The sequence below is a fragment of the Sceloporus occidentalis genome, unplaced genomic scaffold (genome assembly GCF_023333645.1).
Source record: "Sceloporus occidentalis isolate IW3139 unplaced genomic scaffold, rSceOcc1.0.p SCAF_2, whole genome shotgun sequence".
NCBI lineage: Eukaryota > Metazoa > Chordata > Lepidosauria > Squamata > Phrynosomatidae > Sceloporus > Sceloporus occidentalis.
In genome coordinates this window covers 169,973,291-170,036,221 of record NW_028316982.1, presented here as the reverse complement: position 1 = coordinate 170,036,221, position 62,931 = coordinate 169,973,291, and the positions used below count along the sequence as shown (strand labels likewise).

General features: G+C 40.1%; 1 protein-coding gene across 5 annotated transcripts; it reads right to left on the bottom strand.

Annotated features, from left to right (window-relative positions):
* Positions 1–11,493: 11,493 nt before the first annotated feature.
* Positions 11,494–38,438, bottom strand: LOC149319304 (carbohydrate sulfotransferase 10). 5 transcript variants are annotated; one of them, XM_089511431.1, is made up of 8 exons: positions 38,287–38,360; positions 37,097–37,176; positions 35,742–35,819; positions 27,566–27,704; positions 24,754–24,851; positions 19,452–19,686; positions 18,151–18,256; positions 11,494–14,312 (listed from the first exon to the last, which is right to left on the bottom strand). In XM_089511431.1, exons 2-8 carry the CDS (start codon positions 37,097–37,099, stop codon positions 13,775–13,777), a joined length of 1,197 nt encoding a protein of 398 aa, XP_089367557.1. In that variant the 5' UTR covers positions 37,100–37,176; positions 38,287–38,360; the 3' UTR covers positions 11,494–13,774. The 5 variants fall into 5 exon arrangements, with proteins under 5 accessions (XP_089367557.1, XP_089367555.1, XP_089367556.1 ...); XM_089511429.1 differs by lacking the exon at positions 37,097–37,176 and having other exon boundaries at positions 38,287–38,438; XM_089511430.1 differs by lacking the exon at positions 37,097–37,176 and having other exon boundaries at positions 27,566–27,701; positions 38,287–38,438.
* Positions 38,439–62,931: the final 24,493 nt, after the last annotated feature.

Below are 62,931 nucleotides of genomic sequence, written 5' to 3'. Positions count from 1 at the left end.
AGGGAGACTCCTGGGAGGGCGGCCCTTGGGCCCCTGAGGGGTTGTTTTTACCTCAGGGTGACCATGTCCTCCTTTTCCAGGACGCGTCCTCCATTTCAACCTTGCTGTTCAGTTGTTGTTCCAAAAACGTCCCCCATGCTTTCATACTTAGGCTGAAAATGGAGGACCTTTTTTTGGAACTGCTACTGGGCAGAAGGTTGGCATGGAGGGCAGCGTCCTGGAAAAAGAGGACCTCCTCTGGACTGTCAGCCTGAGGTAAAACACTGCTAGGAATGTGAAACTCAGGCTGAAAATGGAGGACGTTTTGAAACTCCTCCTGAACAGCAGTTGTGAAATGGAGGACATGTCCTGGAATGAGAGGACATCGTCACCCTGAGGCAAAACACTCCTAGAAATAGGAATTCATGCTTCTTAGGCTGAAAATGGAGGACGTTTTGACATTCCTCCTGGGCACATGGAGGACATGTCCTCAAAAAGGAGGACTTGTCACCTTGAACTAACAGCCCTTCTGTAAATCTGCATCCATGCTTCTTAGTCTTGCTCAAAATGACGTTTTGGAAAAACACCTGGGCAGGCGGTCGAAATAGAGGATGTGTCCTGGAAAAGGAGGACATTTGGTCACCCTGAAATAGTGGGGCTGGGTTTATGTAACACTTGTTAAAACCACCAAAGCAGAATTGGTGGCATTTTCTTATGTAACCGTGGAAATTGTTGTTGCTTAGTTGGTTTAAAGGGCAAGTGGAGGTCTAAGGAATTTGAAGTCTGAAGGAAGGGACAATGGATTTCTGAAGAGACTCACATAGTTTTTAATGATAACAATATATTTCTCAGTATCAAACTAATAAATAGTCGACGGAGAAGTAGCTCCCATTGAGGTCTGATCTGTACTGCAGAAATAATGCAGTTTGACAATGCTTTTATGGCTCAGTGCTATGGAATTTGGGGGAAATTATATAGCCCTCACAATTTTGATGGGTAGCCCATGGTGAAGATGATCGATTCTAGGAGCGGAGGGCCTGAACAGACAGGCCAAAATAAAGCTGCTTTGGGTCACTTTGGAGGTATGCTGTTTAAATGACACACGCATCTTAAGAGGCCAGAAGCTGCGCCAAAGCTGTGCTTTACTCCTTAGGACTGGAGCGTGGCTTTGGCGCGGCTTCTGGCCTCTTAGGACGCATGCAGAATTTAAACAGCATTACCTCCAAAGTGACCCGAAGCAGCTTTATTTTGGCCTGTCTGTTCGAGGCCCGAGTCTCCAAAAACCTGAGAGCTGTATGTTTCCCATCTCTGTTTTATATCAGGATTATGAGTAGAAATAATTGATTGACGTTTTTCTCATAAATTCCACTGTTGTGTATTTTATTTATTTATTCTTAGAAACTGGGGGAAGAGCTTGAAGGATATGACCCTTGACTCGCCTTGCTCACACAAACTTTGGTATGACTTCTGCTCTCTCTGGCACACTGCTCCTTCTCCACCATACCATGATGCTTCAGGGAAGTGACTAATCATGGGAGCATCTGCTGTACTGTTCAGCTAAGGCCTAAAACCCAGGAAATATTATCACAGGGATATAAACGCCTTACATTGTTGGATTGCAACTCTCATCATCCCCTCACCATTCACTATGCTGCTTTGGGCTGACAAGAGTGGTAGGCCACCTGTTTTTGAAGGGTGCAATGTTCCACATCCCTAAGTTTCAGTGTATCTAAAACTAAGCCCCATTATGCACAGCTGTCCTAAGTAATAATTTCACTGGTGGATGACATGCATATCCATCAGTACAGGTGCTCATATATTACTAAGTCATGTAGTAAATTTTCCCTCCTAAGTACCCCCATTAATACTTGATAGAACTGGAAAGGAAGGAAGGAAAGAAAGAAAGAAAGAAAGAAAGAAAGAAAGAAAAGTTATTGATATGACTATGAATAAGAATTGTTTGCTGGTGACATCTAGTGGTGAGTCGATCATATTCCTTATATAAAACTTTTTCAAAGAGATAGCCATGTTTATTTATCTCTTTATATAAACCCCGAGAGGGAGGCATCAGTCTTGTGGTATACTGAAACTAAAAGGATTTATCATGAGCATTTGTGGATTATAATCCACTTGTGCCACAAAATGATTACTTTTCTGTTCTAGGTTTTTTTAAAAAAAAGTAAAATAGCCTGACAGTTTAGACCAGGGTTGGTAGGAATTGTACAGCTGTCCAGTGTTGTTGGACTTTGTCTTCCAGCACTCCTCACCATTGGTTAAAATTATAGTCCAACATCTGAATGACCACATGAATGACCAAACCTGATCCAGCAAATGAAACCTACTAATTTTAATGAGAGTTGGTAAAGTATGCAACAACAAAAAGGACTCCTTCAGATGTGCATTGTGTCATTTTCATTTATGGAGTGCTCTACTTTTTTGGCAATAGATTGTGTAGATAATGGTGATTTGCTATGAAAAAGGGGAAACTGGAATTCAGAAGTAGGTCACCAAAGAAACATGCAAGAGATATGCCATTTGCAAAGACATGATCTGCTTGTTAAGAAAATTTAGTTTTCAGTTGTTGTTTTTTTAATACACTCCTGATTAGTCGGCAGGATCAGGAAGTTGTCACGCTCATAATGTATTCAGACATAACAGCAAACTGATTTAGCATTAGGTGGACAAACATTAGTCTCGTGTTTTCTTCATCTCTTTCAGCATATAAGGCGGGAAGGAATTATATGCTTTTTCAAATACTTCAGTTTATGGTTGTATCTGCACCTTAATCTGCATTTAACTGTGATTTATGAAATAAACCAGCTTCCTAAAACATGTCAGGAATCCTATATAGGCAGGATAGGATTTTTTTCCCCCTGGTAAATGTGGGAGTCAAACAGATGGGCCAAAAGAAGTGGTTTCAGGCCACTTTGGGGGCATGACGTTTAGATAACACATGCCCAAAGCAGACGGAAACTGCACCACAGCCGCTCTAAAGGGGGAAAAGCCAGACTAAAAAGAAGCAGAAATGACCCACTCTAGTCTGAAAAGTGCTCACCTTCTACCACACCCCAACACAACACCAGCCTCAAGGGAGCACTCGATCCTAACCGTAACACTAAAGCTGGATATAAATGCACTGGTGCAGGTGAGCATTTAAAAAGGAGGAGTTGCGTATCCAAGTGGTTGGGGTGGAAATGCAAAAAAGTAAAAGTGTGACACCCCCAAGTATAAGTACAACATACACAAACCAGACAATCCAAGATGGGGCTAAGTGGGTATATAGGGGAGCATGATCATGCATTGCCAGTGTCTCACTGGGCACAGCTCTGTTCCAATGCCCTGTCCCAGTGGAGGGTTGCAGGTGGGACTGTGCACAATCAAAAGGGGCAGACAGCCAGTGGGATGGCATCTAGGCAGCAGGCAGTCGCTGGTGGTGTGTTTCTGCAATGGTGCGCATGGATGGTGGAGATAATTTTTTAAAAAAATTACCCAGAAGTGCAGCTTGGTGCTGCACCATGGGATTTTGGCTTGTTCGCATGTGGGCCACCTTGGGAGCGGTCAGTGCAGTCAGCAGAGTCTCAGCCTCCTTTCAGAAGCAGCAGCTTCAGGCCACTCTTTCCTGCCTGTCTGCTTCACCCCATGTCGAGAGAGCCAGAGATGCATACTGTAACTTCAACTACTCTGTTATTGATCTTCCCTGTATCAGTGCAGAAGACCAGCAAAGGAGCAGTAACCACATTCAGCTGAAGACCTTTACACCATAAGGACAGGGTTCCCAATGTAATTCTTTAGCTTGAGCCAACTATAGCACTTATGTGGACCTCTCTTTCAACAGGACTCGACTGTACATCCCTGGATCTTTCTACATGTTTACAAATAACAAATACCAGGAAAGGGTTTGGGTCTGAACAGGATGAAGAATTTCAGTTAGTAAAAGCTATTGATCTTGTGTCTGTCCCAGAGATGAATGGGGTATGCGGTAGCTGATGAGCCTGAGCTAGAAAATCTAACTTACTGCCATATCTAAATGGAAACTTGGGCCCTGTACAGACTGGCATTTTGAACTGGCTGGGGGGTGAAGTTGGGGTGTAGCGTCTCCATGATGCACTCCCTGGCTCTGCCCCAGGGTGCCATGACGCATCACATGGCTCATGGCATCATGGCACTCCTCTCTCACTGCATCCATACGATGCCCTTTCGAAGGAGTGCCGTATAGTTGTGGCACTGTGGCTATTGCACCCTTTCCTTTTTGCTGCTCCATTTCACGCCCTGGAAAGGCCAGATCAGGGCTGCGGCATGCAGTTGCCACAGACCCAATCTGGCTGAAGAAGGGGCGGCTGAAGACTGCCCCTTTGGGATTGTTTGTACAGCCCCAAAGTGTTGTGGAGGGACAGTCTTCAAAGGTTTGTACAATCTTTGATCATAACATGGTTGGGACTGCAATATGAGAATTCAGTCAAGTAGCTGGTTGGGTTCTTATGAGGAAAAGCAAAGTATATATCAAAGAAAGAAAGAAATTAGAACTGTATTCGTACCACTGGTGTGCTAAACAGTTGCTGAATTCTTACAATACCACCTTAAGCATATTTAAATTAATATTTACAGCAACAGTGGCAGTTATTTCTTCCTCAATGCATCAGGATTAATCGCCAGGAAAAAAAATTTGCTGTGAGTAAAGATCCTTTTCTGCATTGTTCTTGAAAAGACTTCACTTGTGGAAAGTCTATGATGCTTTGTTTTTTAAGCAACAGGAAAATGTCCATAAATTCCAGTTTTCTGTTTGTTTATTCTGTTTAGAACTGCCCACTTTTCAATACATAACCATGTTAGGCCACTACAGGAAATGAGAATAATATAGAATCTATATGTGCTCTAGTTATTAAGCTGCTTGTTTGTCTGTAATAGACTTGTTTGTGAAAGCAAAGCACATTGTAAATATTAGTCAGTGGATAATGCACTGAACTCCCACACAAAGCACTTCCTTGTGTACCATATATCTAGTTCTGTGTAGTCTTAGCATTAAGGGGGTTTACCTTGGTTATATTGAAATTTATAGGTTCCTGGTTCCAGCATACAAATCTTGGTGATTCATAAAACTCACCATGTTTATTATATTTTATTTAACTGATTTATATTTGCTTTTCTCCCATAACTGAGATGCAAGGCAGCTCGCAATGAGGAAGGTACAATAAAAATAGAAAATGTTATAATGTTGTTGTTCTGTGCCTTCGAGTCATTTCTTATTTATGGCAACCCTAAAGTGAATCTATCATGGGATTTTCTGTGGCTGAGTGTGTGTGATTTGTCCAAGGTCACCCAGTGGGTTTCCATACCCAAGTGGGGAATCAACCCCAATCTCCAGATTCATAGTCTAATGCTAAAACATAATTAAGAAACTTGTATTGTTAACATAAAATTGAATTAACAGCAATTCAAAAATGAAAAATACATTTACTCATTAAAAGCCACTTTCTCAGCAGTAAGCAAAAGCCCACCTGAGTGAAAAATAATAAAAGGCAAGCAACATTTACTCTACTTTTACTTTACACTTACACACATACAAGGCAAGCAATATTTACTATACATTTACTGAGATCAATTATCAAGTTGAACCATGGTAGTTAAAGTGGTGTCAAACTTGATTATTTCTACAGTGTGGATGATCTCATAGAGGCATCTCAGCTGCCAGGAATCCTGGGACATAACAGCTACTAGAAAACAACTACTATACTGCTAAATCTTTTTCAAGCAGCATCTCAGCATGTCAGGAAAGGAAGGTTTTCCAGTTCCTTTGCCACTATGCCAGACATGTTTATTGATTATTGGTTTGCAACATGGGTGAGCAAATTGTTACCTTCCAGATGCTGTTGAACTGTAGTTCTCAGCATTCCTTGCCCATGGCTATGCTGAGCAGAGCTGCTGGAAGCTGCAGTCCAACAACATTTGGAGAGCCATACCCATAGTTTACAACATTTTTAAAAACTTAAAATGCATCACATTAAGTGACAGAAAATGACCCAAGCAATGACTGTTTCCTGTACACATAATATGCTGAGATTAAAAAAAAATCAGTTAAAATGGAGAGAGGGCAATAAAATACAACTTTATTTGCCTGTGGGAAGTCAAACATATCTTAGGTGCTATTAGTGGCTAATATACCTGCTACCCTATTGAAATAAGTTGCCACAGGAAGAGAGGAGAACTTGAAGCAGACTGACTCGATCCACACCAGTCCCATCAAATAACTGGGAAAGGAAATTGCTAGGATTCAAGAGTTATGTTTCTTGGAATGAGAACATTTTAGTATGAGCAAAGGCTTAGCTTTGTTTTCTGTTATTTATAGGGACTAAAAATAAGATGAGAACCTGCTGTTAACAGAATGCAAGGAAACTCCCCTCTTAAAAAGATAAAAATTCACCCATGTCACCCTATACAGTAGTTAAAGTTATGTTCCCAGCCATCCCTCAAAAGAAGCTAAGCTGTGACTAGCTCAGATTGTTCTGAAAACAAAGGATAAAGTCACTGTAAATTTTAGCACAGAAAGATTCTCTGAACCAACACTTTTGAAGCTACAAATAATCATTCTGCGTTTAGATAGTGTGCCTTAAGGCTAGTCTGCCTGTGGTATTGCACTCCTTTTCAAAAACGCAATACCTAACAAGACTGAACAGGCACATAGCACTGAGGCAAGCAGGTCAGGAGGAGACAATAACAAAACCAGTGATGACTGACTTTTCCAGTACGTGAAGTTTTTAAAAATCCTATTCCATAATATGAATCTGGAATATGGTAAACTGCTTGTTTTAGTGAAATGGAAATATGATCTTCCAGATATTGTTGGATTAGAACTCTTTTCAGCAGGAACCAGGTGGAGAAACAGGCTCTCTTCAACAAGATACTGGAACTCAAGGGGAAATTCAAACCAAGGAGGAAGCAACATCAACAATCTAACATAAGCAGATGACACCAAACTACTAGCAGAAAACATCAGAGACTTGGAACAATTACCAAAGAAGGCCAAGAAAGAAAGTGCAAAGGCAGGCTTAGTGCTGAACATAAAGAAAATAAATATAATGACCATGGAGGATCTACACAAATTCACCTACATAATGAGGAAATTGAAAATACCATGGATTAAACATTGATCAGAATAGAGACTGCAGTCAAGAAGTAGACTGGGAATGGGAAGGGCAGCTATTAAAGAACTAGACAAGATCCTAAAGTGTAAAGATATAGTAAAGATGCAAATGAGCTCTAAAGTTAGAATCATCCAAGCCGTTGTATTCCGCATCACCATGTACAGATGTGAGAACTGGACAGTGAAGAAAGCCAAAGGGAAGAAAATCAACTCATTTGAGATTGATGCTGGAGAAGAGTGCCGAGGATATGATAGACAGCGAAAATGATAAACAAATGGTTCCTCGAATTAGTAAAGTATGAATTCTCTCTGGAAGCCAAGTTGATCATGAGGAAGCTGACTCACTGGAAAAGACAATATTGCTAGGGAAGGTAGAAGGTAGCAGAAAAATAGGAACACCACATGCCAGATGAATACATAGACCCAATTAGGGAGGTCATGGGTTTGGATCTACAGGACCTAAGCAAAGCAGTGGAGGATAGTGGGGCTTGGAGATGTCTAACCCACAGGTTTGCCATGAGTCAGGGTCAACTCAAGGACAGTTAACAACAACAACAACAACAAACTTGCAAGTATTTTTTTTTTTATAAACCAGTGAAAGCACAAAATACATTGGATGAAAGCAATCCCCCTCCCCTGAGGATGGTGAGAATCTGAGTATTGTGAAATAACAAAACAATTATCCATTAGTATACTTCTGATAATCTGTGAGGGACTCAACTACACAGAAGTCTTGGTAGTCTGTACATAGAAAATGAAAATACTGTGACACAGATGATTCTGAAATTGGACACTGATTGTGATTGATTGTTATCGAGTTACGGTGCAGAAGTGGTATTACACTCATGCACTGTAGCACTGAAACTGGAAAAAGAAAGGAAGAAGGAAAAGAGTTTGTTTTTTGTTCTGTTATGTCTCAGAACTAAAAAGAAACCCACTCAAGGGTGAAAAATAAAAGGAATTGTTGAGAACAGAGTCTAGGCAGGCCAACAGAAACATAATTTGGCTAAAAATAAAAAACAGCTACAGCAGTAAATACTGTGAATACTGCATCCTGTCACCTGAAACGTTTAGCCTTTCTGAAGGAGCCCAAATTCAACTTATTTCACTTGAACATTTTATCTCTCTGAACAAGTGTGGCTTCTGTAGCCTAATTGCTTCTCTACTTTTGAAGTATGACTCATATGAAAATGCCACACAGAAGAAACATCCTTGTTTAGCAGGAGCCTGACATTGAGAATTGCTTTTCACTTCCTTAAAAAACCAAAAACGTGATCTCCCTCTCACACACACTGCGCTCCAACCTAGAAGGCTGTGATTTAGACTTGACTCACAGGGTGGAACATAAGCAGCAATTTCACTTGTCCAAGAAATCTGTCAGACACAGCAGCTAATTTCAGTGACTCACCAACATAGATAAAAGCTGAGCGCTTGTCCGATGATGTGCCCAGGATGGCATTGTGCTACTGGCAGAAGACAGACTGAGACTGTACAGCCTTCTGATTCACAGGAATGTCTTTGCAGCTATTAATTTCTTTACATCATACCATGAAAAGAAATAAAATAGTTGATGAACAAGCCGATTGAAGAGTTTTTACTCTGCTGAACTAAAATTATAGATTAGTCAGCGTTTTGTTATACTTCTGTTCACTAGGATTTTATTACAGTTGGTACTGCTAGGGAAATAGATAACAATATTCATGGCATACACATTTGGTGTACTGGGAAAACGGGGTTTCAAGGGGTCCTTTTCAACTATGACTAAATACAGTAATGGGTCCAACGTATGGTCTCCAGACCTACTGGATTCAAGGCCAGACTAAGACAGCTGACTAGAGGAATTCCAAAAACAGGACCTCCTTTCTGAACAGATGTGTCCTATTCTAGGAGTGGTAGCACAAAATCTAATCAATAAAATGAATAAATAATGATATAAAAAGCACAATGGACAGTAACACGAAAACATCAATGAGACCTACATTCTTGGCCCATGCATTTCTACTCAAGTTATTCAAATAACACATAACAGGCTGATAATAAGAGAAACACAAGGAGATTCATGAAGTGGCTATGAAGGAATAAAAACAAACAATGCCTTTTTATTTCAGCACTAAGCTGGGGAAGGTCCTGAAGCAATTGCACCAATTGAACCGATGATAACCCAATCCTGACTGAAGGGTTTGGGGTTCCTCAGACTTCATTGCGTTTTGAAAACTTTTTTTCCCCGTTCAAGCAACTCTCTTGTTTCTCTTTGCTTTACTCAATAACAAAAGCAGGCTTGAACATTACTGAACAGTGTGCAGCCTCACTTCTATTAACAAATAACTAGAGGAAAGTCTCTGGAGCCTTGCTGCCTTGAGCAGTTCAGCTGCTTAAAGGCCTGCCTTGGAAGAGCAGCTTCTTCTGTGCAAGACACCATGATGAGTTCATAGCTACATGTCTGGCTTTGGTGGCACCAGGCAGACAGTGCCTTCAGCAATTACAGCAGGTGACAGTCGGGTGAAGCAGCAAATGGTTCTGGTAAGACCAGTACATCTTTAAAGGATGAAATCTGCCTAATGGGGCACCAAATAGGTCAAAAACATTAAGGGGGAGACTTGCAAGGTTTCAGATGTTCGAATGTCATGTCTGCCAAGTACTTTAAATGGCTCCATTGTAGATCATAGCATAATATACAAGAACACTGACTGCACTTGGCAACAATAACCTAAAAATACAATATATTGTGCAGCACACTAGATAGATAATTGCCTTCTTGGCATCACATTTGTTTATCCCCTACATGATGGCCTGTGAAGATAAGACATGGGCACCATATAAATACGTAAGTGCATATAAATCAGTCTGAAACTGGGAAGGTGGCTAAAGCTTTCAGGATGCCAGTTCTAGAGAAATTACAAGTTCCTATTTCATAAAAAAATTAGGACTATACATCAGATTTGAGTACAGCTGCACAGAGTGCCTGGAAATTCCACATTTGCTAAAATGCCCCTTTTGCTTTGCTGAGTAGTTGGATGTTATTAGGGTTTGAGTGGCTGTTTTGAGGGTAGAGAGATAATCTAGCACTAGTTACTATAAACTTTGTACAGATATCAAACCAGTCATCCTGGTACAAATCCAGCCTAAACAGTCTCAAGTCCTGTTGAAGAAAATAGCTACTAGTCCTCAGAATTCAATGCTCAGATGGGATAAGAGATATACTCGTATTTATTGTTTGTTTTATTTATTTATTTCATTCACGTTTTCTTCCTGAAGGGATACCCAAACAATTAAAAAATACTAGGAAGAGTATTCCCTGGAGACATACAAATTTGCTACACACACACACCTGTTGCTTTCTTGCCAACAAACGGCTTTTCAAAATGGTTTTGTTCATCTAGAATTGTGACTTACATTTAGAGAACAAAGTATCAAAATGCATTAAAGACAGAATACTATGTATTCCGTGTGGGAACCAGCAATTGCTGCCATAGGCAATATTCAGTCAACAGTAGTGAGCATTTTTAAAGCTGTTCAGGTTGTTCAAGTGGAAGAATAAGACTTGTATTTAGGTAGCCACACACTATTTAATGAGGTACTAAAAAGTGATTTGAAGACCTCTTGCAGGAGCTTTTTGAAACTGGGAAACTGAATGTTATGCACAATTCCTCTACTAAGTATTAGCAATGAATCAATTTTAAAAGTGGCAGCTGGTGACATGTAAGACTTTGAGTCCACCTGTTCCCCCACCCCACTAGTCTGGTTGGAGGAACCCATGCCATTTAGCTCCTTCCCTTGTAAGTAATGTGTCTTGCCAATTCCATGAGGCAACTTCATTATACAAACCCTATGACAGAGTTGATATTCTTAATGTGATTTCCCCTCTGCCCTCTCTCCTTTTGTATCATGTCTCAGTCATTCTCATCAATGATATATTGTCTTGTCCTTGGCAGAAAGGCAAGACTCAAAGGCAACGAATAAATACAGAAAACAAGAATGCCAAAATATATGAATGATAAAGGTAAACTAAAATGCAGCAATTGCACAGCAGCTCCAAACAGGGACAATATCTAAATGATTCTCTCTATATAATAAAGACACAAACATTCATTTTTCATGGAGTTTCATGTCACAAGAGTGGATAATGTCTAAACATTATCAAAATATTACTATAAGAAACTGTATATCACTGTTCCAAAGCTTATTAAAAGATATAAACTTGATTTGACTTATAGAAGGAACACCAGCAAATGAGAAAGACTGCTTACCATGATATTTGCAGTAAGCATCTGGTCCCCTGAAAATTACCTATACCAAGAACACACACATGCATACACACTCCAATAATATTCTAGGCATCAGATTAGAGAAAAGCAAGGGGAAATATACTTCACTTTTTATTATTATTAGAATTAGCTTTTAAGGCCTTAATATGCCATACATTTCTCATACTGTTACATTTTACTTCAGCAGAGAGGTAACAATCAGCTCATTAGTCCTGAAATGCATTAAACAATATATTTTTCTAACACTTCATATAAAAATAACTGAGCTGTTACAGGAAACATCATTTAAGATCTAATGTACCGCATATACTGTAAATGCATCCCTCCCTCCAAAAGAGTGACAAGATCACTTCAGACTTTGCCACCTTAGACATCTCTCTTGTTAACAATAGTAACAAAAAGCAACTTCACGTGTAATGAATTCCTTAACACAGGTATTATTTTTGTGTAGGAAAACTGAAAGTGCATCCGTAATGTGACAATATAGACATGTACCCTATACACAAGACAATTTATATGTGGTTTCCCTACAAACTATGTCAAGAAAATTGTCATGTGAGAAACTTTCCATACTTATCCCTTACTTCAATTAAAGCCATGCTACACATTACACTTTATAAAGAGGTAGCAATGGGGACTTTATAACGTCAGACCACAGATAGGTAGGAGGACATTATTTTTAACACTCTCCCACTTAAAAGGCTTTCTGAGTGTAGAAAACTATCACCAGGAAGAGGTAAACCAGTGCTTCTTTTTGCACCGTGCTACATTTTGTGAAATCCAGCCACATTATAAAATAGTAATCCAAAAAGTTCTACCACCTCTGTGTAATGTGTAGAATGGCTCTTCATCTGGATCACACAAGCTTTCCTTTCTGTAGGAAGCAGTTGTTTTTGGCACTTTTTTTTTCAAGTTTACAAATACAAAACACATCCTTGAGAGTTATACCTGTGCCCAGATTCAAGAAATGAAATTCTTAATTTTAACACCATTCTAAATACACTTTGCCAAGCAGGTGAAGACATGATTACAACAAGATTCCAACATATTTTTTTTTGTCAAATGGGTTTTCCAAATCCAACTTCTGAACTATTGGCAGTTAAAATGCCAATTACCCCTTCCTCCTGGCAGCACAGTGGAACAAAGCTGATCAACAGGAGGTTTTTATTGCTGGTGAACAAAATTAAAAGCTGTCCTTTATCCAACAAAGACAACAGAAGCATGGATTAAAACTATTAGTTCTGGGCATTTACATTTTGCTGTTAAACCTCAAAAAATTTATACACAACACCTCATTGTATTTCTGCTTTATTAATTCATTGGTGGTTTTATACAGCCAATGAACATGTTGTGGGAAGGATGGAGGAAAAGTCGTGAATAAAAACTGAAATATATATTTTGTGAAAAGATGAGGGTTCCCCAAATTCCCCATATTCTTCCCGGTGCAAGAGCCAATGCACACATTCATATATAACGTATTATTCATTCTATGAGGCATATGGTCAGTTATGCCCCACCATGAATATAATGTAACACATGACATATATCCATAGGCACCTACTTTCTGTAATTGTTCCATTTTTAACAAATCCAATATATTAGGGCAACTGTTTGTCCTATAATTTCATGGCTTGTCTGATAACTGGGTTAGCCAGCACCATTAGGAAAGTAAAGCAACCCAGGGTAAAAAGGAGCAGTTTTTCAATCCATGGTGGAATGCACAGTAGATACTGCTGTGTCAAGACATTCAAGCAAATACAGGAAATCACATTTGTAGTTTTCCCAGCTGTTTGTTTCTAAAGTGGGATCTACAGTTTTATTTGCAGAAGATTTTTGATCACATAGGAATTCAGAGGATATCAGTTCCAAATGTTCAACTGTATTGCCTGAATGGACAGCACAAGGCCATGGTAAAAAACCAAGTGAAAGGTGTTGATTCAATCTATGTTAGAATCCAGACATGTTCTGCTGAATTATAAAATACCAATTTTGGTCCTGTGTTGACCTCTAAATATCACATCAAGATCCATACACAATTTACGTTAGAGAAAGGTAATGTAAAGCTTTCTTTCTAAATGTTCTTTATAATCATTCATTGTTAAGTCCAGTTATAGATTATTGGTCCATTGGAAAGGGAAAGAGGAATGTTTAACATTTTCTATTTTAATAGGTTTTACTTGTAACATATCGCAATGCCATGTATTAAAACTATTTTCAGTAGCTAACAACTTGCAGTCCCTAGTTGATCCTATGGCAGATATTCAAGAGATATATGGAACAATTCTTCAAACCTAGGGAAAAAAGTAGAGTACCATGAGCTTTTATTATGCAGAAGATTATTTGTACATTTCAGTTGAATCTACAAGACCCATTTATCCACAGCTTCTAGGTATCAGTTTAGTAAGAAATCTGGTTCTTGGTAGCCAAAAAGATTAAAATCTCCTTCAAACCGGGCATAAAGTCGTCGTATGTCTCTCTTGCTTATTCCTGAGAAATAGCGTTTTACCTTGGTTTTATTGTACACTGTTATGCCAGGTGGAATTGTGGGATAAGATACCAGATGGTCTATGCCTGCTTCCTTCAAGATATATGGTGCATCCTCCTCCAGTGTTTCATGATGTCCAATTACGCTGTATGTTATTTCACAGGGGGCACAAAGTTCTACATAGGTTACCCAATGAATTATGTGGTCTCCAAATTGTAAGTCTAGCCATCGATGATTTGGATCACCCAAGTAGCGCACAAAGTCCTCAAATTGCAGTCCTCTGGTTTCAGTGCGATCCTTTCTATATTTTCGAATGATGCCAGGAGCAATTTCGTGACGATACCAAGGCTCAAATCGAGGATTGTGGACAAACTTATCTTTAAATGCAGAAATGAGCCTCTCAAATGGATCCCTTACAATAAAGAACTTGAAGTATAATTTCAGTCTGAATGGAAAAGAAAAATGAAGAAGAAATTGTATGTGACAAATTTTAAGAATTTCCTATCTATTAGGAATTTACACAACTAATAAATATAGATTGTTGTACAAAAAGACACTCATAACTTGATGGCTGCAGAGTCATTGGGGTGATTTGAATGTGTGGATAAGGAATGGCAGTAGAAATGGTTATGTGCTTCTTTATCAGCTTTCCATATGATCATCAGCTTTTCTATGGAGTCTGCAATAATAATTTTAAACCCTAGTTACCAAGCAATGTGAAATCAACTGAATACATATGGATACATGAATGAGAACTAAGATTCCGAAAGAAACAAAATTTAAAAATTGAATTGAATAATTACAGCAGACACAAAATTTAGATTACCATGGAAAAATATTTGTGTGTAAGCATTTTAGTCACACTTTCAGCCAAAAAGATTGCCCGAGTGTTTCTTACATTAGTTTAAAGTACAGTAAAAGTTTTAAGTACAGTAAAATAGAAGCCCTGGTAGTGCAATGGTTAAATGCTATTACTGCAGCAACTCATTCACAGTCACAAGGTTGTGAGTTTGATACCAGCCAGGGGCTCAGGGTCAACTCAGCCTGGCTTCCTTCTAGGTTGTTAAAATAAGTACCCAGCTTGTTGGGGGCAATGAGCTTACACATTGTAAACTGCTTAGGGAGTGTTTAAGTGCACTGATAAGCAGTATAGAAATGTACTTGCTATTGCTATTAAAGATAAAAACAAGATATAAGTGAAAATAGTTTTTTAAGTGGGGGCTTTAAACAGCACACTTAAAGGTGCCAATTATTATTTTTCTCCTTCTGACTCATAGGGTATGGCTCATGGAAACATTCATCAAACATTGCTACTTGGGGAAAGATTGTATTCAGGTGTTTATGTCCTTCCTTAAGAGGTATATTCTAGGAAGTGTTTGTAGCATTCCCGCTGGCGAGCCCCGGGATTGCGACCCCCTCCCAGGATAGCAATGTTCATCAAGATTGAGATGTGGCAATCCCGTTGGCAGACCACAGGATTGCGACCCTCTTTCAGGGTGACAATGCTTTATCCATAATTAGATAGATAAGCCCATGTTGACTCGGCTGGGCTAGTCTACACATCCTGCTTCCTTTGCTAATTGGAACTCACCTAAGCACATACTGGTCACATAACCTAGCAAATGATTGTAAGACAGACAATGAGTTAAAGTAAACATTATGACAATAAAAGGCCCAGCCAAGACCTGGCTGGAGAGAAGCTTGTGCACCCCCATTCCTGTCTCCGCGTCTCTTTGCTGCGACAAGTGTTCTTGGGGGTATGAACACCAGCCATATCTACTGCAATGGAATCAGGGCTTTCTTCCTATCCCCTCTCCTTTCCTAACCCTACAGAGGGTTTCCCAGGCTGCTTTCACACTATGGAATTAATGCAGCTTGACACTGCTTTAACTGTCATGGCCCCATCCTATGGAACTCTGGAATTTGTAGTTTGTTATGGCATCATAGCTCTCTGACAGAGAAGGCTAGCTCATAAAACGACAAAGCTCAGAATTCCATAGCACTGAGCCATGGTAGTTAAAGCAGTGTAAAAATTTAATTCTGCAGTGTAGATGCAGCCCAAATCTATTACATCAGTTGTTTTGGGTGCTCATGTGACTGCAAGAGAACAGGGAAATCATTAATTCACCATTGGATCCTGGCCTTTAAGAAGCACGTACAACTATATTGTACAACTCTCCCTGTTGTTTCTGTGATGTAGAGTATACTATTTCTTTTTAAAAAATGTTTACAATATGTAAACAAGTCTTTAGTGCTTATTTATTGCTTCCTATAGAAAGGAAAGCTTGTATGAGCCAGATGAAAAGCCATTTGAATTCTACTGTAATCTGCCCTGGAAGTGGTGTCTCTGAAAACATGATCTTCCAGGGAAGGATTTCTCTTGGTCCCATCCCCATCCCAGCTCACCTGGTGAGGACATGAGCCTTCTCCGTGGCTGCTCCTCCCCTCTGGAATGCCCTCCCATGAAAAGCATGGCTGGCCCTCTCCCTGCTTGCCTTGCACTGGCAAGCAAAAACAGCTTTATTCAGGCAGGCTTTTGATGAAAAATCATGGGGTGGCTTGGGTGTTTGTTATATACAGTGGGTATCATGGTTTTAGTGTAGTTTTAATGTCTGCAATTTTATATTGTTTTTAGATGATATTTTTAATTGTTTTATTGTAATATGTTTTTAAAAATTTTATTTGTGAGCCGCCTTGGGTCCCTTTCGGGGAGAAGGGCAGGATAGAAATCAAATCAAATAAAATCAATCAATCAATCAATCTCTAAATAAATAAATGGATGTTTCATGATCAGCAACATATTAAACAGAGGCCTCAAACAGCTGGGTTTCAAATTTGTAACTATCTTCTAAATAACTATCTCTAGGAAACATTTGTTATACAATGTTCTTTGAGCATGACAAAAATTAGTATATATACTGTATATTAACAGCTTTCAATGTATTTATCTTTAAAAATATATATTTAATCAATGTAAGGGGAGTAAATGCTCTTGAAGTATTCTCTCTGAAAACACTTGCAACTATTCAGATTTTTAAAAAAATCCAAGTAAAGAATTATAGATAACTATTAAATCAAATTAAGCATGATTCAGTTAATATTTTTCTTAATTATATATTTTAGTGGAAATGTGTCTGGGTTTATTTGGTTCTCTTATTTTTATTGTTTTATTTTATTTTTGGAAATGAAGGATATTTATTTAAATACCTGAAAATAAAATAATATAATCTACTATTTAAAACTTTGCTTATTAAATGTAAACCAAACATGCCAAATCAGATCCCAGCTGATTTTGGGCATCAGAAAACATTCCAGAACAATTTCTAATTCTTTCGGCAAGATGTTCAGATTCAATGTTTTCTAGAAATTCCACATCACTGATTACAGTAATGTCCTAGAAATATGACTTGTTCAATAAATGGTATTTAAAATCATAGAATCATAGAGTTGGAAGAGATCACAAGAGCCATCCAGTCCATGCAGGAACTGTCAATCAAAGCATCCCCAACAGATGGCCATCCAGCCTCTGTTTAAAAACCTCTAAGAAAGGAGATTCCACTACACTCCGAGGGAGTTTGTTCCACGGTCAAACATTCCTTACTGTCAGGAAGTTCCTCCTAATGTTGAGGTGGAATCTCTTTTGCTGTAGCTTGCATCTATTGTTCCGGGTCCTATTCTCTGGAGCAGCAGAAAACAAGCTTGTTCCCTCCTCAATATGACATCCCTTCAAATATTTAAACAGGGCTATCATATCACTTCTTAACCTTCTCTTCTCCAGGCTAAACATCCCCAGCTCCCTAAGTCGTTCCTCATAGGACATGGTTTCCAGACCCTTCAACATTTTAGTCACCCTCCTTTGGACACGCTCCAGTTTCTCAGTGTCCTTTTTGAATTGTGGTGCCCAGAACTGTACACAATATTCCAGGTGGGGCCTGACCGAAACAGAACAGAGTGGCACTATTACTTCTCTTGATCTAGACACTATACTTTTATTGATGCAGCCTAAAATTGCATTGGCCTTTTTAGCTGCCACATCACACTGTTGACTCATGTTCAACTTGTGGTCTACTTGGACTCCTAGATCCCTTTCACATGTAGTAGTGAATGTAGCTTCCTAAACACAAATCTGCTTTCCTTCCTAATACTAGGCAAAATTCACTTACTTTATGGTTCTTAACTATTCTTCTTCCCAGACCTGAAGGGTACAAAGCATGCTACAATTCTATTTATTTGGTAATATATTTTACAAGCAACAACAGGATCCCACCTTGGTTAATTCTTACCGTTTTTGAATTTCAGAGTCACTAAAGGAAGATAATCGTGGAAGACCATTCTTCTCATGGTCATGCACAACATTCTCTGGGATGTCCTCTATGGAAGAAAAAGCTCCTGAGGAAGTAAGCGAAGACACATTTTCAGAAAGAGAACATTCAGATTATCTTAAGCAACATTTTTTTCAGGATTCCAGAAAAATATCTTCTGTGAACAACTCTGAGTTCTATGCAAAGTCTCTCTAAAACCACAAGTGGCAGCTGTTGTAGTCCAAAAAAGTAATATTTCCAACCTCTGAATCTTTTCTACAGGGTATCCACATTTCCAGTATTATGTGCAGTTGTACCAGTTTCTAGACCTAGAATTTAAACCTAGAACCCTTATGATCTGAGAGTTCCTGAGACCAGCTGATGAAGCTGCAGTACATCAACAACAAAAAGAGACTATTTTGTTGACCAAACGTAGGCAGTATTTTTAACCTTCCACCAAGGTTCGCCTGGCTAATCAAAAGATTTCATTTTCATATTCACATTTCACAACATGATGTTGCAATGGCACCTTTAAAAAAAAGTTAAACATGGGAGAGTGAATGGGCTATCACCGCTGAAACTAATTTCTAATAATAACGGCATAAAACCTACCACATATACTAATTATTTCTTTACTGGCAAAGCTTGATACAGTGAGCAGTTGTCTGCATGGTCCAAATGGCCCTCCTTCCCCCTGGTCTCACGTCGTCTAGTGTAGACAATGTAGGCCAAAACACCACCTGGAGGATCCAGTCTGACTCCAGGATAAGAAGCCTTTACCCCAGGGTAAAGTAGTCTTGGTTTTCTGCAAAGCAGCCTCCCCCCCACTCCTTACCTTTCCAATGGGTAATCCATCTGAGAAACCCCCAGTCTCCCCATCTGACATGGAAACAGGGCACCTGGCCACATGGATGAAGCCAGGAACCCTATTTCTGTGCCATAAAGGGCAACTGGGAGGCTTCTCAGATGGATTGTCCACAAGAAAGGTAAGGAGGAGCACACTGGTCTCGCCCTTCCTCATACCAACCCCAGGGACTTAACCAGGTGAGCACTAGGGTCAGGATAGCCATGCTATCCTGCCCCTTCTGCTCAAGCCCTTAGAAATGAAAGACTGTAGGATTATTGAAAGAAGTATTGGGGAAAAAAACAGATTATAAAAGTATAAGAAATGAATAATTCGGATAAAAAAATCAGTTTCTGCAAATAACTTTTTTTAAGCTGGTTCAAAATTTTCAAAATGTTCCCTATCCAAACAACTACATGCTTCAAAGGTGAACAGGTACCATTTAAAACGATCAAGACTTTCTTCCACTGTGTATTGCCAACTTTTGGAGTTTGACAGAAGAGGATCTTGTGCTTGTCACAAACAAATATTCGATCCAAAACAAACTTTGAAACAGCAGTGTGGGTGAGGTTTTTCAGTGATGCATCTTGGCACACATTCCTGAGTAGCTCAAGCCTTTCCATATGGACCAGAGGTTGATGTACAAGGTCTTCAGACAGAGCTCTTCCTATTGTCTTAATATAAAATGAGAAATTATGAGGAAGAGGCAAATGAAGACAGCAAGAAGGAGGAAAACTTCTCAGTTCACATTTTAAAGAATGTGGCATATTCAAGAAGATATATTTACCAGTATAAAGAAACCAAAACCTAAATCCAACGTTGCTTCCAACTAAAAAGAACCAGTGAAATGAATGGGACATTTCAATCACATGTTCCATTGATTTCAATGGGCCCACTGAAGTTTAGACTAGTTGAGAATTCCAAGTTCTTTCCTATGAAGATAACAGATCAATGTTGTATTTTGCCTGGTACAGCATTTAATTGTTCAAAGCCCTTTCCAAATAGCCATTTTCTTAAAGAATGCACTATTAGAAGTAATGTAACAAAACTAAGTTTTAGACATTGTATAGAATAATTTTTCATTCCATATTCTGACAGATTTGAAATGTTTACAATGAAACAGAAAACCAAAACACATACCAAACTGCATTTCATTTTTGGCTCACCAAAATGCAAACAGAAAAAGATGTTGATCTTGCTGTAATATTAACAATTAAACTTTCATAACATTTAGTTCTTTAAACAATATAAATGATTTCCAAACAAGTTCTAAGAACTGTCACAGCAGGTGACATCTCTGGAAAGATATATCGAAAGAGTATACAGTCATTCTGAACCCTCTCCCCCACAAATTGAAAAAACCGCAAATATTCAAAGCCCACTGGTTAAAATGGGCACACGTTCCCATGCATGCCCCATTTTCTCCCTCCCTGCTTGCCGTCCATGAAGGAGTGAGACTGCTGACTCCATGTCCGTGAACGGGGAGGGACTAGTGTATATTCTAACAGTCTTAATTATTAATTCATGCAAGAGTAACCTGTTTGTGTTTAAAAATTCAACAACCAACTACACACTATTTGGCTTCTTTAGAGTATGGTATACAGCCAGGAAGTTGGATGGGTGGGGTATGTTTGTTGTTGAGTGCCTTCAAGTTGTTATAGTACAGTGGTTTAACTCCATGAGGGGACAAAGGTCCTTAGCATCTAAATAAAGAAATGGCCTAATTCACTTGTGCTAAACTTGTGCTAAATTACTTTATGCTCTCACTTGGCTATTCATATTTCCTGATTGTATACACATATGAAAAGCTACACTAATGCAAACAAAATGTTATTTGTGGAGCAGAAACATGCAAGTTTATGATAATCCTCTTTTTAAAACTGCCATTCTAAGTACATGTACTTTTTAAAAACATGTGCCATTTAAAAAGAACATGAAAATAATGCATTAAAACTAATGCCTTCATTCACAACAATTAACAAAAACTAAAGCCTAGCTCCATTACTTTATCAGGCTTTAACAAGAAAGATCAAACTGTCCAGTGTTGGGCATTAAAAGAAACTCATATTTTCACTACATTATTTTAGGGATGGGATAAGGGACTGAGGAAATACTCCTTCTTTTAAAAACAGGGATACAATGGTGACCTCTTTAGATGCAAGGGCTAAATTACCTGATGGGGACCATACCAGATGATGTTCCCCACCACAGAATAACCTTTGTTTACAGTTAGAACAAAAGTGCAGGTCATCCATGAGCCTTGCCTGATAGAAGACCCATTGTTTACAAGCCTATAAATACTTCTAGGGGGCTTCTTGGAAAGCTATTGCCTTTGTAAGAAGCCAGATGTGTCCTGAATTCTTTCCAACTTATATTTTAGTAATAAAGAAAGAAAATAAGATTAGTTTTTGCTGCTGCCATTGTGGCAGGTTTGTCAGCAGGAGTGCAGTGTAGCCTATGAGGGAGATTTACAGGACATTTAAAAATACAAAATGCAATGACGTAACAGCCAAAGCATGTTATGTAACAACCAACATTTGTAAAAATGAATAAATTGTGAGCAATACATTACAATGCTTAGTTATGCTTACAGGCTCTGCATTTAAATTAGTGGCCTTATGAGCTTATATTAGAAGACTGCTTTGTAGTACATTTTCTCTTGTATAACCACCTTTTCAAACTAGTCGGCTAGTAATTCAGCATTCCTGATTTTACAAATGTATCTGTATTAATTCTTAAGTCCCCCTCTCTTTCTCCTTCTCTTTCTCTCTTGAATACACATAAATATCACTGTAATGGTTGTGATGTCTGTGTGTGCACACACATGCACACGTTAGGGAAACAGATTGCTAGAGACAAACTTGGGATGAAACACACCGGCATAAAAAGCTGCCTTCCAGACAGCTTGGGGGTGTGGCATACAGATGATGCATGAACCAAGATGCTTGGAAGCCAGCTTCAAGCTGCCCAGCTGCCCAGATGTAGGTCAGCTTCTAGGAGCTCTGGCAGTGCAGAGTTTGTATGCCGCATGCCACCGGAGCAATTTGAAGTCACCCATGGGCCACGATGGGTGGGAAAAGCCGCCTTTTTGCTAGCCCAAAAAGGAGTGGTTCTTTGCATTTCTTTTTTCAGCAGGCAAAAAGGAATATTGGGGCCGCAGGGTCTGGTTGCTGCAGCCCCAATCTGGCTTCAGAAGGGGTTTCTTGAAACTGCCCCTTTGGGGCAGTCTGTTTCACCCCTATATACCATGATGAAGCTACAACTGAAACCCCATTTTAAAAATCAAAAAGGGTTTCAGCACTTGAACTCACTTGAACTTCTATTTTCTTTACCATAAAGGAAGAAAAAAATGGAAGGATAGTACATGGTGTTATAGACAGCCTAAATACCCTAAATGCACTAGTTCTTGTCTGATCTTGCAAGCCAAACAGGGTCAGCTCTGGTTAGAATGGGAGACCGCCAATGAATATCAGATGGTGTAGGCTATATTTCAGAGGAAGGAACCAGAAAAACCACCTCTGAGTATTTTCTAAGAAAATCCTATGAAATTTATGCCGTTGCCATAGGCTGACAGGCAACTTGAAGACACATACATACAGTTCATGGTGATTTTGCACATGATAAAAAAATATGGACAGCACAGAACAGGAGAAAACAAACTATCTTTTCACACAATACATAATTTGACATAGGGTATCTAACAGTACAATATGGGGCAACACATCCACCATCTTGGATGGCATTAAGAATCAAAGATAGAAGCTAATGGAGAACAAATGAATGGGTATCAGCTACAATAGCTAAGGAGAGCATCTGATTTCAGTATAGTGTGCTTCTGAATACTTGATGCCAGGAACAGGGGAAGACCACTATTTACCTATCTTGGTTATAAAGTTCTGGAGGAACATAGCTGGCTGGTACCAGAAACTTAAAGCCAGATGAAATGGAACCTCTTGGTATGATGTGGCAAGACAAATCTCCCCAGCCCCCACACCTCTGATACAACTTCTGTTAAGGAATACACTGACCAGTCAAGCCTTTACAGTAGGTTTTCATGAATTACAAAATGTCATCTCAAACTGTGTCATTCCACACATCAGGGTCCCAGTGCCATGGGCCTGGCCTTCAGTACTATTTCACTCACTATGGTGCGTTACAGATGGGCCCATGAGGCACCGTCATCACGCCGTCATTACACACGAGGGGCAGCACTTCCTGACGCGCCTTGCCCCTCGCGCGTAATGACTATGTCAAAATGGCGGCAGCCGTTCCACACAGCCGCCGACATTTTGACGTAGCGGATGCTCTGCGTCCGCACGTCGCGCCCCAAAAGTGACACCACGAGTGCACGACTAGCGCCTCGCGCCGTCTCTTCCGGGGCCCAAGAAGGAGCGCGATTTTCGCGCTCCTTCTCTGCAGCGTCCGGGAACCACGCCATTTGGCTGCTGCGGTTCCCGGACGCTGCAACCGGTGGTGGCGGCAGACCGCCGCTTCTCAGCGGTCTGTAACGGGCCAATGATTGTTTCCAAGACCTATTTCATAAGGAGGAGGTCACTCTGGTAGCACAAGCTATTGAGAAAGAGTCCTAATACAGTGGAGCCTCCGTATACGCGGTCTTTTTATAGGCGGCTTTGAGCATAGGTGCTCAAAGCCGCCAGTGCGCACGGGGCGGAAGGGGCGGCGCATCCCATTCAATTGAATGGGCGCGCGCACCCGTTGTGCTTTGTGCGCCGCCGCGCCGCTGCGCACGAGCCCCATTGTTTACAATGGGGCTCGAGCATAGGCGGAAATCGCCATACGTGGCGGGATCCGGAACGGATCCCCCGCGTATGGCGAGGTTCCACTGTAACTAGATACATGAGGCATCTCTCATTATAACTTTCCTCCTGTAATAAATCCAGGAGCTGGAATTATTTTTTAATTCCATGGGAACATTCAAGGGCAGCCATATTGGCCATACTGTAAAAAGCAACAAAATACTGTACACATTCCAGTGATACAACCAAAAAGTGCAAAATACGTTATGCAATCTTTTGAAGTTCACTGGCTACTTCATCAGGCAAAAATTTTAAAAATCACAGGAGAAAAGTGACAGTGTCTGAGTCATAGGCTTGAGACTTTTGTACTGCTTTTAACTGCTTTTTATCCCCTTTAAGTGCATGATTTCAGTTGTTTTAATATTTTTGATGATGTAATTCTATTTTAATAATGACCACTGGTATGTTTTTATCTCTGTTGTTATCATATGAATTTGTATGCCTCCTTGAGTCCCAGGTCTGGGGAAAAGGTGGGATATAAATGATGGTGGTTGCTAGTGATTATGATGCTCTCCCATATACCTCATAGCTAAAAGGAACAGCAAAACAAAGAACATTATCTTTAGGGGAGCAGTGCTATTATTAAACAAGTCCTCTATCGCCCAGTTTTGGCCAAAACCAAACCACATCTTTTGGAAAATGAAAGTGCCCTACTTCAAGTTTCACCAAATGGGCCAGTAGATGTCATGGGGGTTAAAGAAGTCTGGAAAATGGCCCTGGATTCTCTATATTTGCCACCCTGTGCCATAAAACTAAGCATTTCAAGAAAAGTATTGCAAGGATAGAAAACATCTTGGTTTAGTCCAAGACGCACTTGCACTGAATTACTTTAATACTATCTCAAGTACTGTGGAAACAAAATGTATGCAGTAAATACCCTTAGCCATCATTTTACATGTTCTTTTCTGTGTCAGCAACACATACCTGAAGTTCTCCAGGCAACCTCTTCTCTTTTGTCACATGGACTTTTTCTATTTCAGTTATAGCTGTCAGTATTAATGGCTCTTGCTTGGCACCATACACTAGGAAAGAAGAAAAAGGAGAAACTGATAGGAAGGCAACAATGTTTTTTTTTTAAAAAAATCAAACAGTATCAGCAGTCTCTGGCAATGTTTACTACAATCAAACGAATAGTTAAGCATGACTGTCAAAGCTATTTGCAGTTCATTATTTCTGTACAACAGGTACAATGTTTCCCTATGTGGTAATAATCCAGCACTGGTAAATGCTGTACAAATATAAAAGAAAGGAACTGTACAAATATAAAAGACTGTACAAATATAAAAGAAAGGAAGGAAAGGGGATTGGCTACAAGAGAGAAGAAAGACTGCTAAATGAATAAAGTGTCTCTGCCCAAAGTTTAGGGCTCTCTAATTTCCCTTCACGCTGCCTACCCTTTCAAGCAACATTCTTGACTACTCTGTGTAGATTTCTAAAATAACTATTATTATTATTATTATTATTATTATTATTATTCCCACCACCACCACCTTTGAAAAGGCAAGGAAGTGGATGTCACATGTCAAGGTGTATATTCCAAAATCTGGATACATCCCATGGTTAATCTGGAATTACTTAGGGGCAAATTTTGCAGAAAAATAAAATTATTTCTAACTTTAAAATATGTTCTCAATATCTTTTTGAGGTTTCATTTTTCATATGATGGCACAGTCTACAAATCTAAAATGTTACTTATTTTTCCCATGTACAGTTTCATTAAATGCAGAGGAAAATGGTCACATATCACAGAAAAGTTTTACTTCACCAACATATAGGCGTGTGTGTGTGTGTGGGAACACAATTATGCATGTATTCAGATGTAAGTATTTCATTAAAAAGGGAGAGCAGGAGGAAGGATAAGGAACAGTGACTGGGATCGATGCCCATACTGTTAGGCCCGCTTTCTATTATGCATCTTACTGGGTTAGAGCCAAAGATCTCTGAGTGGATTTCTGTTCTTGGCATCTGCAAATAGAGGGGGCAAAGACTTTTTTTGCCTATTCCACCTCCTTGAAAATCTGCTCCAGAACTGGGACACCCTTGAGACCAGCGTGAGAGGTGGTGCTGCTTTCTGCAGGGAATGTGGATGAAAATTCACTTGCCTCATCACTCTTTGTCATTCACATGTTTTCTTTCCCTCTTGTAAATGGAGGACAGCTTTGGAATGAACCTACAGTCTAATATAAATACCTGAATACACCACTGCATTTTACAAGCACATCAATTTCAAAAAAGATAACATTCAGTTCCTAAAAAAATAATTTTAACCAAAGGCTAAAATGTGAAGTGGGAGTAGGGAACTAGCCTTTTTGCAGGACACAAAACAGTGCTTCCATGTGCCATCATTTATTATTTGTGGCAAGATGTAACTTCACTACAAGAGTTGTACTTTAGGTTAGATGGGGCAAAATATGCTAGTGGCTGAGGATTTAGGCATAAGAAAGAAAGAAAAAACCTAAGACTCACATTTCATAATATCAGTGATGTTGCTAATTACATTAAGAACTGAATAGCAATGACTGCTGTGTTCTGAGTGACTACATGTTCCTTTCAGAATAATAATGCTGCCTTTAGTAAGCATCACTGAATTATATTGAGCAAATGGGGAAGGGAAGTGTGTGTGTATTTATTATATGGGAAATCATGTATCAAGGACCAAAGTTAACCAATGCTAGTTCTCCTCTTTATGACACCTGAAATTAGATCATACTTGTGCTATGTCTTTTAGCAATGTTACTGTCACTAAACTTTAAAGATGTATTGTTATGACAGAAAAAGGCAGGAATTGGCACTATTGACACCTATTTATTTATAGATTTATTTATACCAGCTGTACCCCAATACTAAGACCATGGCATCTCACATATTTTTAAAAGGAAAAAACAACACAGATACAATGAAAAAAATGATTTCTAATATTACAACAAATAGATCATAACATTAAAACAATAATCCAATAAAAGCAAAGTTTAAATAAATCTATAAGAGAAAAAGTATAACACTCTCAGTGACCAGTCAGTTTCCTGCCTGAATAAAAAAAGTCTTTGTCTGGCAGTGGGAGGACCCAAGGAGTGGACCAGACCAACCACTGTTGGATGGCAGTTCCAGAGCATACAAGGAACCGACTAACCACTCACTTTTTATACAACACATTACATAGAAACTCCTCCCTTGTCTCTCAAGACATCTTCAGACCAAGAGAAGAAAGAGATTACAATGCCACCAAAAGATTCTGAATTTTCTTAAAGAAACAAAGAGATTGAAAAAAACCATACCTGTCCTTTAAAAAAGAGGTATGAGCTCATTTTTCAAAATATGATTTACAGGTGAGAAACGACAGTATGAAAGTCAAAGCACTGTTCCATTCTGTGAAGCTTGTAATAAGGAAACTAGTAAAATATCAAGAAATATTCTAGACCAGTGGTTCCCAAACTTCGGTTCTCCAAGTTCCCAAACATTAGTACACACCTCAGAGTGTGGTGGAGTCTCCTTCTTTGGAGGTTTTTTAAAAGAGGCTGGATGGGCATCTGTCACAGGCACTTTGATTGTGAGTTCCTGCATGGCAGAGGGTTAGACTGGATAACTCTTGAGGTCTCTTCCAACTCTAAGTGTTTTGGACTTCAGCTCCAAAACATTGCCCAGCTTTTCTGGGAGTTTGGGAACCACTGTTCTAGATAACACATTTTTTAAAAAAAAAGATACTGTTCAATAAAATAATAAAATTAGGTCAACTTACCATCAGGATCTTTGAAAGTCAAGGTGATGAACTTGCTAGCAACCATGAACATGAATATTACCCAAAAGCATGCAGCTAACAGCAGCCACCGGTGGTGCATGATGTCAGATATGAGCCATATAACTTCTGTTGGTCCCTGCTTTTAAAAAACCACAGAAAAATTAATATGTACTGGGAGGTTTCCTGAGAAGTAGTCTCTTGTATAAATAATGAAGCATCTTGTTCAATTGCAGTCCAGTGCAGCTTTTAAACAGCATCATCTATAGTTTTTTTTATCATTGTAAAGTAATAATAAATTTCTATTTCCCCCCAGACAGAGATTTTGACCAAGTAGGATATGGTATTTCATATGCTAGCATCTCCACAGATATATGGATCCAGGTATTAGTAAAATCTTAAAATAGAAAATTATGCCCAAATGAAAAGGGGAAAAAATGCAAGCCTGAAGGAAACACACAACAGCTGAGAGAGCTGGTATAGTGTTAGACCCAGGAAATCTGCGTTCAAATCCCTCCTTGAGTAACCTTGGCCAGATGCACACACACACATGCTAAGCTGTCTCACAAGTCTATAGTAACATCCCCAGCTCCCACCAGAAAGGGTGGAATAAAAACATACTGGAGAAGTAGAGAACTTGAGAGATTGTTTCAGATGGTAGTCCTATGTACATTTGTTTGGGGGCAATTCCTCTTGAACCCTTGGAATGTTTCATAAAAAAGAACAGCTAAACTTCAATCAATGCTCTTGCTCAAGGCAGTTTAGCTCTTTAAAGGATTTCAAGAGGTTTTACAGCCAAACTTAACTCCATAATTAAGAAGTAAAAACTCCTGCAGAAAATATAAATTATATTTGTAAACACATACACATTATGTTTGTAATATGAACTTTTCAATTTTCCTCAAAATATGTCAGTTTTAAAATTTTATCTTCAACATTGCTGTTAACAGAGTCCAGTCCAAACAAATCTGCAGAATGCAACAACCTTTTCTTAATGGGCTGATATGTTTTTTAAAATTCCAAATGGCTGCTATCTCCTAAGCACACCATTTCAGAACAGCAAGCAGAGTGGCTTGCTGCTGCTGCAAGAATGAGCAAATCCTTTGCATTCAGAAAATGAATATAATCAATATTAATACATTTTTCTGAATTACAAATGGTTGCAACTTTAATTATTAAAGCTTCACAGAACTCCTGTCAGATAGATTGATTGTACTTTCCAACATGAAACCAATTCAAAAGTACAAATTAACTCTGGGGGCATTCACCACATGCTGCTTCCATAGAGGTTGTCTATTTATCACCTTGGGCTGAATTCTGCAAAATGTATATAACGAATCTACAGAGAATGAATCAGCAACAGTGCTAGAAACTCAGTTCACGGTGTTGTGACGGTCATGCACTAACGGCTCACAGTGACTTCCACAGACAGAAGTAAGCCAAGAGGGTGCCTAGTTGTTTACAACTTAGCCCAGAACACTGACAGTGATTGTGTTGGCTGTTGTGGGCTTCTAACAGGGCACAGCCCCACTTGTCCTTTTCCACTGTTTATCTGGAAGGTGTTTTTTTAACAGCATCAGCATTGGGAGGATGGCGAAGGAGAGCTGGAGAAACTCAGGTGTTTATCACACGGAGGTTTTGCAGCTCTGACCCAAAGCCACTGCGGGTTCAATGATGCAAATTCACGTGATAATGTGATGTATTATCTCACACAATTGCTTTCTATGGGAGGTCATTCCGAGGCGCATCCACAGTGAATCTGAAGTGAGTCCTCATTTTGGTGAATTCGGTAACAAGCGAATTCACAAAAATTGCTTCTAAGCTCACTTCGATTTCACTCCGAATTGGGCTGGTGTGAAATACAGCTTTGCTTCCATCCTGGTACACCCCCCCCCCAAACTTCCAAGGTCCTACATTTCCCATGATGCTCCACTGCAATTTTGTCCCATTTGCTTCTGGTGCTCCTACAAGAAGGGAGGTGGATGTAGCTGACAAGGATGAAGGGAATGAAACAGGAGGCTGAGGGGAGAGATGGGAGCAATGGAGGGGGCCATCAGAGGCTGGGGGGAGCAACCAACTCCCAGAATTCCATAGCCTCGAGCCAAGGACTCCACAACCAACTCCAACTCCCAGAATTCCTTAGCCTCATGCCAAGGACTCCACAGCAAACTTCAACTCCCAGAATCCCATAGCACTGAGCCAGGACAGTTAAAGTGGAGTCAAACCAGATTATTTCTCCAGTGCAGATGCAACCTAAGCGAAGGCAACTGTTACAAAGGGAAGGAGAGCATGGAGAATAATTATAATAATTATTAAAAATTGTTTTTAAATAATAATAATAATAATAATAATAATAATAATAATAATATGTTTTTAAAATAATAAGAATAATAACAATAATAAGTTATTAGTTTGCTGAGGCACCAGAGCTCTCTGGCAGAGAAGGCTCAATGTCTCACGACACTACAGTTCCCAGAATTCCATAGCACTGAGCCAGGACAGTTAAAATGGAGTCAAACCGGATTATTTCCCCAGTGCGGATGTAACCTAAGAGAAGGCAACTGTTACAAAGGGAAGGAGAGTGGATTGGATTCAGAGGTGGTATTTTAGGGAGCATGGAGAATAAGGGAAATCGGATCATTTCTGCACTCCTCCAAAATGGGTTTCCTTCAGATCCAAAGGATTTAGTTCCAAGTAAACCTGAAGCTTCTACACTGATTATTTTGCAGTGAAAGAAATTTTTATTATTATTACTATTAATAACAACAATTCCTTAATAATAACAACAATAATAATAATAAATAGAAGGGGGCTCTGACATGGAGGATAGATGTAGATGTGACCAAAATGGATGAGGAGAATGACAGGAGGATAGATGTAGATGGAGCTGAAATAGGTGAGGAAAATGACAGGAGGATGTAGATTGAGCTGAAATAGATGAGGAGAATGACAGGAGGATAGATGTAGATGGAGCTGAAATGGGTGGGGGCTCTGACACGGAGGACCTGTTTGAATTTGGCTGCCAGGGATGGAAAAATAGAAGAGAGGAAGAAACATGAAGCAATCATTCACGTGAGGCTAGCATTCACGTGAAACTGGAACCAGGAAATGGCCCCTTTCTTCACCCCGGAAGTGCAAAGGTTCACGATGCGTTCAGAGCCCTACTAAGCATACACAAGGGTCCCAATTCGAATCGTTGAATCCGCATGGTATGTACCGGTGTGATAATTTAATGTGCACTTGCTCCGCTTTGACTCATGAATTACCACAATTCCGCTCTTCACGTGAGATAATTCATCACGTGAATTGCCTTGGATTCGAATTGACTCTGCTTCCCCTTCAATTCAAATTGGCTCTGGATTTGAGTTCCAGTCTCTCATGTGATAAAGGCCACAGACTTTTAGTGCCAGATCGCAGCAGTGTGTCTGCTGTATAATAAAGCTTGACCAGGGAAATAATGGGATTCTGCTCTACAAGAATCTACTGTATGTGTTGGCCTGCCTGCAAAAGGCAAAGTAAACAGCAGCTGCCTCCAGAGTTCCTCAATAATCATGCATGAACATCGAACACTGAAGCAGAGAGAAAAAGGGGAGAAGATAAATCCTTGCCCTACCATCTACCACCAGCATGATAAAGAAGGAAAGATCTGTAAGCTTGGCCACCAAATTGAAATCATGGGGGCGGGGGCGGGGGGGGGGCGGGAGGGGGAGTCTGGCAAAAGAAAACAAATCATTGGATGCTTTTTGGAAACTATGACGTACACTTGAACCTCAACTTTTGAGGTTTTACTGCTGCAGATCTGATTATCCATGAGTTTGCCATCAATAACACACAAGGATTTTTAAAATTTTTATCATCTACTGTGGAAAATTGCAGACAACACGTGTTGACAAAAAAACTAAAACATGTTTAGTGCTTCCCCTTCCATCCCTAGAGCCTTGCCTGGCACTGGTCATGTCATGGCCAGCCAAGATCAGCTCGCGGAGGATGAGCCTCCTCCAGAGCAAGGGCTGATTGAGGCAATGCCAGGTGCTGTTCCTGCCCTGCCAGGTCCCAGCTGTGATCCTCCAGCCCCAGAGGAGGAGGTTCAACCAGGTCCTAGTGCCAAAGAGAGGCTTCCTTCGGTACCACAGCCTAGTGGTGAGTCTGGAGACGAAGCTTGCCTGCAGGTGCCTTCTTTCAAAGAGAGAAGAGCCGAGAGTTCTTGCAGACGCAGATCACAGAGGATTGCCGAGAGGCAATTAGCCAACCAGCCTCAGGTGGCACGAGGGAGAGTTTCCCTTACTTAAGTGGGAGAGAGACTAATGCTGGTTGCTAGAGTTTATTGCATGATCTCTCGGCATGATTGCTGCTAGCACTAGCTCCTAGTATCTGGATTCTTTGTTACCTTGACCTTGGACCGGACTTCGTAATCTCTTGGCTGTTTGACCTTGGACTGTTTGACCAACGTTGTTTCTCGGTATCCTGACTTCGGCTTGACTCTCGGAACATTTGGACTTCTGGAATTCTGAACTCGGCTTGTTTTCTCGGACTGCTCTCAGACTGATTCCTTGCAAGGTCTGCTTTACTTTCACTTCCACTGTGCTAAGGCTCTGTTATCGGCTACTGTCAAGTGTCTGCTGGCAGCATTCCCGGACAGGTCACCCAATTGTGGCTGTTCTCCTCCTCTCTGGCCACATCAGGGACTACTAGGTCTGGCATGCCCTGCAATAGCAGGGTGGACAGCAGAGTGTTTTGCTCAGGTTCCTTAGCCCATAAAGGTTGGCACACACACAAAGGTTCAAAACACACTGCAGAAATAGCCCAGTTTGAGACCGCTTTAACTGCCCCAGCTCAGTGCAGTGTAGTTTATTTTGGCAATAGAGCTCTCTGAGAGAAGACTAAATGTTTCACAAAACTATAATTCTCAGGATTCCCTAGCATTAAGCCAGGGCAGTTAAAACGGTCTCAAACTGGATTATTTCTGCAGTGTCTTTTGGACCTGAGTTAAGGTTTGGGGCCCCTTAGATATTTTCATTCTTTCCACTATCATGTGGCGGGGGGGGGGATTCCTACACCCCCAGCCCCATGAACGTGAAGGGAAGGTCCCAAAGGCTTGCCTGACCTGGTTGTTTGATTTCACATGTGTATATTAATAGCTTTGAATAAAAAATTTATCAAACAACTGCTTTTGTGTGTGTGAGAGAGAGAGATGTAGGAATCTCTCTCTATGCCTGCAATGGTGGGTTACAAACGGCCCTCAAGGGGCCGTTTTCCCGCCACCGCCATTCGCTGCGTAGGGAAGCCCCAGCAGTCAGACTGCAAGGCTTCCCCGTGCAGCGAAAAAGGAACGCCGAAATGGCGCTCCTTTTCAAAACGTGGAAGTGGCGCAGCGAGGGGCGGAGTGCGGCGTCACTTCTGCCACGACACGTCTGGACACACAGCATCCAAGACGTCAAAATGGCGGCACCCATGTGGATGGGCGCCGCCATAAAGTCCGCACTCCGCGCGTACTGGCAGGAAGGGCCGTCAGGAAGGTAAGAACCTTCCTAACCCTAATACGGCCCTTCCTAACCCTAGTACGCGCGGAGCGCATACTTTATGGCAGTTTATAACCCGCCTACGTTATTTCTGCCTCTGGTACCAAATTTTCTGTTAAAGAAGTAAAGGCCAGGGACACAGCTACTTTGTTAATTGAGGATGGACAAAGAAGGCAGTAGAGTCTCAGGGAGAAATTACTCAATGAATTTCTCCTGAGCAACCATAAGTTAAACAAGTGGGAGCTGCACTCTGATTACACAGCAATTCTCACTCATTTCAATGATGAGTCCCAAAGGAAATTCCCAATGGACTGTGCTTGCATTAATTTTTCTTTCAACACCGCCTCAATGAATTTTTAGCACAATATACCCTGGTTCAGAAGTGCTAAATCTCTTGTTCTAAAGCAGAAGCTAGGAAGAACAGTTCTGCTCATCTACAAGAGTAAGCCTTTTTTTTTTACAAAAAGGCATAAGTATGATGGAAATAAACTGTTTTTTTGGGAATGCTGTGATTTTTGTAACATTTTCAAGGGTTTTGGTTTTTTGTCATACATGCCATGGTCTGCCAGTTGTTTGAAATATCAACTGCTCACATTTTTTTGTATGAACCTCATAGACAAATACAAGACAACGTCATCAAAGCCTGGACCTGATTCTTCTTTCGAAATTTTAACAAACACTTGTATATCTCATATTAGTGCCAGTTCAAGAACAAACAGCTGTGTCCTCACAAACCCAAAATTGTAACAAAAGAAACCATTTACCGTCATTTTACCAAATATCTCCGTATATCACAAATGTTTATTATACTGCAGTTTATTTTTAAAAGTCTTTAGAATTATACCAAGCAACTAATTAGTCAATTCAGTGCTACAACCATTGTTAGGTCTGGTCATAAAATAAATATAAAATAAATCAGATAGTCAAAAAGATGCTGCTACAGTTGTATTTACCCCCGTTTTGCTTTTTATGCTGAAACAGATTAAAGTGGCTATTCCTTCGAAAAATACATACACGTGAGAACTCTGGCTCAGACAGACACATGCACATGTATTAATTCACATGGTACCTGACTAGAAAAGCATATGTGTAAAATATGAGTACGCTATGAATTATGAGTTTCACTGGTTGTGGGGGGCATACTGCTGCCCTTGAATCTACAGGGAGATGATGTCCCCAGCCCTCAAATGAATAGATTCCCCTGCCCCAAACATTTTATTTTTAAGGCATTTTATCTATAAGATATATATTCATTTCTCCATTAAAACTAGCATACAGCCCATGCACCTTGTTTAGCAACAGATTAGTGCTTCTAAGAGGCTTATGGGAGTGGCAATCTAATGGTAAAAAAGGAAGGATGGGACATATCTTCCTACTGAGAAGAAATGGTTCCTTTACATGTAAAATATCACTTGCTTTCACTATTTATTGTGTTTCATGTGCAATGTATGGGGCTGCTTTACTCTTGCCAGGCTGACACAGGCAAAACTAAGGGAATCATTTATTAAATTCACTGCCTAAGATTAGTCTTGCACTAATTACTTTAACACAGCCAAAAGTAAAGCGACCAAAATCTAATGTATTGTGGAAAATGCATTATTAGCCATCTAAATTACACTTCTCCCTTCAAGTTATTTTTTCCTGTAGTGGCAGGATCTAGCTAGATTTACTGCCTTCTTTTCCCCTAAGCTAGTTTTTATGAGATTGCTAAACCATTAAAAGACAAATGTTTAAACCATTTCTATTTTGTTCAGCATCTGTAATTATAAAAAGAAAGTCTTGACTGGAACCTAAGGACCCAATCACATTTACATGGAGCAGCAGCAGAGCTATTTCCCTTGTGGTGTAATCCTCCAAAATATACATAAAGACATTATGAGTTTAACTAAATGTTATGTGAGATGCAGTCACAGGGCTGAAACCAATACAACTCAATGACAGGTGAGACCCACTGAAATCAGTGAGGTTTAAGTTAGTCATGACTGACAAATCACATTCATGTAGTTTTCAACTAACATAGCTGTGTTAGTCTGTTGCAGCATGAAAAGATATAAAGGACACTGAGGAAATGGACTGGAGTCCAGGAAAGATTATGCTACGTAGGTATTTCTTTTTGACTACTAGATTCATTCAAATCTCATTCACGTAAACCAGTCTAATAGGTTGCACTAATATTACATTTAGCCTATCATGTCACTTGTTTTTATAAGTATCTCCTTTGACTATCAAGGGCAGAGAGAGACCACTGTGCCACCAGAAAGCCAGAGAAGCAATGCCTGGCCCTCGCTGAACTGTGTGTGACTTCTCTAATTCCCCAGAACAACAACAACCAAAAAAGCCATTAAATGCACTAAAATGCCACAGAAACTGTTGGGATTCAAAGTGTGTCCAGTCTTCTAATCACCTAATATCTGAAAATTACCAAACACCATCTGAAAAATTAGACAATAAACATGTAAGTGTGTGCTGGAAGTAGACTTCTAGTCACATCCAGGGCATGTGCTGAAAATGCACAGCCATGACCTGGGATGGGAAGAACATGGCACGCATGGGAGTTTCCCAGCATAGAAAATATACTTTCCAGATAGAGATTTTGTCACCATTGAGGCATTCCTTAGTTCTGGGTGCAGTAAAATGACATCAAGTTCAATTAAACTCACTGTGTCTGCTGAAGTCTTGGGAGATTTTGCTTGAGATCTCATAGAAGTCTCATAATGGCTTTTTTTGTTGTTGTTGTTCTGGGGAATTAGAGAAGTCACAAAAATGAGGTTGGGGCTACATGCAGGTTATGGGCCCCATCTTCCTCACATGCTACAGGTAAATGGTATCTCATTATGTGTAGAATATGGCTTCCTCTGTCAATTACAAGCACGAAAGAATATAAGAACTGCCATGCTGGATCAGATTTAGGTCTGATCAGCCAATCGAGGGCATAAGCAAGAATTTTTCTGGTGCAGGGAGTTGCACAGTGGCATGTGAACATAATACACATACTGCTACAACGCATGTAAGCAATTTGTGGCTTTTTGTGAAGATATATTTTCATCCCTGCTGTCATATTTATTTACATTTTAATGCCTACAAATAATGGAAGGCAAATGGTCAGAATTTCCAATCTGACAGTGCTAAAGCAGAATGCAAAAGATATTGTAATCCCCAACAAATTTTTCTGTGAAATGAGGGATTATTTTTTAAAAGAGCATTCAGAAGTAAGGGAGATAGGTCCTAAACAACAGCAGGCTTCTTTACAGGGCTAGTATAATTTACAGTCTGTTGGAATCAGTCCCACCTCCTGCAATATAGGTATAATAATGATGGATTTTTTAAAAATCTATTCATGGAAATGTATATTCAACTGCTTTTACATGATCATGGCAGTTCTAAGGTGTTCAGATCTCATAAAAATTTGCAGAAGAAGCATCATTAGATCAGAGTAAGCAGCTCTGCTGTGGTTTGTCTCACAGCTGGACAAACCACAGAGGATGGTTGTCACCACTGTGTGCTGCTTGTGACCTGCTGAAAGCTGTTTACATGGTCAGGATGCTGATGGAAGCTTTTTAGTTTGTTAAAGAATAGTTAGAGGACAAGGATGCTGCAAGCAAAGCAACTAGAAAGGCATTTTTTTCTTGCTGACTTATAGAACTTGGGTCACTCAATGAAACTGTTTAGCAGTGGACTGAAGATGAGCAAAAGGAAGCATTCAGCACACTAGAGCCAATGTGGCATAGAGGCCTGAGTGTTGGACTATGATTCTGGATACCAGGGTTCGATTCCCACTTGGCCATGGAAACCCATTGGGTGATCCTGGGCAAGTCACATACTCTCAGCCTCTGGAGAAGGCAATGGCAAACCTCATCTGAACAAATGGAAACAACCCGAAGGCACACCACACACACACACACACACACACACACACACAACTACTCAGATGAATTAGCTATAGCTTTTTAAACATGGCATAATGATTATCTGTACTTATTAACTGTAACATGAATGCCAGACGTTGAAGACAGACCATAAAGGATGCTGTTTGTGACTCTTAGGGATCAATATCAGCTACATGGATATCCACAGGTGAGAGATGTCTTATAACACCTTAAAAGAGAAACAAATTGGTTATGGCACATCATGTCTTCACACGTAATATACTTTTAACCAAAGACACTTCCAAACACAGGATAAAGAAGACTTAGGCCTTATGCCAAAATACACTCCTGAGTCTTTAAGATGTCAGAAGACTGTTGTTTCTGATAATCTTACTCTTTTTAGCCATGTGCCTTCAAGCCATTCCCAACATATAGTGACCCTAAAGGAAACCTATCATGGGAGCATGACTTGCCCAGGGTCACTGAGGTTTCCATGGCAGAGTTGAACCCTGACGATTTTATACTGCGGTGCTGAACACAAGAGAGAGAAAGCTCCCCTGGACAGCATGCATAGATATGTCCTGCACATTTCTTTATTAAGTTGGGACAATTATATTGCAACAGTCTGGTTGCACTAAAGGATTCCCAAATGGCATTACCATGCTTGCAGGCCTATCAGTTCCCAATACAGAGATTGCCCACTTCACAACTGCAGCATTTGAGATTTGACCAAGGCAGAGTGACTCTTACACTTTGACCACAAGGTCTTTCCCCCCCAAAAACCAAGGCCAGGTTTGCCTCCTACCCACCCTCCCAGTCAAGACAGTACACTTGCCCTCCATATTTGCTAGGGTCAGGGGCACAAGGCGGCCCCCCTGAATACGGAAGAAACACAAATAACAAAAACACCATGTTTTCATCTGAGAGGAATCTCTAGGTCCTCCAGGGCAACTCTGTGCTCAACGTCCCACAGACACTGACCATAGAACTGGGCTGGAGGAGCTACAAAGGCCTAGGTCTTTCAGTGCAACGTTTAGTTAAAGTTGACCATAGAGTTTCACTGGAGGACCTAGGTATTCCTAGAGAGAACATATCAATCAAATCCACAAATATCAATCCTAATTCTGCAGCTGAGCACATCTCACACTTTTGGACCGAGTAATAGCCCAGTTTGGCAGGGCTTTCACTCTTTGTCTGGCTCTCTGCTATGGAATTCTGGGACTCCCAGAATTCCATAGCCTTGAGCCAAAGAAAGCGTTAAAGCCCTGCCACAGCGGGTGTGGCTGCAGCCTGATGAGGCTTGGCACTGCTTTCTATGGGAGGCTGAGGTAGTACTCACTGCGAGTAGGGCCAGGGCGGCCCTACATGCCTCCTTCCCTGGGCCCTCAGGAGGCATGGCCCCTCAGCCGCGCCCCAGAGGCCCCCAGACTAGGGACCAAGGAGAAGGAGAGCAAGGGCTAGAGGCGCCTCCCGCCATTGCCTCCAGAAAGAGAGGCCTCCTCGCCGCCGCCGCCGCCAGAGAGGGCCAAGAGCAGGCGCCCAGGCAACGCCGGCTCCAGCAGCAGCAGCAGCAGCAGCAGAAACAGCAGCAGCAGGGAGGGAGGACGAGGAGGAGGAGGAGGGGATGATACTACACACAAAAGAGGAGGAGGAGGACGAGGCCGCCAGATATTGTGAGGGGAAAGAGGGTGGTGGGCCCTGGAAAGAGGAGCCTGGCGATGGCGGAGAGAGAGGGAGAGAGAGAGAGAGGGAGGCTTCAAGCCTTCTTCTTGTCACGCCTTTAAAAGGACGAGAGCATCTATCCACACACACACACACGTATCTAATCCATATGTATATCTATACACACACACTTATCTATCCATATCTATACACAAACACACACACACACACCTGTCTATGTATCTGTACACACGTATATATGTACATCTACACACACACATATCTATATACTCTATCTGTTCCTACACACACACACACATATCTATCCATCTATATACATACACACACACACCTATGTATCTAATCTATATCTATACACACACAACTGTATCTATACACACCTAGCTATCCATCTAATCTATATCTACATCTACACACACATATATATCTATATATACTCACACACATCTATCCATCTTTATATACACACACCTATCTATCTATCTATCTATCTATCTATCTATCTATCTAATCTTTATCTACACACACACACCTATCTATCTATCTATGTACACACACACACTATCTATATCTATGTACACACATCTATCTGTGTATCTATCTACACACATTTATCTGTCTATGTCTATACACACAAATACACAGTTATCTAATCTATATCTACATATTGTTGTTAACTGCCCTCGAGTCAATCTCAACTCATGGCAACCCTATGGACATCTCCACACCCTTGTCCTCCACTGCTCTGCTTGATTCCTGCTGCAACCCCATGAAACCCATGACCTCCTTAATAGAGTCCATCCATCTTGTCTGCGCCCTTCCTCTCTTCCTCCTTCCCTCCACCTTTCCCAGCATTATGGTCTTTTCCAAGGAGTCCTTCCTTCTCATGATGTGTCCAAAGTCCCACAACCTCAATTTTGTCCTCTTGGCCTCCAGAGAGGTTTCCTGCTTCATCTGCTCTAGGACCCATTTGTTTGCCCTTTTGGCTGTCCATGGGATCCTCTGCACTCTTCTCCAGCACCAGATCTCAAATGAATGGATTTTCTTCCTATCCTCTTTCCTAACTGTCCAGCTCTCACAACCATACATAGTAATAGGGAATGCAATGGCTTGTATGCTTCTAACTTTTGTGCTCAGTTGTATATCTTTGCATTTTAGGATCTTTTCTAGTTCTTTCATAGGCCCTCTTCCCATTCTTGATTTCCTGACTGCAGTCCGCATTTCTATCAATCTATGATCCCAGGGATGGGGATTCTTTTACTATTTATATTGCTTCGTTGTCTAGGTTGATCTTCTGAAGGTCCTCAAGGGATATATAATTTATATTATAAATATACAGATTAAGATGGAAATCACTCATCCCAACCCAGGTTCATACAATATATATATATATATATATATATATGTATACCCCACTCATTTCCATGCCAGCATCCTCTAAAGATGCCAGCCACAGATGCTGGTGAAATGTCTGGAACAAACTCTTCTAGAACATGGCCACATAACCCGAAAGACCCACAAAAGACTATGGATGCCAGCCATGAAAGCCTTCGATTTCACATAATTATTTTTGTTTTCTTTATGTTCAACATTAAGCTTGCCTTTGCACTTTCTTCTTTGATCTTCCTTAGTAAGTGTTCCAGGTCTGTGTAGTTTTCTGCTAGTACTATGGCTAGTACACATCTACATATCTTACATTGTTGATATTCCTTCCTCCTACTTTCATCCCTCCTTCTTCTGTGTCCAAGCCTACTTTTCTTATAATATGTTCTGCATACAGATAGGGTGAAATGATACAGCCCCCTTTGCCAATTGGGGACCATTCTGTTTCTCTGTTTTCTGTTCTGACAGTAGCTTCTTGTCCTGAGTACAGATTCCTCATGTTGGCATCCCCATGTCTTTAAGGGCATTGTATAGCCTTTCATGATCTATGCAATCAAAGGCTTTGCTATAGTGATACAGCACCTGCTGATTTTCTTTTGGAATTCCCTAGTGTGCTCCATTAGCCATCGTATGTTTGCAATGTGGTCCCTAGTGCTTCTTCCTTTCCTGAACCCCACTTGAACCTCTGGGATTTCTCTCTCCACATATGGATAGAGTCTATGTTGCAAAATTTTGAGCATGCATGGGAGATTATATAGTCCTATAGTTGCTGCAGTCTCTTGTGTCTCCCTTTTTGTAGATGGGGATGTACAGTATATTGATTGCTTCCAATCTGTTGGCTGTTGTTTTGTTTTCCATATCTGTTGAGATATGTTGATTAGCACTAGAGCTGACTCTGTCAATGTGGACTGCAGCAGTTCAATTGGAATATCATCTGTTCACACACATATCTACCTATCTAATATATATCTATATCTATATACACACACATCTATGTATCTGTCTGTGTGTTTCATATATGTCATACACACGCACACACATTTCACACTAATTTCTACGATGTAGATGCACCCTGTAACCTCCCCAAAACTAAGGAGACCATAAAATATACACACATGCGCGCACACACAATGTGGCCTACTCAGATTTTTGAAGGGGTTTTCAGGGTGCATCTACACGGCAGAAATAAATGCAGTTTGGCACAGCCCTGGTTCCATCCATGAGCCGACAGAACCTTGGGGTTTGTAGTTTTGAGAGGCAGTAGCAGCAGCAGCAGGACCACTTTTGGGCAGAGAAGGTTGATGGTGTTGCGTGCCACCAAGGTTCAAAACATGCCAAAGAAATAATAATCCAGTTTGAGACCACTTTAACTGACCTGGCTCAATGCTAGGGAATCCTGGGAACTGTAGTTTTGTGAGACATTTAGCCTTCTCTATCAGAGAGCTCTGGTGCCACAATAAACTACAATTCCCAGGATTCCCTAGCACTGAGCCAGGGCAGTTAAAGCGGTCTCAAACTGGATAATTTCTACTGTGTGTTTTGGATCATAGTCACTCCAAACTTTGGAGTTCAAAGCAACTGACAGAATATCCAACTTTGCATGGTATTTTTCCCCTATAAAGAACATTTGCTCTAAACAACTAAAACTCCTCAAGTCAGTCTGATGAATAAATGATGTACATTGTTCCATCAGTGAGAAGTGTATTGCTCCATTTCATGATTGGCTTTGAAAATATTATACTGTAGCATTAATTTACATACAAACACATTCCTTTTTTTTTTAAAGCACCACAACCTAATATAGATCCCATCTTTAACATTTCAGGACTGAATGCATCATTCAATTTGGCATGTGTGCTGAAAAATCCAAACAGGAAGCAATCCTGATTGATTTTGGACTACTGTTCAGAGTGTGTACCATTCTGCTGAAGCACACATTTGCATAACTAAGACTGCAGTTCAAGAACAGAAATTAGAAAACCTTAGATTTTGGCTGCTCTGATAGCCATTAGGGCTGAAGGGTGGGGTATAAAAAACAGAAATAAATAAATAAATAAATAATTGTCAGCCATCAATTTATAGGACTCTAGCTTGTGGTTTGAAAGCAAATGTTGTACTCTATAGCAATCACACTCTCATTTTGCTGTTAAATCAGGCTAGAAATAAATGTTTACCAAACAGACGTTTTCATTTTTAGGCTAAAATAGGACTTTTGGATTTTCCAACATCTGTGCAATTGCATTATGTTTACTGCATGTATGAGCATATTATATTATCTCTCTGTGTCTGCAGTGAATTGCGACTGTTCCTCATTAGAAGGTTTGGCCACCATCTAAAAAATGTTTGCTGTTTTGCAATAAGATGAAAGACTGTAGATAATTTGTGTCCATTTCCACTGCCCTCTTTGGTATTATCACTTTGTGAATTTGTCTCCATTAATAAAGAACATTTAATAGGACCTTTTAATGTTTGCTTGTTAATGGATGTCATGATGTAAATACCTTGAATCCTGAATAATAAAGAATGCACCTGTTCTTAATTATTGTATATGCTTCATCCATTCAGGTGGGGGGCATGCTGGATACCCATTACACTGTACTACTATCAAAACAGTTGTGTAAGCATTTTTTGTGTGTGCATTTTTTCACAGTGGAAATAATCCATTAATAACCCATTCTGGTTTCTCACATTTTGAAGTGAGTGAAGTAATACAGATTACTACCAAAAGAGGTCAGATAGTCGTGTTGAGTAAGTCCAAAGTCTGAAATTACTCACCTGCACCACTGCCCTAATGCATCTATAGCCCACTCCCAAAGCAATGTTTTAAAAACAGGATAAAATATAAGATTCCTCAACAATCTTGACAATACTCTATAGACGCCTCAGAGAATGTTTCTCTTCATTACAATAATCTCCCTTGACAGCTGCACTCTTTATAATCTGTGAAACTGTCAGACTGAGAGAAAGGCTTGTTAGAATCTGAGACAAGTCTTTTTCAGCAACAAGACCAAAGTGCAGGGACAGAATTTCTAAGTAGAACGTATTTACTTGTACACATCACTGTTTTCAGAAATAAACAGATATCTCAATTTAATGAAGTTTATAAGGTTGCACATAATAATTATTTAAATATGTTCATGAGAAATTAATGGAGAGAATAAATTTCCTTTTTCAAAATTTTGAACTGACATTTTTATCTGCCTTTGTGTTGTTCAGTTTTTTCATCCTACTCTAGTGAGACATCCTCTTCAATTTATCACAAAAGCAAATGACTGGAATCTTGCCCTTTTACAGAGATTTAAAAGGAAATCATAAAAAAAATTCTGCATACATTATTACAATACAATACAAAATATAATTCTGGGATGGGAATTTCCTGTGCAAAAATTATTCCTCTATTCCAACCACTCCTCATCTGAGAGTTAATTCTGTACCCCTTAATGTTTTTGTCTGTAAAACAATATCCTAATTTGGGGGAAAGGTGGGATAGAAACCCAATGAGTGAATGAATACTTTTGGACTCAGGAAAGTCCTTGATTGTTCTTGCTTTCTGCCATATTTTGCCTGCAATGAAATTCTCCACAGGACTAACTGTAGGTAATGGTGTTAGTAACGTTAGTTGGTCTTTATATGAAATGATGGTGTTTTATTTTTAATGTCTTGGAGACTCTTTCAAAGATAAGATATTTGACTGTGCTCAGTGCCTCAATTTAGCCATGACACATTTGGGAGAACATTTGAAAACCTCTACAAGGTTTTTGATGCAGAAGAATTGTGACCTCATTGCCCCTGCAAGAGGAAACAGCCTAAAGGGGAAACTGCAACCCTCCAACACAGAAAGACAATTTAAGAAAAACATTCAGTATCCACTATCCAGTATCCTATCCAATATCCATGTAGTCTGTGAGTACAGGTAGCAAAGGCATGTTTTTTTTCCAGTTGCACTAATATTAAAACACTTCCTTCCGGAATTTAATCAAGAATTTAATAACAAATATATCAGATAGTGATTAGAAGGAAACAAATGGTTCAATTTCATAGCTTGAGCTGACATATTGAAAGAACATGTGCTTGAAGCAGGAGAAATTAGGAGGCTGAACAAAAAATAGTGCCCCATTCTATGGAAAAGTTTCTATTTGAGTTGTTGCATGGAATGTGTATATATCCAGATGATGTTCAGCTGCAACTTCCATTAGCCCTTTACAGCACCACCGGGGGTCCTATAAGAGAACCCTATAAGAGGAAGAAAAGTCATATTCTTCCTATAAGGAAGAAAATTCTACATTTCTTCCATGGCTCAGAGTTGAGACCTACTAAAGGCTTTGGGACAAAATCCACAAACAGAAAGGTCACCCTGGTCACAATCATGAGAATCACAGTCCAACATTGCTGGAAGACTGGCGGACCTTGAATGATATTCCCCAACCAACTTCTCCCCATTTTATAATTCCTTCCAAATACTGTCCAGGATTAAGTCCCTTATTCTGTATTATGTGGTGTTCATTACATAGTAGATAGTAGTGGACACTCGCATGTTTAATTTTTGGATTATACACTGATCTTACATATGTCTATATGCTACTGTAGGATTTTCTTCCAGGTGAGGTGAAACTGCAACCTCAGATGTACAACTGAAAGTGTCTCCCACCATGCAGCAATCCCAATGTAGCTGAGATGGCTTTTGGTTGAATGATAAAACATGGGGACTACGCAGCTTTGCAGATGTTGACAGACTGCAGCTCTCATCAGCCTGAGCCAGTTATGGCTGGTGGCTTCAATGTCAATGGAGTGATGAATCCACTCTGAATCTCAGTCCATCTTTAAAGGAGTGACCCAGGTTGCCAAAACCTTATCTGAAAAAGATAACATCCATTTCCCAGGTTGCCAAACCATATCTTCAAAAGTCATTGCATTTCCTTTCAAGTTCAGACAAAAACCTGAAGTTAATCCACTGCATCGCTGACATGGAAGCCCCCTAACCAGCAATCCTATATCCCATATCCTATATCCATAGCCCCACAGCCCAGTGAAAAGATAAATGAACATCAAAACATCGGAATGAAAGTTATAACTAAAGTACTAGGCCAAAAGGCTCAGGAAATAATAATCTAAAACAGATATAAAATATCTTGATAACAGCCAAAGCAATACACTGTCTTTTCTAAATTTTCCATTTTCAAACACCGTGGTGGTGTAAAATTTAACCAAGCTCCCATTGAAATAATAAGTTCTCCAGCAAGTACTTGGATGTGTTGTGTCCAGGTTCTTACTGCCATCAGCTGTTAATCTATCTGTTCCCCACTGTTCCATGTAATAACCAAGCACTGCTTCTGCCCAGTGCCTTGCTGCTAATCTGGAATGGAAAATCTCCTTACTATGGCTGTCTATTTTCACACAGTTCTTTCTGACCACTGCTTTCATATACATTTTACATTTGTCTAGCGTATCTTTTGCCTAGCCAGAAAGATAGAAAAATAGAGTAGTTATAGTCACAGGCTTGAATTTATGATAATTTAATAATATTTACAGCTTCCCCTTACAATTATATTTTATACATTAAGAAACAAAGCAAAGCAAAGCTACTTTTTGAGAATACCACTCTCAGAATTCTGCAGCCAGCTTGGTCTGTGATGGCTGAGGGATTCTGGGTCTTAGAGTCCAAAAGAAAACTTTTCCAGGTTCTATAAAGCAATAAACCTAAGTTTGTTCACTCAAACTAGTGAACCCATGTGGACATGTCCGCAGTCCATATATACTTTAAAAATTAATTTGCTGCAGTCACATTTTCATTTTTGAATTATACACTGATATTAGACATGTCTATAATCTACTACAGTGGTTCTCAACCTTCCTAATGTTGCGACCCTTCAAAACAGTTCATCATGTTGTGGTGACCCCCAACGGATAGAGTGGTGTCTTGGTTCCTAAGACCATCGGAAATATGTGTTTTCCGATGGTCTTAGTCGACTCCTGTGAAAGGGTCATATGACCCCCAAAAGGGTCGTGACCCACAGGTTGAGAACCACAGATCTACTATGTAGAGTTTGCTTCCAGGTGAGGTCGGACTACAGCCTTAGATGTACAACTGAAAGGCTATCATATCTCACAGCAATCCCAACATGGCTGAGATGTCTTTTGGCTGAATGCCAAAGCATCAGGAAAATGAACATGAAAAAGATACACAAGCTAAGCATCTAAGTAAGCAAACTGCAAATGCTACCATAGGTCATCATTCATCCTAATCAGTTATGTAATGCTGGTATCCAGTGTGCCTATGCTGGTGCATATTTACATTATGCTAAAAGTAAATGGTCCTAAATATCCAAGGCACCAGATCCCATCTGCTCTTGGAAGCTAAGCATGGTCAGCCTTGCTTAGTATGTGAATGAAAGACCACCAATGAATACCAGGTGCTGCAGGCCATATTTCAGAGGAAGGAATGGGCAAAACCAACTCTGAGTATTGGTTGTCTATGAATATTCCACGTTTGACTTGAAGGGACACATACACACAAAAGTATAGGATCTCAGTTCACTTCTTTTTTCAGACTGCATCTGGGGTCATGGGTGTGAATATATATAATGTATGTATCCATGTCCATATTAGCAGAAATTTATAAAGCAAACATGAAGTTTGTCTCATCTTGCAAAGTCTCAGTTCCTTAGGCAGAAATATATACTTTGGTCATACTTTGATTTTCAAACAAATCAGACTGGGAGGCATTTACTTAGGAACATAAGAAACCACCTTATCCTCAGTTCTGCTACTGGCTTGCTGTCTAGGTCACTACTGTCAATTCTGACTGGCAGCAGCTATCCAGGGTTTCAGGCAAGTTTCTTTCCCTAGCCTTAGCTAGAGATCCTAGATTTCTTTTACTAGCCCAGAGCTTAGCTTCCAAAATCAACTGTACTCAAGTGTATTCAAGGTGATATGATGAAGTAAATATTTACAGAAAATCTCCAAAATTCATTTCTTGGGGATACATGTTATGCTATTTTCAAACAGGGCAGATGGCAGTCAATGCACTTTTATGAAGAAGGATATCTGGGTTGCACCTCACAACTGTCAGATATTGCTTTTGCATATTGCCTGCCATGAACTTAAGGGCAAGCCGAGGTACCATGATGGGATATGAAGTGTAACAATTAATGCAAGTGAACGGTTATTTCACAGGTCGGTGAACAAAATAGAGGAGGCAGGCATAGGCCATAACATCCAAAGTAATTCAGCTGGAAGACATCGGAGGAAAGAACAAAATGGAGGCAGTATAGGAAAAGAGAGAACAAGAGTCGTTTGGAATATGTAACAAATGAAATATCAACCTGCCAATATTTTGAAATTTTGTATGTTTTAATTAGGCAATATTAATTCTTGCAGTTTAGTTCTGACAATGAAGTCTCTAGTGTGGACCTATAATTACTGAATAAAGCTTTGCTGAGTTTTAACTACTAAAGCCTGAATTATTGAAATTGGTTAACTGCTTGAAGTGACAAATTCTTGGAAAGTATATATTTGTTAGGAGTCTTGCAAATCTGATCAAGAGGGCTATAAACTGAGTTGCATGACTGGGGGGGGGGGCAATACTACATAGAGTAGGGGGACACTAAGTATTAGGGACAATAGCCTCAATGATACAGGGCCCAATACAAGGGCCCTATTGTGGGTAGAGAAACAACAACAAGGAATCAGATGGAGAGTGTGAACAATGGTCTTAGATATTACTACACTGATACACAAAGTATGGGAAATAAACTAGATGAACTTGAATTCTTAACACAGGAAGACAAATATGATTTAATAGGCATCACTGAAACCTGCTGGGATGAGTCTCATGATTGGAATGTAGTAATGGAAGAGTATAATTTATTCCAACAAAATAAATAAATAGATTAAACAGGGAGGGAGGAGGAGTATCATACATCAAGGATGTTTACACCTGTGAGGAGTTCCCTGATTTGAGCACAGTCGAGAGCATTTCAGTAAAAATTAGAGGAGAGAAACAACAATGTCATCATGGAGGGGAGAGTCTACTATAGGCTCCCAGCCAGCCTGAAGTTTTGTATAATGCCTTCCTAAAACAAATGACCAAACATTTCAGAAGGAGAGATATAATAGTAATAGGAGACTTCAACCACCCTGATATTTACTGGAAGTTAAACTGCCAAGGTCCAACAAATTCCTCACTATTCTTGCAAACAATTTCATCGTAAAAAAAGTGGAGGAAGCTACCAGGATCATCTGTTTTGGATTTGATCCTAAGGAGAGCCACCATGGTGTAGTGGTTTTAGCGCTGAACTATGACACTGGGAGACCAGGGTTCGAACCCCTGCTCAGCCATGGAAATCCACTGGGTAACCTTGTGCAAGTCACAGCCTCTCAGCATAAGAGGATGGCAATGGCAAACTCCCTCGGAAGAAACTTGCCAAGAAAACCCTGTGATAGGGCCTCCATAAGTTGGAAATGTCTTGAAGGCAAACAAGAATACCAATAGAGATTAACTGGTCAGTGAGAGGGAAACAGTGGGATCCTTGGGTAAGAGTGATCATGTCCTCTTGGGGTTTCTTATTCAAAAGAAAGGAGAATCCAAATGAAGTCAGACACATACCCTGGACTTGAAGAAAACTAATTTCAGTAAGTTTAGGTAAATACCAGGTGAGATACCATGGTAAGAAATGCTCAGAGGGAAAGGAGTTCAGAATACATGGAAGTTTCTTAAAGATGGGATATTGAAGATACAGCTGCACATACAGCAGGGTTCAAATCCCTGCTCAGCCATGGGAACCCATTGGATGACTTTGGGCAAGTCCCATTCTCTCAGCCTCTGAACAAATCTTGCCAAGAAAATCCTGCGATAGGGTCACCATAGGTCAGAAATGACTTGAAGGCACAAAACCACAACAGAGGTCAGGGTATACTACTAGGTAGTAAAAATAAAATGCACAAATAAAGTGTTGGGTGACAGCTGACTTATAAGCACTACGTGTGAAAAGAATGTAGGGGTCTTAGCAGACCACAAGCTAAACAGTCTGATGCAGCAACCAAAAGCCAGTGCAGTTCTGGGCTGCATCAACAGGATTATAGTGTCCACATCAAAAGAAGAAGTAGTGCCACTCTGTTCTGCTTTGGTCATATCTCATCCGGAATATTGTGTCCAGTTCTGGGCACTATTGACAAAGTGGAACATGTCCAGAGAAGGGTGACCAAAATAACAAAAGATCTCAAAACCAAACCTTATGAGGAACAACTTGGGGAGTTGGGTACGTTTAGCCAAAATATGTTGGCATTTTTGTACACACTCTTTTGCCTTTTCCCCACTGATGTGGGTACATGCCAAGCTTTCAGCTGAAATAGGTTCTCTACTCTTGCTGTGGACAGTATTCTTAATGAACACCAGACCCCTGATGCTTATGAGAGGGACTCTGTTCACTCACCCACCTCTGAACCAGTCCTTTATAAAAATGCATCCAGCATTTGGCTAAACAACCTTGGGATGGAGTTTTGCTTCTGCCTTTACTTCAAAAACAGCCACCTGTTTAATTAGAGACTGTTAATACGCTTAGGAGAAGCATTTATATAAAGTTGATTGAGTGTGATAATGGTTGCCATTTCTCCCTGCTAACCCTGTTTCATCCAATCTCTTTGCCATATGAATGCAAGACCACTTGTGGCTGAGGTGGGAAGAATTACCTGCCTTATTCCCAGGAACATGTTCTCCACAGGAGACATGGACAAGACCTACAGGCTATCATTTAATTACTATAGCTCATTAAATGGCTGCAATGCTAGCAAGGCCATTGGCAACACCATATTCTCAGGAACATCTCTTTGAAAGGCAAGAAAAGGGAGGAAAGCTGTTCTGAGGAGATAAAGCATTTTACACTTCTTATCTAATTGGATAATCTCTTTTTTTCTAAACTTAAGAATTCCAAATCAATTTTCACTGATATTCAGCTCAGTGAAAAAGAAAGAGCCAATTTCAACTAAATCCAATATTTTATTTCAGTTTCAACATTCTATTTTGCATCCAAAGAATCGTTCCAAAATGTATTCCTCTTGAATAAAGGTAGGGCAAAAGGTGGGTTTGGATCTGTAGATAGCTCTGTATGATTAGCAATAAATTAGGAAGGTTTTTTTAATTCATAATCAGAGCTTGAAAAGATACTCTTTGGATCACAGTTCCCAAACCCCCCACCTGACCATGCCATAAGATGCCCAAGCTGTAGATAATAGTAACATTCTGACCCAGAGAGTTCTTGCACACCACTTTCTTCTCACTCATTATGGAAGAGAAGGAGAAATTTTCCAAATAGAGGTTTCCCTCCTTCCCAAAGATTTACATAGTCTCACCTCCCAGACATAAACATGGAACTGAACATATTGTCAGAAATTTATATATTTTGGAGCTTATAATGCATCTATGAAAGACAAAAATGTTCAGCAACATGTTCATACTTTAATAATGTAAATACATTTTAGTCCATGCATGTGCCTTCAAGTCACTGTTGATTTATGGCAACCCCATGAATTTCATAGAGTTTTCTTAGGCAAGGAACACTCAAGAGGTGGTTTTGCCAGTTACTTTGTCTGAAATATACACCACAACACTTGATCTTTGTTTGGTGATCTTCTGCCCAAGTACTAACCAGAGCTGATCCTACTTCGCCACTGAACAGGGATATAGTGCCTTGTTTAGGATATTTAGGACCATCCTAGTCAATGGGTGAGAGCCAGTGTGGTGCAGTAATTTGAGTGTTGTGGACTAGGACACTGGAAGACCAAGGTTTCAATCTCTGGCCATGTAAACCCACTGGGTGATGTTGGCAAGTCACACTCTTTCAGCCTCAGAGGAAGGCAAGGCAAAACTTTCTGAACAAATCTTGCCAAGAAAACCTCTTAATGTTGCCATAGGTCAGAAATGACTTGAAGGCACACAACAACGTCTGTGGGCATAACAATGGTAAATTTCCTAAGAGGCCAATGTAGCTCTCACTCTCTGACAGTTACCCTTTCCTGGTACAGAGATTTAATGGCAAGTAAAATTGACTTTTGCTTGATCTATTTTTCAAGTAAATTGATTTCTCAATGGATTTATATTCTTATTATGTCTGAAAATGATGATGATGATGATGATGATGATGATGATGATGATGATGATGACTGATTCATTTTTAATCCAGCTTCCTCAGAATGGTGGAAACACAGTTAAAATTGTTGTTGCTGTGACCCTTCTCCCAAAGTGCTAGACCAGCATTCAAACCACTGTTGGCTCACCAGTTAAAATTGCAAATTATAAATATCTAAAATTACAAACACAATACATCATCAAATCATAAATTAAAATATCTACTAAAATGTTACAAAAGTAATAAAACCAGCAGAAGAAAAAGATATATTAAACATTGCTCATTTCTTGAAGACTAGTACAAAACAGATATGTCTTCAACTGGGGTCTCAAAAACAGTAGTGTGCAGGATGATTGAATCTCTGACAGAAGGAAGTTCTGCAACTGAGGTGCCACTAACAACAGAGCCCTGATACACGTGATATTCCTATGCTGTCAAATCACACAGACGAAGGGATGGAAGGTTAACTTTGTGGAAAACCACACACTTCACATTCATATCTGCACTATTCATTTGCTTTCTTTCATTTTGTGTATTTCACGCAGACTAGAACAGGTCTCATATCAGTTTTCTTGCTACCCTTGACCACATTTCTCCATTTTGTTGGGCACAGATATAGCATTATTTACTATATTTTAATTAAAAATTAATATCACACCATCAATAGTTTTCAATATCCATCTCCTCCTGCCCAAACTACACATGTGGCTGGAATTAGTGGTTTGAGTGTTGGACTATGACTCTGAAGATCACGGTACAATTCCCAGCTGGGTCATGAAACCAACTGGATGATCCTGAGCAAGTCACATGCTCTCAGCCTCAGGGAAAGGCAATAACCAATATTGCCAAGAAAACCCCATGATCCATTCAACTTAGGGTCGCCATAAGTTGGAAACAGTAGCAAGACTGATACATTGGGGGTCCTTGGTATGCACTGAGGTTTGGTTCCAGGACCTCCCATGAATACCAAAATCCATGGATGCTCAAGTCCCATTAAATATAATAGCAAAGTAAAATAGTGTCACTTTTATAAAATGGAAAATCACTGTTTGCCTTTTGGAATTTACAGTATATGCTTTTTAAATATTTTCAAGCAGTGGATGCTTGAATCCATGAATAAATAATCGATAGATATGGCAGGCCGTCTGTACATGGTTAATTGATGCTGTATTGATATTGTATTCCCCGTCACCATGTATGGCTGTGAGAGCTGTAAGAAAGCAGAGAGGCAGAAAATTAATTCATTTGAGATATGATGCTGGAGAAGTGTAGTGAAGATCCCATGGACAGCCAAAAAAGACAAACAAATGGGTCCTAGAACAGATCAAACCAGAACTCTCCCCGGAAGCCAAGATGATTAAGCTGAGACTGTCATACTTTGGCCACTTAATGAGAAGGCATGATTCATTAGAAAAGGCTATAATGCTAGCAGAGGTAGAGGGAGGCATAAAGAGAGGAAGACCACATGCCAGATGGATAGACTTAACCAGGGAGGTCATGGGCAGGATGATCTACAGCAGCAGTTCCCAAAATTTGGTTCCCCAGGTAATTTTGGACTTCGGCTCCCAGAACCGCCACACAGCTTGTCCAATGGGTCAGGAATTTTAGAAGCCAAAACACCTAGAAGACCAAAGCTTGGGAACCACTGATCTACAGGATCTAAGCAATGGTTGAGGATAGACAGGGAGGCTTGAAGATGTCTCAAACACAGGGTCACCATGAGTCAAGGCTGATTTAAGGGCAGTTAATAATAAAACACCACTATTATGGTGGTTTGAATGTTGGACTAGGACACTGGGAGACCAGGGTTGGAATTTTACTGTGCCATTGCATATAATGGGACTTGAGCATCCACCGATTTTGTTATCCACAGGGGACCCTGGAACCAAACCCCAGCGGATACCAAGGGGCCACTGTATAGTGGTTTGAGTGTTGGACTAGGACACTGGTCACACTCTCTCAGCCTCAGAGGATGGCAATGACCAAAAAACCCTCTGAAGTGCCAAGAAAGCTCCATGATAGGGTCACCCTAATGACTTTGAGGCACACAATAACAACAACATATTACAAAGAAACAATAACTGCAACTACTATTATTTATTATTTATTTAGGGAGACTTTTGAACTCCTTCTGCAGAGCTGTCCCCTTCTGGGCTCCTTCCTCTGAAGGGAACTGTTACTATTATTACAAATAAACAACAACAATTACTATTATTACAAATAAACAACAACTACTACAATATTACTATTATTATTATTATTGGAGACTTCTGAGCTCCTTCTGTAGAGCTGTCCCTTCCAGGCTCCTTCCTCTGAAGGAGACTATTATTACAAATGAACAACAACTGCAACTACAATTGTTGTTGTTGTTGTTGTTGTTGTTGTTGTTTAGGGAGACCTCTGAGCTCCTCCTGCAGAGCTGTCCCTTCCAGGCTGCTTCCTCTGAAGGGACTGGGCTCAGGGCTGAGGGGCTTGTGTTGCAGGAGTGCCTTCCTCCTCCAGATCAAGGCTCAGCTGGAGTCCAGGCTGGCCAGACAAAAAGGGCGAGACGCCTCGCCTTCTGGAGGACTTCTTCTGGAGGCAAGATGCGGAGGCTCCGCCGGAGAAGCCTAGTCTCTGGACCACTGCAGCCCCCCTCCTTCTTCCCCTTGCTCTTCCTCCTCTACTGCCTCTGCAAGGGACAATGCAGCTCAGGTGAGGCTCCCTGCAGGCAAGAGAGGCTGCAGGTAATAGAGACTTTTGCTGTGGTTGTTGTTGTTGTTGCATGCCTCCCAGTTGTGGCCACCCTTCAGTCTCCAGCGCCTGGAGAGCTTGACCCCTGGGCAAGTCCCACTGTCTCAGCCTCAGAGGATGACCATGGCAAGCCCCCTCTGAAGGAGGAGGAGGAGGAGGAGAAGGAAAAACTCAACTTTGCAGGGTTTTAAAATTCTAACGTTTCCACTGGGAATGACAACAGATGATAGTCTGCAGTGGGAGTCAGTGTAGTGGTTTGAATGCTGATGTTAATTAATTGAATGTTAATTTGAAAATCTGGAGAACAGGGTTGGAATCCTGAGTCAGCCTTGGGAAACCTGACCCCATGGCAAGTCACACTCTCTCAACCTCAGAAGATGGCCGTGCAAAACCCCTCTAAAGAAGAGGGGGAAACTCAGCATTGCAGGTTTCTAATTCTAACATTTCCACTTGTGTAGTACTAGGGATAACAACAGATAAAAGTCTTCAGTGAGAATCAGTGTAGTGGTTTGAATGTTAGACTTGGACTCTGGAAAACAGAGTCCGAATCCTGACTCAGCCTTGAAAACCCAGTAGATGACTCCTGGGCAAGTCACACTCTCTCAGCCTCAGAGGATGGCCACAACAAACCCCCCTCTGAGGAAACATGCCAAGGAAACCCCATGATAGAGTTGCCTGTTGTTGGAAACTCCTTGAAGGCACACAACGACAACAAAAGGCAAAGCTGTTTCTTGTATGTCCATTGCTTGTATTGTATGCTGACTGTATTCATTGTATGTATATTATATGTTTAATAATAATAAAAAGTTTTAAAAACCCTGCAATTTAGAGTTTTTACTTCTCCTGCTTTAGGATGGAAGCCAAGATCACACTGAAAAGGGAGTGGGGTGGCGAGATTTTTGCTTGAAATAAAAACATGTTTTATTACCTCTAATTTTATTACCTCCCTATTCTTCCACTTCAACAGGTTTTCCTCAACCTTTTGCTGGCTACCTAAGCGAATCAGACATTCCTAAAAATGAGGTAAGAACTTTTCAGATAATCACCTGTGTATATGTCGGAAACAGATACCAAAACTATATGCGCTCCCATGGAAAGGGTGGGTTCTTCTCCTGCCATAGGGGGAAAGAGAAGGATTATAAGGGGGAAATTGATCATTTGGGGTATGCATGTAACTGGAAAGATGGGCTGTGGCATTCCTACATTGACTAAATGTACTAGTGTAAAGTAGATATGAGCTTAGCCTTCAGACAAAGTTATAAACTTCAGAAAATCCAGTGATAAGCTTTGGTGCAAACTACAGGCTTCGCTATACATCTGAATTTCTTTTAAAAAACTTCTGTTACAGAGACTGGCCCTGTGTTTCAGTCAGTGGATAGAACTGTCTGACCAACCTCAGGTAAAACAAAGTTGTGATTAACTTTGGATTGTATTAATACTTCTCAGTGATACCAACCTGGTTCAAGGTTAAAGATAATGCTTTCTGATAACATTTTTTAATACTGCCTGAGCCACAAACAAATAACTGTGCATTTTTTTTATCATATGCCATTTTAAAGCATATATCTCAGTTGAAGATGCATACCCATGATTTGGCTTCTTATCATACAGATTTAATGATACCATCACTTCCATCTTCACTATTATTTTTTTAAATATATTTTTCTTGTAGGTCTCCAGTTCTGTTATGGATCTTTGTAACTCCATGTTTGATAGCCTGCAGATCGATGAGGTAAGATCCAATTATTTTATTTCCAAGGAAGCGACAGTATTTATGTAGTCCAGTAATCATTAATTGCTGTGTAATCTAATATCATCATCATTATCCTCACTAGGAAAATAATCAGGAAATATATAAAAGGGTAAGTATTTACTTTCTAAAGAAATAAACATTATATGCATAATGCATCATTGCCTAAACAATGCAACATACTAAAACAGCTTTTTCTGTTCAGTTTCTATTTCACTACTCCAGAGCTCAAGACCCAACTTATCCACTTAAAGCTGGGGTTAGTATTTTGACATACATGTTATACATTATACATACAAAGTAGTGTAGAGCAGAGGATAATTAATTTGTCTTAAATCCAAAGATGGCATACTTTAATACCTTGGAACATATGAATAAAGTCAAATAGCTGAATTTCCCCTCATGGGTTTTAGACAAAATTCTTTCAAACTACTTTCTGTCAAAAGGAGTTTATTATATGACTTAAGAGGTCAGCTGATAAAGAAACAATTTTTTAAAAAAGAAGTTGGGTTGATGCAAGCTGCTTTTGTGCATTCATGAAGTTTTTTAGATTATTGTACATAATAGCTAATGTTTTCACTCATAAGAGAGCTTATAACTATTAAAACGCTCTTTATATATAACTGATACTTTCTCGAGGGAAAAACTGAGTGTATACACAGATTCATTCTCTTCTTATGGTGATGATTTACTTTATTAAAACGGAACATGAGTGCTCAGAAATACATTTAAGCATGATCCTCTTGTGTAAGTCCCACTTAAAGCAATGGGGTTTATTCACTAGTCAGCATTAGGCTATCAAAACCGATCAGCTGGTGTCTAGACTTTAGAAATTTCCTTTTTCTAATGTTCATCATGATATAAAACTAGCGTTCATGCTATCTCTTTGTTATAGTCTTTCCCCGTGCATCCTTTAATGAGTCTTGCTCCAAAGCTCTCGGAGAGAAGAATGAAAAGATTCCTTGAGCCAGTACGCACTTATTACTTCCATAGTATTTTGTGGCACTCAAATGTCATCTCAACTGTTGTTGTCCTCAAAAAAGCCATTGTGCTGGTGTTAAAACTGTGAGCTTTTAGTATGGAAAAAAAGCACCATCATTACCCACTCCCCTTTCCTTCTTCTCTCCTTCTTACTTTCTATATATTCTCATCCCTCCATGATTTTCATACAAATGTTTCTAAGGTTTCTTGGAACTCAGTCACAACAATAAATACTGCACTTAGCAAATATTTGTACTCAGCACTGGACAGCACAGCACCTGGCTTCCACATTAGGAAAGTGGTAAATCTACTCCGAGTTTTATGGCTAGTCTACATGTTTAAAATACTCCATATCCAGTTGAATAGAAAGTGATCCAGCCATATGCAATTTCCAGGAGTTCAAGCTTTTTGCAAGGGGACCCCTGAAAAACTCCTTAAACTCAGCTGAAAAAGACTTTGCAGTTTTTACTGGAGTATCCAATAAAACTCACAGAAATGAACATAATTGCACTATTGCATATGTGGCAGTCTGTCAGCTCCACATGCATATGGATGGCTGTGCATTTTTGACAGAAGCATAGCTGCAAATAGATGTGAATTTGCACAAGAAAATGAAAACTCCTAACATGAATGTGCAAAAATTTGCACCAATTCACATAGTACACCTATGTGTAGACTGGCCTTAAATTTAAAAGCGTTATCCATGGTGCTGGGCCTATTTAAAATTCTAGCTAAAATACCACTGACATGGAAGCTACCAGCTGTTATTGGGGACTCAATGGCAATATTTCCATGCACATCTACCCTATCACCTGTGCGCAAAAGTGTTAGAATACAGGAGCATATAGCCCTGTCACTTCCATACCTTATGGAATAATTAGTTCCTCCTTGTCAGCTGTAAGGAATGGTTCTATTGATCACCATCCACAAAAGATTTGGGCATATATGTATATTCATCATTGTCATCATCATCATCATCATCATCATCATCATCATCATCATCATCATCTGTGCTGCATTGCAAAGTACCAGCTGTGGCTTGTGACTGGGTTAAAATATCTTGAAAAAATATATAAAGAGTGGCAGAAGCAATGTAGCAGCAGAAATAAAATAGTCCTCTCAAAAATCAACATTAGAATATTACTTTTCATTTGAGCATTTTTATTGTGTTTAAGAGCATGAGTGTGCCGTTTCAGTTAAAGGGAGTGAAGCATGCAATGTATGTAGTTTGGTCAAAGAACAACCTCAGCTAAACTGAAAAAGTTTATTATTCTCTTTCCATTTTAACACCGCCTATTTTGCGTTTTAATTGCTCTAGTCTGCTCCAGTACACTGCATTGATCTACTAAATTCTGTGGCAAGGCTGCAGCATACTATCATTTTAGTAAGATGAAATTAACATTGCACTATTGCCTTGCAGGAATCACAGGTGGCTGCTGCAGAATTTACAAAGAAGGTAGGCTAAATGTGCTGATTATGACTGGTGGGGGTGGGGATCCAGGTGAGAAGTTGGCATGCTGACAAAATGGACGTAAAGTTCATAAAGAGTGACTTTTTGAAATGGTTGATCAAGGAGATGAGGGTAGAGATAGAGTGAGCAGTTCTGTAGGATCCAGGGACGGCACCAGTGCCATTTTTCACATATCCCATGGACCTACAGGGAAACCAAAAGTGATCAACATTGGCAGCCTCAAAAATCCAGTGGAGGGTAACCCAAAAGAAGTTGCAGGGGCCATGCCTTATTTGAAGCCAGAATCGCATACTCGGGTGGCTTCTGGACATGCTGTTCCATTTTCATCAATATTTTAAAAGGATGGAATGAGTCCGAGGGTGGCAGGAAAGAGCCTGGAAACTACAGAGATGGTTTTCAGTTGCCACATGTAGCCCAAGGGATCGATGATTCACATCCCTGTTATAGAGACAAAGTCAAGCATAGTTTTTCCTCTGCCTTCCCTAGAAAACCAAACACCCCTATACAACTCATTAAACTTTCCAGATCTTTGCAAATTATTGTTACAATAGTCAAATGGCCCAGTTTTGGGTTGGAACTTCCTTTGAAATGTTCTGATGTGAATCAATGGCACAAACTGTGTCTTTTAAAAATGCAATTCCTGCAAATATGTCTATACCAATAAAGACATGATCTGAACATCTGCAAGAGGAGAATTTTGCAGAGACTCTTCTCTCTGTCAAAAATAAATACAAAAAGGGAGGAAGAGGCGCATGCAGCCACAGACTGTAATACCCCCACAGTGAATCATGGGAGTGTTAGAGGGAGAAGGACTCCCCTTCTGCCCAGGAGTTTCTTGCATATGCAGTAGGGGGTATCTGCATTTTTAATTAAAATCAGGGGTTTTTGGTTCAATAAAGTAACTTTTCCTCACTCAGCTCTGGACTGAGGACATAGTATTCTTGTTAACTTTTCCACTAAATTCAACACTGTTTTATAATATCTAAGATTTACATGCAATTGGAGTGGGGGATGGGAAGAAGCCCTGAATTATGGCAGATGGCAGTATCTACACTACAGACGTAATACAGCCTGACACCACTTTAACTGCATGGCTTAATGCTATGGAATTCTGGGATATGTAATTTTGTGAGATATTTAGCTTTCTCTGACAGAGCTCTCTCGTGCCACAATAAACTACAAATCCTAGGGATCCATAGGATGGAGCCATAACAGTTAAAGCGGTGTCAAACTGCAGTGATTCTGCAGTATAGCAGCAGTCAGGGTTGGGAAAAGTGATACTTGTTTACTTCAGTGTTTCTCAGATTCCCGCCACCACAAAAAAAATTACCCCCCTTTTAACTTCTATATTCCTCTCCCACTGTCCCAAGTGCTTTCAGATTTAAATTAGCTTAGATCCTCCGGTAAGTCACAGAATATTTCACATCCCTGCTGGCATCTCTGCTCACTAAAAGTTCTTTTTAGAAGTTCAGGGAGCCTTCCCAGACATTACAGGATGGGGAATGGGAGCCTGCTAGGGGAGAAGGGAATCGCCCAAAATCAAGGAAGTCCACAGCCCTCTGGGTTGTTGTTGTTTTCCCCATGGAGCAAAGGGAATCTGACATTTGTTTCCTCCTTTAACATATTTAAATTGACTCAGGTCAGAGCCCAAGCCTTCCCCCACACTAAGCACAGCTGCATGTGTTATGCAAACCCTTGCTGAAAGAGTCTGCAATCTGGATGCTTCTTCACTAGAAAAGGATGAAAAGTGGATCTCCTGACATTCCTTCATCCTTGAGCATCTGAGATGCTTTGATGGCTTCTCCATCCAGAAGTGGGAATTCTGTGGACCTCTAGATGTTGTTAAACCAGAGGTTTTAATAACCCTTACCATAGATATGCTGGCTAGGGAGATGGGAGTTGCAGTTCAACAACATCTGGAGGGCCACATGATTCCCATCCCTGCTACAGATTGTTGGCTGGGAGCAAGTCCCATTTGTCTCAGTTGAAATAACTTCTGAGTAGGAATATAAAAAATTACATTATATATCTCGCTTGCTGGAAGGAAGGTTCTTCAGATTCCTTGCTGCAGGATCAGCTTCCTCCTTGTCTTGCTGCTTCCATGTTATACCCCATTATATTGACAAGTACTGGTTTATGTCATGGTTAGAACTTACTAAGTTTTCTGTACTTTGTTTCTTTTCTTTTACAGGATGGTTTGGATGCCTTGGGACGGCCCTTTTTTCTTTTTCGGGTATTTAATTTTTCTACTATCTTTGACAACAGTCTTCCTCCACTTTCAGCCAGACATAGAGCCCTTGCACACTACATAATTATAGCACAAAAATCCCATTTCAACTGCCATGTCTGCATCCTAAGAAATCCTGGGATTTTTAGTTTGATGAGGAAGTAATTGCTGAAAATTCTAAAGGCCCCTCCCTAAACTGCAAATCCCAAGATTCCATAGGATAAAACCATGGTAGTTAACTAGATTTATAATTTGATAATTGTGAAAGGATTCATAGACTTGAATCTTATTGGTTAATCCTAATCAGAATAGCCCTGTTAAATCAATTGTTGACTAGTGAGTCAACATGTAGATAAATCTCACCAATTCAATGGGTCAGCTCTAGTTAGGGCTAACAACAGGATATAGCTCACAATAGTATCTGATTTATAAAATAAGCACAGAAACAATGTTTTATTTGATCATGGTGTCTCCCCTGACATGAACATATTTGAGATAGCTGCAACTAATTTGATCCATCAGTTTCAGTGGAACATTTGAACAGATCCAAAGCAGTCAAATTTAGTTTTACACTTGAAGAAATAAAAAACTTCATGCTTATGCTAAACAGACACAAACTCTTTGTTACCTTCAGGTCCAAATGCCCATGAGTCTGATGTAGGAGTGTTCTCTTGGCTAACCAACCTTTGAAATGTGGCTAGGGGCTGTGGAAACATTTTCATTTCCAAAGATTTTTAGATATTTGTTTTTTAAAAAACCCAAACCTAATAATAAACCTCCTTGCCAATTCTACTAGAGCTGAGGGGGGTGGAGAGCAACATACCAACATTTTAAGACATTTGCCCTGCTCTTCAAAACAGCTGAAAATCTCTTCCTTAACTGGTGAAACCTGGTTCCATGAAATGAACTGGGATTTTCATTACTCAGATGACAATGCTATTGAGTTAAGTGGAACTTAATCCTGAATACATGTGTTTAGGTTTCAGCTTATTCATTGCTATTGAAAATGCACTGAAAGAAGTGCATTTCATAAGGAACGCTCCTACTTTTTAGTAACTTTTTTAGTTTTTACCAAAATGAAATAAAAATAGTCACTCCTAAGCAATGACTCGGAAATACTGATTAGTTAGGATCACTTGGAAAGCCAGCTGAGGAAACTTTGCCATCATTCTTAACTGGCTTTATTTGCATTTGGTTACATCAGGGGTAGGCAACCCTTTTGAGCCGGGGGCCGGGTTGCTGTTCCTCAGACAACTGGGGGGCCGAAGCCAATAAATAAATAATTTTTTTTAAATTAAATAAATAAATAAACTGGGACAAATGTAGGACAAAATTTTCAAATGGATGACACTTTTTAAATAAAAAATGGAGGACACGTGAAAAATTTGCTGATTTTTTAAAAAATGTTAAGATAAATGCATGTTTCTGAGGCTTCTATAGACAATTGCCCCACCATGCCCCTTGCGCGAGATGCCAAAGGCCCCGGCGGCAATCGGTGGCAGGACCGGGCTGGGGCCAGTCCCAAGGCCTCGCCGGGCCGCATCCGGCCCGCGGGCCGCAGGTTGCCTACCCCTGGGTTACATCATCCCAAAACCCAAACTTCCAAAATCCATAGATCTGACTCATATTATATCAGACCAGATGTCCTCCTTTTCACAGATGTGTCCTCCATTACAACCTTTTGTTAGGGCGTATGAGAGGAATTCCATAATGTCCTTCATTCTGAGCATAACAAGGAGCCCATTGAGTAACACCATGTTTGCTGTTCCCCTTTGAGAAATGTGTCTACTTGGCAGCCTGGCCTCATTGCAAATAGGGGAATAGAATGGATTCTTCTTCTAAAAACATTTTTTCCCTAAGAGCAGCAGCAGACAAGATTTGCCCCTAGGACTTGGGATGTTTGTTTCTCGGAATCGGAGGGGGTGGAGAACAACAAACATGTTAGACAATGGGCTGCTCTAAAGTTAGTTTTCAAGGTGGAGACAGCGGAGGCAGGCTGCAGAGTAGACCTCAAGAAGCTCATTGAGTAACACCATGTCAAACAAAAGTAAAACCATGCACAAACTACAGTACTCAGCAATTGTTCTGCTTTGTGACCAAATGGTGCTTTTTTTGCAAATCCTTTCATTTCAGTTTGGTAAAGTACTTGACGGAGTCAAATCTACACGTGTGCTTTCTAATGCTCAATTTGACTTGCACAGAACTCTCATTATTTTTCAAACTTAGTTCATAAACAGTATTATAACATTTGTTTGCATATGGTATTTGCAGCCCAGGAATGGAAGGACTGTGGATAATGGAGGTGAATAGACTAAGCAAAAGGTGATTTTAATCTATCTTCTTTATCATCACTGTACTATTTGCTTATGCATATAGCAGCATTGACTTTTCATGTGGAAGTGCAAAATCTCCCTTAAGTTAAAGAAAATTTATTATGAATTTGGCTGGGGAAATGTGGGCTAAATCCAAATGCTATTTCTAGATAGATGCATTGAACCAATGCATTCCACATAGGTGGAACTTCACCCATCCCTCAGCAGTAGTCTGTGTTATCATTTTAAGAGCACCAAAGAATTGTCTGAAGGTAAAGAAAGTTGGTTTTATTTCACTTTTTCAATCATGTGGTAAGCACA

What these genes read in the sequence shown, in the direction of transcription:
- LOC149319304 (XM_089511429.1), bottom strand. Translation starts at nt 38,343, where the DNA reads ATGCCTCCTGAGGGCCCAGGGAAGGAGGCATGTAGGGCCGCCCTGGCC. An exon ending in AGTCTTGATCGTTTTAAATG is followed by an intron (nt 18,257 to 19,451) that starts GTACCTGTTCAC and finishes TTACTTCCTCAG; the next exon opens with GAGCTTTTTCTTCCATAGAG. An exon ending in GACTCTGAAATTCAAAAACG is followed by an intron (nt 14,313 to 18,150) that starts GTAAGAATTAAC and finishes TTTTCCATTCAG; the next exon opens with ACTGAAATTATACTTCAAGT.